The following is a 72089-nucleotide window of genomic DNA, read 5'->3' as shown; positions in this document are numbered from 1 at the left end:
ATTAACTAAGTAATTAAAACTATAAAGGTTAGCTTAGTTATACGTGTCTAACTTTCAATTGAAGAGGATTTTTTTGGATACCATCAACCCTAACATGTCCACTTCAATTTCATACCTCATACGCTCGATTTGGAGACTTGAGTTCTAAAATGAACTGAGTACCTAAACTTTTATAACTCATTTTACTTCTTAAGTGTCTAATTTTAAATTGGAGAGGAATTTTTGGGCATCGTTAGCTCCAGCATGTCCACTTCAATGTCACAAATGTGTTGGAACCAACTACACCTAATTTGGACCTCGTATGCCCCGATATGGACACTTTAATTTTGAAATCAAGTATGCAATTTTAACTATTAAGGTTAACTTAGTTCTACATGTATAATTTTCTACTGGAGAGGATTTTTTGGGTACCGTCAACTCCAACACATCCACTTCAATGTCACAAATGTTTCCACCCAATTTAGACCTCGTATGCTTGATTTGGAAACTTGAGTTTTGAAATAAACTATGAACCTAAACTATGAAACTCATTTTGCTTCTAAGTGTCTAGTTTTCAAATGGAGAGCAGTTTTTGGGTACCCTGAGCTCTAGGAGATACAATTTAATGTTATAGACGTCTTGGAACTGATCCCACCCAATTTGGACTTCATATGCTTGATTTAGACACTTTAAATATAGAAATCAACTAAACAATTTTAATTATTAAGGTTAAGTTAGTTCTACATCCCTAATTTTCAAATTGGGAGGAATTTTTGGGGATTGTGAGTTCTGGCATATCCACTCCAACATCATGGACGTGTTAAGACTGACCTCACTAAATATGCACCTTATATGCTCGATTTGGACACTTGAGTTCCAAAGTGAACTAAGTACCTAAACTATGAAACTCATTTTGTTTCTAAGCATCTAATTTTCAACTGAAAAGGATTTTTTGGGTACCGTCATGTTGTTCACGGATGCGCAGCGGAAGCCTTTTACAAACTCACAAATTAATTAACAAACAACCATTGCAATCAATCAATGATGAACAATACTAAAGAAGCAAACACTCAGTAATGAGAATAATGAAAGCAATAATCAAAAGACATAATATGTATGTGATTCGCAATTTGTCTACATCCACTGGAGCAGCAACTCTGATTCTCACTATCAATTATTTGTAGCTTACATTAGGATTACAAAACATTGATTATTTATGAACCTTAAGTGTACAAGAACCTTAGATACTATCTAAACCATCCTTGTAGCGATCCTCGAAGGAAAAACCTTCAATCTACTGGCCTCCCGAATTGAATTATGTGACATGCGCCGACTAAAACTTTCAACGATTTAGGCCAAACTATCGACGGTTTGAAGCCGAGAAGTAGTTCCCTGCATTCTTCCTGAAACCATCGACGGTTACAACCCAAACCGTCAATGGTTACCCCTGTTCCTACAGCCTTCTCTCTTGCTCTTTTTCCTAACTTCATGTAGCTTTCCTAGTGCATGTGTTCCATCAAAATATGAGCCACAACCCCAACAATCTTCACTTTGGCGAATATTCACTACCTAGAAAATCTGAAAGCATAATCGCAGCTCCACCTGGGATAGTAGATTGGGATTGTCTCCCATCTAGCACTTGGAGAGGTTGATCAAGTCTAAACAATGTGTTGACCTTATAGGTCACACCCGATTTTGATAATGACAAATATTTAGGCATTTGATGGTTTTCAAGTGTATGTGCAGGTTTAGATGAGCATGTCAAGGAAAGGAACTTTAAGTAAGACATGAAGACCCTGAAGATTCTATTTCATATTATAAATTCAATTTATGTAATATGAGTCTATAATAGTAACTAGGGATTTGGTCTGTAATAATTACCTCCATATCATGCATATAGGATATATGGTAAGCTCAATAAGACCCTAGTATGACTCTAGGTCCCAACACTCATGCACATATATCGTACAAAAATCAGGAGTGTTAAAATGTACTTAATTGAATACTATTAGGGAATTTGAGAGAGCTCAGGCAATCGAACCCTAGGAGTTCAAAACTCCTTAGGCACTCGAACTGTTGAGAAGTCAATAGTTGACTTAGGCTCTCGGGCGACCGAACCATTTTGTGTATACCTTCCACGGGCTCCCAAACCACCTAAAAAGGACCTCTCACCAACTCGTGTTACCGAGAAAGTTAGTTTAAAGTAAAGCTCGGGCAACCGAATATCTAAGTTCGAGCTACCGAACCTATGACAGGGCACCCAAAAATCCAAAGAAATGTTTTTGACTTTGGTTCGGGCCACCGAACAGCAACTCGGGCTGCCGAACTAATTTAAAGGGATTTTATAATTATGTCTGTTCGGGCGACCGAACCACGGTTCAGCCACTCGAATCCTGCCAGGGTAAAAATATTTTAACTGAGGTAAATACAATTTAATATGGGGTAATTGTGCTTAAACATTTTGAAACTTTTCTAAGAATTCCGAACAAGTTTCAAGCGGTTATAATTTTTACCTTTCCTATGAATATAGGCTCATTTGTGAGGATTAGCAATTAATTAAAAAATTCATTAACCAAGAATCCTCTCTTTTGCAGATACTTTTTTTGTGCAAATACTCTCAAAACTCCATTCCCTTGATACATTCTGAGATTGTGAGAGCATATATAGTGTGCTTGTGATTGCTGGATTTTGCTGAAAACTCTCATTTGCTTGTTTGATAGTGATATTATTTTTGGGGATTTTGACTTAGTTTTATCCCACTGATTTCATATTATAAATCTTTGTTGGGATAGACTAGCATGTTTAGGGGCCTTTGCATAGTTGTTGCAAGACTTCCATAACTTTAATTTTTGTTGTGTAAAAATAATTTCAACAAGCAAAAATATTTTTCAAACTAGTAGTGTTCTTATTTCATTGAAGAAAATCTTCTTGAGCTAGTTCGAATATCTGATTAATATCTTTAGAATCTTGATTTTCTATTAAAATGTGTTTTACTTAAATTCCAATATATTGATTGTATTGAACAATCTTGAGCATTTCATTGATAATACCCTATTAAGTGTTGTTAGCACAACTATTTGCATCACTGAACTTACATTATACCCATATTGTTGATGTGTATGTGATTGCACGTATTGGGTACATATCTACTTTACATGAAAGCATAATCATTATACCAGTTTGATTGAGAAAAATACTATTGTATTCTAGGCGTGGCCTGAGGGGGTGGTATTCCAGCCTAGTAAGGATTGTGTGTAAAGGTTGAGGTCAGTTCTGTGCTAATTGACCTGATTGTTTAGATGCTGCTCCACCCGCTTAAGTGAGCATTATAGTGGTAATCCTTGTATTTGTTAGTCAAGGCGGGGATGTAGGCAATATGCCGAACCTTGATAACACTTCTGGGTGTCACTTACTTTTTACTGCTTTCTGGTGCATGCTTAGTTGATTAAATTGCGCTATTTAATTTCTTCTACATATTGCAATTGATTTATTTTACTTGCACTAGATTGACTTTAGGGTTGTGAAAATACTGCTATTAGGATATTGACTTAGGGCATTAATTTTAAAATACCAATTCACCCCCCCTCTTGGGATTATGGTAAAACTAACAATTTGTATTAGAGCCACATAGCATAGACTAATAGTTATTTTACAAAAGATCCTAGATGGCTCATAACTCCGTGACCCCTTTCCCTAAGGGACCATCTTCCACACGACCTCTGATTTTCAATGGTTTAATTACACCTTCTGGAAACAGAGGATGCACATCTACCTTCAAAATACAGATTGGAAGGTGTGGAGGATCGTCTTTAAGGGAAATTATATTCTCATGAAAATAGAGGGTACAACTAGAGTTCCTAAAACTGAGGAAGAATATAATGATGATGATATGAAAGATGTTAGTTTGACTGTCACTGCTATGAATATTCTGTATTGTGGTCTTGATGTGAATGAGTTTAATAGATTAATGGCATGTGCTTTTGCAAAAGAAATCTGGGATAAGTTAGAAGTCACATATGAAGGTACTAAAGAAGTGAAAGATAGTATGATAGATATACTCACTAGTGAATATGAGGCCTTTGGGATGAATGTAGGTGAGTCCATTCAGAGCATGTACACTAGATTCACACACATTATAAACTCACTTCATGCATTATGTAAGACCTATCCTACATATGAGATGATTAGGAAGAGGTTTGCCTCCTATTTGGGAAGCTAAGGCTATGACCATTTCTGAGGGTAGAGACCTTAAGGCCATGACTCTAGATGAATCGATAGGTTCCCTGATTACCTATGAATTAGCTATAAATGGGAGACTCAATGAACATAATAGGATGAAAAGGTGACTGCATTGAAAACCTCCACTAATACATCTAGTGAATGCAGCAAACCTGACTCTGAGGATGATATGACCATGCTAACTAGAAAATTAGGCAGATTCATCAAGAAGAATAGAAATCCATACAAAAGATATAGGGAGTCTACATCTGAGAAGGGAGAGTCTAGTAAAAGAAAAGAAAAATCAAATGTTCCCACATGTTACAATTGCAACAAAGTCGGGCATATCAAGCCGAACTGCCTACTACTGAAAAAGGAGGCTAAGAAAAAGAAGAAAGTCATGAAAGTAAGCACTTCATGGGATAAATTAAGCAACAGTGACTCAGACTCATACCCCAGTGATTCAAAAATTGCTAATCTGTGCTTAATGGCACACAATGATGAGGTATCGTCCTCTTCCTTTCTATCTTCATATTATTCGTCTGATCATTGTGATTCTAATTGCATGCCTACGTTTAGAGAATTACAGTTTGAATATATTCATGTATCTTAACTGTTAAATAAAATGACCAAAGAAAATGATGATTTGAAAAAGAAATGTGAAAATTGATCAAAATTGTTTGGAATTGCAAAAACCTCTCATGCTTCGATTTTGAAAGAAAAAGATGTGACTATTGTTGAGCTTGAGAGGAAATTGGAGGATAGCTTCAAAATTATTTTTAAATTCACCGAGGGCAAACACAAATTTGAAAAATTACTTGGTGCCCAAAGAAATTCTCTAAGTAAAGAGGGTTTAGGTTTTAATGGCATTCAAAATGTTAGACGACCTAATCTTTACTTGGGACATTTCACACATGAATCAAAATCTCAAGTCCCACCTAAAGATCCTAAGTGTAGAATGAAATGTTTTAAATGCAAACAAATTGGTCATATTCAATTTGATTGTCCGTTTAGGAATAAGCATGTAAAAATTAGAAAGGTGTGGATAGTTAAGGGTGATCCAGTTACTAACCCCCATGGACCCAACAAAATTTAGGGACCAGCATCAGTTACTTAGTCTATCATGCAGGTGTGTTTGACATCATCCTCCTCCAAGGATAAGTGGTACCTGGATAGTGGGTACTCACGGCACTTGATCGATGACAAGGAAAAATTTTTGTCAATCATTCCCAAAGATGGAGGGTATGTGAAGTCTTAATTCAGGTGTAATCTCAAGAGAGGGGTGAATTGGGTATTTTAAAAATCTTTAAGATTATTTACCACTTAATCCCTATTTTCTACATTTAACAAATTAATTGCCCGGGTTTGAAATTGATTTAAATTATTATCTCAATAAATTCTATTTTACCTAATTAATTATCAAGTGCATGTGGGATTATTCAACATACATACACGCAAGATAACTAATGAAATGCGTTGCAGAAATTAAAAGGAGTAAATGGTTCACCTATTATTTTATCAATGGGATGACGCTTTATGTACTTCCATTCTCTAAGTAGTTCATTAAGCTCATTTTCAATTTGATTAGTTTCAGCAGATGGTTCCTTAATTTCATTTCTGTTTTCTGACTCATTTTTAATGGACAGTTTTTCAAATTCCTTATTTATCTTAATTTCATCTTTATCAGTTCTTTTAGAGAAGGGATTTGACTCATCGAATACTAGATGAATGGATTCTATCATGGTTAATGTTCGTTTATTATATACTCTGTGGGCTTTACTATCTAAGGCATACCCTAGGAAGATACCTTCATCTGATTTCACATCGAACTCTCCTAAATGTTCATTGTCTCTAAGCACAAAAAATTTATAGCCAAAGATATGAAAATATGATATGTTGGGTCTATGGCAATTCCATAATTCATAAAGAGTCTTATTTAGAGATGGTTTAATTAAAACTCTATTTAGAACATAGTAAGCAGTATTTACTGCCTCAGCCCAAAAGTGCTTAGGTAGTTTATGTTCATTAAGCATAGTTCTGGTCATTTCTTGTATAGACATATTCTTCCTTTCAACTACACTATTCTGCTATGGTGTTCTAGGAGCCAAAAAATTATGAGTTATTCCTAAATAATTGTAGTAGTCTTCCATGCTTTGATTTTTAAATTCTCTACCCCTATCACTTCGGATTTTAGTGACAGTATAACCCTTTTCATTTTAAATTTTCTTATACAAATTTATGAAGTGTTCACACGCTTCATCTTTATGACCTAAAAATAGTACCCATGTATATCTTGAATAATCATCAACTATGACGAATGCGTATGATTTTACTCCTAAACTCTGAACTGAGTTTGGACCAAATAAATCTAAGTGTAGCATTTGAAGTGGTCTAGTAGTAGAGATTACTTTCTTCTTCTTAAAGCTCGTTCTTGCTTGTTTTCCTAGTTAGCATACATCATAGATTTTATCTTTCACAAATTTAGTCTTAAACAATCCCTTAACTAATTCTTCCTTAACAAGTTTAGATATTAAGTCCATGTTTGCGTGTCCTAATCTTCTATGCCAAATCCAACTAGTCTCATTTATAGTAGAAAAACAAGTAACATGTTGAGAAACAAGGTTGTCAAGGCTAGTGGTGTAGACATTTTCATGACGATCAGCAGTAAATGATATTTTGTTTTCAGATTTATTCTCTACAATGCATTTGTCATGTTCAAATGAGACTTTATAACCTTTATCACATAATTTACTTATACTCAATAAGTTATGTTTCAATGCATCAACTAATAACACATTATCAATGACAAGTGAAGGTTCCTTACCAACCTTACTAACTCCAATGATTTTACCTTTAGAGTTATTCTCAAATGTAACGAATCCTTCATCTTTGGATATGATAGATGCAAATTTAGATTTATCTCCTGTCATATGTCACAAGCATCCGCTATCCATATACCACTTGTCCTTAAAAGAGGACAATCTCAAGCACATCTGCAGGACATAATCAGATAACTACTTTTGATACCCAGATTTTCTTAGGTCCGGGAGGGTTAGTACTAGATTCTCCTTTGACTTTCCAGACTTTCTTAATTTTGATATCTTTATTTTTGAAAGGACAGTCAAATTGTATGTGACCCAACCTCTTACATTTAAAACATGTAATATTTCTATGATAGTCTTTAGTTGGAACATACGATTTTGCCTCTCTTACAAAATATCCCATGTAGAGATGTCCCTATTTTAGATTCTCCTTCCCATTAAAACTAAGACCTTCCTTCTCTAGAGAATTTCTTTAGGCTCCCAGGAGTTTTTCAAAATTATTTTGACCTTCTGTAAATTTACAAATAATCTTAGATTTATCTTTCAAATTCTTTTCTAACTCCTCAATTTTCAAATCCTTATCTTTCATGAGAGATCCATGAGATTTATTTTGACTTTCAACTAGCTTCGAAAATTCTTTCAATTTTAATTTTAAACTAGAATTTTTCTTATTCATTTTTTCCATAATTTTAAGGGTATACAGATATTTCTGATACAATTCATCATAAGAAAGCATGCTATTTTCATTTTCTGAATCACTTGAATAGTAAGATGAAGTATAACAAAAAGATTGTACCTTGTGGTCATTGTGAGCCATCAGACATAAATTTGCAATTTTGTCATCACTAGATTCAGATTCTGAACTACTGGTACTGTTAGTGTCCCAGCCCACTTTTAGAGTCTTCTTCTTCTTCTTCTTAGACACTTTCTTCAGCTGGGGACAATTCGGCTTGATATGTCCAAATTCTCTGCAATTATAACACATGGGAGGATCATTTTTTTGCTTCCTTCTGCTTGACGCTCACTTTTCTATTTTTGAGCCCTTGAATTTTCTGGTGTATTTCCTGTTCTTTCTCATGAACTCTCCAAATTTCTTAGTGATGAGTGTCATATTTTCATTCAATTCTGAATCACTTCCCTCACCGGAGCAGTGAGATAATGCCTTAAGTGTTGTAGCTTTCTTTATTTTAATTTGCTCATTCTTCCTCTAATTTATTGTAAGCTCATAGGTGATAAGCGATCCAATTAGTTCATCAACAGACATCTCCTTGAGATTTCTTCCTTCTGCTATTGCAGTAACTTTAACTTCCCAAATTGGTGGAAGTCCCTTGAGTATTTTTCTGATCAACTCATAAGTAGGGTAAAATTTACCAAGAGCATTTAAAGAATTTGTGATGTGTGTGAATCTAGTGTACATGGACTGAATAGATTCATCAGCAGTCATTTTAAATGCTTCATACTCACTAGTGAATATGTCAATCTTACCATCTTTCACTTCCTTAGTACCTTCATATGTAACTTCTAATTTTTCCCAAATCTCCTTTGCAATGTCACAAGTCATCACCCTATTAAACTCATTTACATTTAGAGCACAAGATAATAGATTCATTGCAGTAGCATTTATTTGCACAGATTTCCAATCCTCTTCAGTCTACTCATCTTCAGTTTTGGGTACACTAACCTTATCAACTACTTTCATAGGGACATGGTTTCCCTTGGAAACAATTTTTCACACTTTTCAATCCACATTTAAAAGTTATATACTCATCCTTCTTTTCCAGTAAGTGTAATTTACACCGCAGAAAATAGGTGGTCTAGTGGACGAGTGTCCCTCACCGAATGGAGTTACACCAATGTGTGTCATGTAATCTTTTTACAAAATGAATAGTTAAGTCTATATAAACCCGCTCTGATATCAAATGTTAATTCAGGTGTAATCCCAAGAGAAAAGGTGAATTGGGTATTTTAAAAATCTTTAAAATTATTTACCACTTAATCCCTATTTCTATATTTAACAAATTAATTGCAGGGGTTTGAAATTGATTCAAATAATTATCTCAGTAAATTCTATTTTACCCAATTAATTATCAAGTGCGTGTGGGGTTATTCAACATACATACATGCAAGATAGGTAATGAAATGCGTTGCGGAAATTAAAATGAGTGAAGAAAGAGAGAAGGCAAACATAGTTTTTACAAGGTTCAGTCAACCCGGCTTACGTCCTCGCCTTAAGTAACCCACTTAAGGATTCCACTAAATCCCTTCTCCTTTAACCGGGATGGAGCTTCCCTTACATCCGCTGCTTACAAGAGGCATAACTTTCTGCTCACCTTGTTTACAACTCGAACCGTAATTACAATATAAAATTTCAAATCTGCAAAATAACTCAATATTACTTCTAACAAAGTTAGTAAGTACAATAGAAAACCTAACACATATTCATATGATAAAACTTGAAGCTCAATATGTATGTAACGATGTAATCATTTTATGAATGATATGCTTTACAAAATTTCCCTTTGATCAAATCTCCCAAATTAATTATATAAGTAAATGCTTTGGAGAACTTAGAGTTTTAGTTCACCTTTCTAGATGCAAAAATACCAAATGTGATCTTATAAAAAGTTGGTCTCGAATATTATGAAGATCTAAATTCTTGCTATCAAATAATTTGTGAAGTTGAATCTTTAAATAATCTTTGGTTTAAAAGATTATGACTATTTCGCTTCAAATATTGAATCCTACCAAATGAACTCAATACAAATATATAATTCAGTTTTTCTCCTAAAATCTAGATCAATAAGTTTATTCCAAATATCCAAAACATAATATGATCTTTGTATATGAATATGTATATATGATATGTGTTCTAAAGATCAAAAATCCAATATAATATTTTTCAGAAAATATCCCTCAATAATGTATATAGTTATGGGCTCTAAGGATATTTAATCAAGTGGTTTTGTAATATCGAAAATATCGAGTCTTTAAATGAATACACACTTGAATCAAACATATTTAACCATTGGAAAAACTTTTCTCAAGTAGTGATTTTTTCAAAACAATCTATATGTATATAAGTACACTCAAGATCAATCTCTCAAAGAATATTCAATAATAGATTTTGAGATGAAAAACTCTTTAAGAATAAGTAGTAACAAACAAATCGATTTATCAAACCTCAATACCAAGTTAAATGCACAATAATTGCTAGAATGCCTTTTGAAGATCAATGTAACCTTAGCTCAGATTTGACTTATAAGCTTTGAAATCCCAAGCAAGAATTCAGCAGTGTGTTCAATGCTCTCCCAAGTTGTGCAAAACATTCAATACACTCAATCTTATGCCAACAGTTGAGGAACTAGGATTTAGAGGTTGATTATATATGTAATCTCAGCTTTAGGATAAGTCCTAACCATTGGATCAAATTGATCAAGTGTATAACCCGCGTGTTCTCTCACTAAAAATCAAAATTTTAAACTTCTCGCAGGTTCAGACTTCTGAAGTCGTGAGTTCAGATGACTAAAGTCAAGGTTTAGTCTTCTAATGTGCTCCTGTCTGCTTCTGTGTTTTTCCTATAAATTTTCAGATGACTGAATTTAATCTTCAGTCTTTTAAAGAAATTCTTCAAACTACTGAGCTTAAACTTCAGCCTTCTAAAGTTGAGACTTCAGACTTCTGGGCAGTGACTTCGGTCTTCTAAACAGTATACTTTCTGATTTTTTTTCATTTTAGTTTCAAAAATCTGTTTTGCTCTCTTTATTTGCTCTTTTATAAAATATTTTTCGGGGTTTTAAAAAAGTCTCTAAGTCCATAAATATCCCCTAAAGATTTTCATGAGATGCATGGGTCCTAAGGTCAGGCTAGGGTATATTTTGAGTTTCGAATTAAATTATATGAAATATGTAAATACATTCAATTCTAAATACTCATTCCCATGATGATCTTGAACTTGCAGCTTGCATCTTCATTTTTCTACTCTTTTAGTTCCATGGATTGTGTTAACATGTATATACTTTAATCTCCATGGCTTCCATGACTTTCTAACCTTTCGTGCATCCTAAATATTGTTCCTATTCACAATCTCAATGCACAGATCAAATAACAAGTGATTTGTCATTATCAAAACAGGATTGGACTCATAGAGTCAACATGACATTCGGCGACAATGCGAAGGGACGCATCATCGGCGTAGGTAAGGTTGGTAAGGATCCTTCCCTGGTTATTGATAATGTTCTATTAGTTGATGGGGTGAAGCATAACTTATTACCACTTTTGATAACTTAGTTTCACAACAAGTAACTTATTTTTCTGCAATAAATGAAACTAATTGGTTGTGGCATAGGCGATTAGGACATGCTAGCATGGACTTTTTGTAAAAACTAGTAAGAAAAAATTTAGTAAAAGGCTTGCCTAAAACATCATTTGTGAAAGATAAAATCTATGATGCATGTCAAATGGGTAAGCAAACAAAATTAAGTTTTAAAAAAAAGAAATTTATATCTACCACTAGACCACTTGAAATGCTTCACTTGGATTTGTTTAACCCTAATTCTGTGCAAAATCTTGGTGGTAAATCAGATGCTTTTGTCATTGTTGATGACTTTTCTAGGTTCACATGAGTGTTATTTCTCTCACACAAAAATTAATCATGTGAACAACTTACTAAGCTTTGCAGGAGAGTTCAAAATAAAAAAGGGTATAAGATAACTCATATAAGAAGTGAAAGAGGCACTGAATTTAAAAATGAAGGCATAGAAAATTATTGTGACCTAAAGGGCATATTACATAATTTTTTCTGCACCCAGAACCCCTCAACAAAATGACGTGGTATAAAGAAAGAATAGGTCATTACAAGAAATGGGTAGAATCATGCTAAATGAACATAACCTACCTAAATATTTTTGGGCTGAGGCCATAAATACTGCTTGTTATATCATGAATAGAGTGTTGGTTAGACTGTCACTTACTAAAACCCCTTATGAATTATAGGACAACCATAAACCTAATATTTCCTATTTTTATGTTTTTGGTTGTAAATTCTTTGTGCTTAGGGATAATGATCATCTAGGAAAATTTGATTTTAAATTTGATGAAGGCACTTTCCTAAGCTATACTCTTAATAGTAAAGCATATAGAGTTTTCAATAAAAGAACATTGACTGTCATTGAATCTATTCATGTCGTATTTGATGAATCTAATCAATTTTCTAAGAAAGATGATGAAGATGATATTGAAATTAGAAAATGCTTAGACAAATTATCTATTGAAAACAATACAAGTGAAAATTCAAAAGTAAATGATAAACCATCTGAAGATAATGACAATGAAAATGAAGCTCAGGAGTTGCCTAGAGATTCGAAATTCATTAGGAACCATCCTATAAATCAAATCATAGGTGAACCATCCCGTGGTGTAGCCACAAGATCTTCCTTGAAAAACTTAGTGAGTCATTTTGCTTTCTTGTCCCAAGAAAAACCTAAAAATATTAAAGAAGTCATAAAGGATAAGTCTTATGTGATGTCCATACAAGAAGAACTTAATGAATTTGAAAGAAGCAAAGTGTGGACCCTAGTCCCTAGGCCTAATAATTACACTATTATTAGAACTAAATGGGTATATATAGAAATAAGAAAGATAAGAATGGGGTAGTAACTAGAAATAAGGTTAGACTAGTTGCCCAAGGTTATAATTTGGAAGAGGGAATAGATTTTGATGAAACATATGCTCCTATTGCTAGGTTGGAAGCCATTCGTATGCTACTTGTTTATGTCACTTTTAAAAATTTTAAATTGTTTCAAATGGATGTTAAAAACACTTTTCTAAATGGCTATATTAATGAGGAAGTATATGTAGAACAACCACTCGATTTTAAAAATCATAAATTTCCAGATTATGTTTACCGGTTGTCTAAGACCTTGTATGGATTGAAACAAGCTCCTAGAGTTTGGTATGAGAGGTTTAGTGGTTTTCTACTAAAAAATGAGTTTACCCGTGGCAAAGTTTGTCAAATGCATGCAAAGTGAATTTGAAATGACCATGATGGGTGAGCTTAGATTCTTTTTAAGGCCTCAAATTAAACAAACTGAATATGAAACTTTCATATACCAATCTAAATATGTCAGGGACTTGCTAAAGAAATTTAATATGGAAGATTGTAAAATTCTTGGTACCCTTATGAGTTCTTCCGTTAAACTTGATAAAGATGAGCAAGGAATCCCTATTGATGTGAAATTGTATCGTGGCATGATTGAGAGTCTTCTATATCTCACTACTAGTAGGCTTGATATTATGTTTAGTGTATGCATGTGTGCTAAGTTTCAGGCCGCTCCTAAGGAATCTCATCTATTTGCAGTTAAACGAATCCTTAGGTATCTAGATAGAATTATAGAGTTAGGATTATGGTACCCTAAGCATGCTACCTTTGAGATTGTGAGTTATATTGATGTTGACTTTTCCGGTAGTAAGGTTGATAGAAAGAGTACTAACGGCACTTGTCACTATTTAGGACAATCTCTCATTTCTGGATTCTCCAAAAAACAAAACTCAGTTGCCTTATCCATAACCGAAACATAATATATTGCAGCTAGAAGTTGTTGTGCTTAAACTCTTTATATGAAACAACAACTTATTAATTTTAGGTTGCACTACGATACAGTACTGATTAAATGTGATAATACTAGTGCAATCAACATCTCTAAAAATCCTATCTCACATTCACGAACAAAAACACATTGAAATTAGACATCACTTCCTTCGTGATCATGTGCAGAAAGGGGATGTGACTCTTGAGTTTGTATGCACTAGTGATCAATGGACGGACATTTTCACTAAACCACTTCTAGAAGATAGGTTCATACAAATTAGACGTGAATTAGGTTTCATGCATAGTAGCGATGCTTCCTAGATATTTCATAATTTGCATAAATTTAGGGGGCGCTTTCAAAAAATTTCAAAGTTTAACAACTAATATAACTATTGATATCTTTTATTGGCTTGGACTTTATGAAATTGCTTATGTTTTGCAATTCTCATATCTACTACATAGTGATGATTGCATTTATGTTTTATGTATTGATCATACTAGAACTGTTTGAGTTGCCTAGTTGTGGATAAACTATTAGGTCATAAAAACTCAAAACATGTCATTTATATACAGGATTTTTTTTAGGAAATGTCCAACTTTCAAACGGCATGCTGTCGAAAATTTTAAAAAAATTCCCAAAATTATCATGTATACAAATGATTCTTACCCATTGCCTAAGGCTATTACTTTCATAGCCCTTTTTACTATTGCCAAAAGGGGGAGATGAATAAGAGGCAAAATATTTTGGTTGCAAGCACTTAAAAATAATACTTTTACATAATGCACATTGTTAGGGGGAGCCTTCTAAGGCTCTACCCATTTTTTGCATGATGTATTTGTCATCATAAAAAAGGGGGAGAATGTTGACCTTATAGGTCACACCCGGTTTTGATAATGACAAAGACTTAGGTATTTGATGGTTTTTAAGTGTATATGCAGGCTTAGATGAGCATATCAAGGAATGGAACTTGAAGCAAGACATGAAGACCCTGGAGATTTTATTTCATATTGTAAATTAAATTTATGTAATATGGGTCTATAATAATAACTAGGAATATAGTGTGTAATAATTACATGCATATCATGCATATAGGATATATGGTAAGCTTAGTAAAACTCTAGTATGACTCTAGGTCCCAACACTCATGCACATATATCATACAAAAATCAAGAGTGTTAAAAATGTAGTTTTAAATACTATTAGGGAATTTGAGAGAGCTTGGGTGACCGAAGCCCAGTAGTTCAAAACTCCTCGGACGTCCGAACTATTGAGAAGTCAACAGTTGACTTAGGCTCTCGAGCGACCAAATCATTTTGTGCATACCTTCCACGGGTGCTTGAACCACCTGAAAAGGACCTCTGACCAACTCGGGCTACCGAGAAAGTTAGTTCAAAGTAAAGCTCGGGCGACCAAATATCTAAGTTTAGGCTACCGAACCTATGATCGGCACCCGAAAATCCAAAGAAATGTTTTTGACTTTGGTTCGAGCCATCGAACTGCAAGTCAGGCTGCCGAACTGATTTAAAGGGCTTTTATAATTGTTTCTATTCGGGCGACCGAACCACGATTCAGCCACCCGAATCCTGCCGGGTTAAAAATATTTTAACTGAGGTAAATATGGGTAATATGGGGTAATTGTGTTTAAACATTTTGGAACTTTTCTAAGAATTCCCAACAAGTCCTAAACAGTTATAATTTTTACCTTACTTATAAATATAGGCTCATTTGTGAGGATTAGCAATTAATTAGCAAATTCATTAGCCAAGAATCCTCCTTTTTGCAAATACTCTTTTTTTGTCCAAATACTGTCAAAATTCCATTCCCTTGATACATTATGAGATTCTCAGAGCGTATATAGTGTGCTTGTGATTGCTAGATTTTGCTAAAAACTCTCATTTGCTTGTTTGATTGTGATATTATTTTTGGAGAGTTTGGCTTAGTTTTATCCCATTGATTTCATATTATAAATCTTTGTTTGGATAGACTAGCAAGCTTAGGGGTCTTTGCATAATTGTTGCAAGACTTCCATAACTTTGATTTTTGTTGTGCAAAAATATTTTCAACAAGCAAAAATATTTTTCAAACTAGTAGTGTGCTTATTTCATTAAGGAAAATCTTCTTGAGCTAGTTTGAATATCTTATTAATATCTTTGGAATCTTGATTTGCTATTGAAATGTGCTTTGCTTAAATTTCAAGATATTGCTTGTATTGAACACTCTTGAGCATTTCATTGATACCCTATTGAGTATTGTTAGCACAACTATTTGCATCACTGAACTTATACTATATCCATATTGTTGATGTGTATGTGATTGCGCGTATTTGGTACATATCTGTTTCACATGAAAGCATAATCACTGTACCAGTTTGATTGAGAAAAATACTGTTGTATTCCAGGTGTGGCCTAAGGGGGCGATAATCCAGCCTGGTCAGGATTCTGTGTAAAGGTTGAGGTCAGCCCTGTGCTAATTGACCTAGTTATTTAGGCACCGCTCCTGAAATTAGGATAGCTTCCCAAGAGGGGGGTGAATTGGGAATTTAAAAACTTTCTTTTTAATTCCTTTTAAGAATACTTAACTTCTTTTATTGTTTATCTAATTCTTTTACTTGTTTGTTTAATTTGTCAAACAATAACTTGGTCTCTTTTATAGAATCAACAACACAAGCACTTAAACAACTAAATGACCAATCAACCTTTCAATTAACCACACTATCCAAACTAACCAAACACAATTTGAAGGCAAACAACCAAACCAAAATTAAGATATACAGTAATAAAAAATTAGGATGGTTGTTTGTTTATGTATGCCTTATAAATATGAATCAAGCCTTGTAGTTGAATGATATGCTTGTTAAAATAAATTTGCTTCTTTTATATGATTTACAACCACACATCCACACTCTTCCCAAAATTCAGAATTCAAATAAACTCTTAGTTAATTTTCTTTAGGTGTTTTAACCAAGTAACGTACTCCCGTATGGTTTCCGCAAAGTATAGTTTAACCAACGTACTCCCTTTCGATTTCCGCAACCCAAAACAAAATTAAACTTTAAGTTTGTTTGATTTCTAAATAAACGTAGTGTATATGATTTCAAATTTAAACCATCCACGCAATATAAATATGCTGAAAATAAAGAGTAAGGGAAAGAGAGAGTGAGACAGGATTTTACGAGGTTCGGCTTCAACACAGCCTACGTCCTCGCCTTTGGCAAAACCACCAAAGGATTCACTAAACCTGTTCCTTTACCGGGTGGAACAATACCTTTATACACTCCTTCAGAAGGCTAGAGCAGCACCTCTCTAAGCGATAATCCCTCACCTAGCCAACGATCCAGCAAACCTGGAATCGTCACAATCTACAAGAATATAATATAAATTCTGTGTACAAAAAATACTCCCAAAATTTAGAGCAGGTTGTACAAATTGAAATGTAAATTGTACTTCAAAAAACCAAAGCAAAATAGAATATATGAAGCTCTAAAGTTTTTAGAAGTCACCAATGGTTCGTTTAAAAGAGAAATGGAATTGCAACCCGGAACCGAACTTTGATATTTTCAATCTACCAGAATTGTAGAATTCCTCTCCAGCAAAAGATGTGAGCAAAGAAGAACTTCAGAAGAATTTCAGCACAAGATGAATTTCAAATTCTGTCTGATTTCTCTCTTTTCTTGTGTTTTCAAGTATTGTGTTTTTTCATTACCCAAAGAGGTATTTATAAGCAACTTAAAAGATCAACTTCCACATCAAATTAGGTAAACTTTGAAAAAACATTTAATTTGTTCACTAAATTTTGAATTTCAAAATTTTGAAAGATCAACATTCACATCAAATTAGGTAAACTTTGAAAAAACATTAAAATTGTTGACTAAATTTTGAAATTCAAAATTTTGAAAGATATTGTCCATATCAAATTAGGTAAACTTTGAAAAAACATTAAATTGTTGATTAAATTTTAAAATTCAAAATTTTGAAAGATGTTGTCCATATCAAATTAGGTAAACTTTGAAAAAACATTAAATTGTTGATTAAATTTTGAAATTCAAAATTTTAACAAGAAGCTTCCCTTTGAGATCTAAAATTTGCTCCACGTGGCAGTCATCTACCATGATATGGCAGTCATCTGTCATAATTAAAATTTAAACCCAGAATACTTTTATTAAACCCTTTAACTTGCCAATCATCTGTCCATAGATAGACAGTTATCTGTCAGGTGCACTGTTTATCAGAAACTCACTTTTTATTTTGAACACTTTCGTTCCGTTAAAGCTTTTGTTACTTTAATTTCAAAAACATGTTTTAAACTCTTTAAAACAAAGTGTTTCTTAGTTTCTTTTGATTTTATAAGAGCTTCACATATCTAAATGACATTTGGTTTTAAAGTACTTACAACAGTTCTTCTAATTATGGTCTTCTTAAATCTTTCAGCCTCCTTCAACCTTTTGAGGTTTACTTTTGACTTTGGGTTTGCTTGCCCTTAAGCTTCTTCATTTGTTATTCATTGCCTTCAATATTCTGAGGTGTTTTCACTAGATTAACATTGAACTTCAACTTATCAACCTTGAGAGTTCTTTTACCTAAAACACATCACTTAACATCATATGTTAAAGCATCCTTCATTTTGTTATCATCAAAATAGGATTGAAAGCTCCAGTTAAGTCAACAGCTCCACCCGCTTAAGTGAGCATTATAGTGGTAATCCTTATACTTGTTAGCCAAGGCGGCGACGTAGGCAATTTTCCGAACCTCGATAACACTTCTAGGTGTCACTTACTTTTTACTACTTTCTGGTGCATGCTTAATTGATTAAATTGCGCTATTTAAGTTCTGCTACATATTGCAATTGATTTATTTTACTTGCATTAGATTGACTTTAGGGTTGTGAAAATACTACTGTTAGGATATTGACCTAGGGAATTAATTTTAAAATACCAATTCACCCCCCCCCCTCTCTTGGGATCACAGTAAAGCTAACACAATGCTTGAAATTGTCCGTCATGATCGGCTTCATCAGTATATTAGCAGCATTGTCATTTATGAACCTTATCAAGTAGAATTTCTCCTGAAGCAATCAATTCCTTAACCCTATGATACCGCACATTAATATGCTTTGTCCTCGCATGGTATACCTGATTTTTTGCCAAGTAGATGACACTCTAACTATCACACTGTAGTCGAACGCCACCTTATTGAAAACCTAACTCTCTGACCAATCCCGTAAGCCACAATGCTTCCTTGGAGGCCTCAACCACTACCATGTACTCCGACTCAGTAGTAGATAAAGCAATAAAAGACTACACCATAGACCTCCAATAAATAGGTCCTCCCACAATAGTAAATACGTACCCCATGGTAGACCTCCTGTCATCCAAGTCTCCTGCGTAGTTAGCATGCATATACCTTACATCCGATGAATCACTCAGTTGCCCACTAAACCTGATGTCATAACTGGTTGTACCCCGGCCTTTAAGTACCTAAGAATCCACTTGACAACATCCCAATGTTGTTGACCAAGATTCGAAAAGAATTTGCTCACCACGCTGATAGAATGTGCTAGGTCCAGCCTCGTACATACCTTGGCATACATCAAACACCCCACTACACTAACATAGAGGACCTTCAACATATCACGAACCTCATCATCTGTCCTATGGTATTAGGCAGTAGATAACCTGAAATAACTCGCCAATGGTGTGCTCACCGGCTTAGCATTAGCCATGTTAAACCTCTCTAGCACCTTCTCCACATAGCCGCTCTGAGATAACCATAGCCTTCTTGCAGCTATGTCCCTGCAAATCTCTATGTCATGTATCCTCTTAGCTGCACCCAAGTCTTTTATTTTGAACTATTTTCCCAACAAAGTCTTCAACTAATTCACCTCGGTCATGTCTTTAGAGCAATCAGCATATCGTCAACATATAGCAACAAAAATATCAGAGACCCATCCACGAGACTCCTCACATAGACGTAACAATCGTACTCACAATTATTGTAGCCAATGCAGGTCATATAGGCGTCAAACCTCTTCTACCACTGCCTTAGAGACTGCTTTAGCCTGTATAGTGACTTCTTTAGTTTGCAGATTAAGTGTTCCTATACAGGTTTGCTTAACCCTTCTGATTGTGTCACATAAATTAGCTCATATGGAGGAATGTCATCTTTATATCCATCTCCTCGATATGTATATCACGTCGTGTCACCAGTCCCAACACTGCCCTGATGGAAGTGTGCCTAACCACAAGGGAGAAGATTTCATCATAATCTACTCCCTTCCTCTACGAGTACCCCTTTGCTACCAAGTGAGCCTTGCACTTCTCTTTTTCCCTTTCTGAAACTGCTTCCTTCTTCATGTATATCCATTGGCATCCAATCACCCGCTTCCTAGTTGGAAGCTCCATCAAGTCCCACGTATGGTTCTTGTGTAATGATTCCATCTCCTCCACTATAGTGCCTATCCATCTGCCATTCTCTTGGTTGTGCAAAGCCTCCTGAAAGGTAGTAGGATCCCCACTGCTGGTTATAAGCGCATAAGACATCAGATCATCAAAATCGTACCTAGGCGGTTGCCTCACGACGCATATGGGTCTGTCTACAACTATGCTATGACACGACTGCTGGTCATTTGATCTAGAACTCCCTATGTTATAAACACCGTCATCTCCACCCTGAATTTCTGAGTCCACTTACACCACTGGCTAATCTCTTAGGCTAGGTTCCCTGCATGTCTACCCTGAGTCTCCAACTCCAACTAAATTTCATCCGTGATTTTCAAGCTCTTGTTTCCCTATTTCTTCTTGAGTACGCCGCAACATAGTTTTCTCATTGAAAACCACGTCCCTAATGATCACCACCTTATTTGTCACTAGATCTGTTGGCTTTTTGAGTCCGATCCCTGGTTTTGATAATGACAAACCGTAAGTTACTTCTGTGTGTATTTAGTGATTGAATAAGTTATAATTCAACACACACATAAGGGGACGAAGAATGGAAGCCGGTAGGAACTTAAATCTCACATCAACTGGCGCATTCCATGGAGAGGGGAAGAGCAAAAGAAGAAGAAGATGTTTATTTTTATTATAAATGCATTTAGTAATTAAGTTTTGGTATGTAATAATGCACGACATACATGATGTGGATGATAAGCTCAAACAACCATAGATTGATCATAGGGATCCGATTTATGGCTATAGACAAACCCTAGGGACCAGCATTACTCTTTTCTTAAATAACTAATTGGTTAGGGTCAAAGATTAGGGCTAAGACAAAATTTACAAAAACTTCAGTCGACTGACGTCGGATTTTGGGCTTGTTCACCAGGGTTTAAAAAGCACAAGGGCTAAACAGGACATAAATTATTATCTTTAAGTAGCCCCGATCTACCGAACCATTCTAGTAATAACTAGCTTGATCGACTGAACACATTGTTAGCTAAAAGTCAAAATGCTGACTTAGCCTCGGTTGACCAAACCCTTGGCGTTATAAATGCCTTGGTCTACTGAACCGGCTAGAAGTCAACATGTTGACTTCGCTCGATCGACGGTTTAGTTTTTGAACGTATCGTCCCTGGTCGACCAAAGCATAAAGTGTCTGACACCCTAACAACCTAGTCGACCGTTTGTGTAGTTCAAATTGGCCATGGTCAACCAAACCATATGAGCGGTCAACCAAACCTTTGCCATAATCGAACGAATCTACGAAGGGTTCAAAATCACCTTGAGGCGGTCGATCAAATCCGTAGTTCATAATTGACATGGTTGTCCGAACTTAGTAATATGGTCGACCGAACTTCTCAAGTTGGTCAGATTTTTATTGTGGTTAACTAAGGTTAAAATTAATTGAACTCTATTAATCTTTTTCCAAAATGACCTCCATGTCCCTAACGGTTATAATTTTTTGCAAAATCTATATATACCCCTTCATTTGTCTTAATTAGCATAAGATTAGAAAAAATCATTAAGAAAAATTCTCTGAAATGTTTTATACTCATACTCCTCTTATTACTCAAATTCTTCGAGTCTTTTCAAAGCATACTACTTATACTCTCTTACACTCCTTGTTTTAAAATCATTTTAAAGAGAGCATTTGATTAATCTTTGGGCATTTATTTTCTTTATCCAAATCTTATACTCTCACTTGTTCTTTGTTTGTGAAAACTTATTTTTGAGAGTTAGCTTCTTGGATCTCTCATATATTTTATTGATAAATACTATTGGGAAAAAATTTATATTAGTGATTTTTGAAAGACTTTAGCGCATATAATTTGTGCTAGGAAAGTCTTATTGCAATCGTGCTTACACTCACATACTATTTTTGCAAGTTCATTTGTAAACAAAGACCCTAGATTCTCTTGTACTTTATTTGGGAAAAACATATTTGGAGAAATATTTTGTTAGGATTTAAATCTTTGAGCATCCATTATATATATTTTTATTTAAGAATTATTTTAATGAGAAAATCACCATACTCACATTGTGCTTAATTTCATATCATACGTGAGGGCATTATGCATATTGTGTACACATATGCTTAGTATAGAAACATTCATTGTTGTACGAAAAATATTTCATTTGAATATTGTTGTATTCCTGACGGGTTGTCGGAAGAGGGAGACTACCCCTGTGAATAGTCTCGGTCTTGCTCAAACCCGATTAGGAGTGCACCGGACTGATTTAGACCCAGTTAGGAGAACTAGGTGCACCATCCTGGTAAGGTGTTGTAAATGGTGTCGCTCCACCTGCAAGTGAGCAACTTAGTGGAATTCTCTTATTTGTGAGCTTGAGGCGAGGACGTAGGCAGTATTGGCCGAACCTCAATAACATATCGTGTGTCTTCCTGCACTTTATATTCCTGTGCATGTATGTTATATTCAATAGATTTTGAATATTGCGCATGATTTAATTTCTGCATATTATATTTATCTGCACAATTGGTATTTTCTTAGAAAGACCCTAGGTTGTGTATTACTGCTGCCGGCCATTAAATTGAACCTATGAGAAAAAATTTAAATACCCAATTCACCCCCCCCCTCTTGGGAATACACCAAAGTCAGCATGATCCCACAACTTGGACCCTTTCACACTTTTCTAATATCCTAGAAAGATGCACTATCTAGACTTCCCCTCAATCTTAGATTTCTCCTCACTAGGAATGTGCACATAGGCTAGACACCCAAAAACCCTCGATCCAGAGTAGCCTACCTCACTACTTGTCCACACCTTCTTAGCAACTTTCCCATTCTACGATGCCCTTGGTGATCTATTTACCAAGAAACAAGTCATACTAACCGCCTCAACCCAGAAAAACATGGCGAGCCCAACATGCAACTTGAGGCTTCGAGCCCTTTCAGCTAAGGTTCGGTTTATTCTTTCCGCCACATAATTTTGTTGCAGTTTTCGGTATACTGTAAAATGCCTCCTTATGCCATGCTACTCGCAAAAACCTCTGAAACTCGAGTTTCAGTACTCATTTCCAATTTCTTTCCTAGGGAACCTGATCTTTCTCCTAATCTGGTTTTCTACCTCACCTTTTCACAGTTTAAACTTTGCAAAAGTAAACCCAGACCTTTTATGAGTAATCGTCGATGAAGCTCACGAAATACACATGCCCCCATTGTGATGCCACTCTCACCAATCCCCAAACATCTGAATGAATGTAGTCCAGTACTCCCTCCGTCTTGTGCATGGTTATCATGAACTAAAATCAATTCTGCTTCCCAAGCACATAGTATTTGCATAACTCCACCTTACATGATTTGACCCCGCTTTAGAAGATTTCTCTTGTGAAGTTCTTTCATTCCACGCTCACCCATATGCTCTAAACGCATATGCCACCGAACGATACTACTAGACTCAAACTCTACAGCTTCAGCTCCACCTACAACTGTGGTACCTAGCAATGTGTATACATATTACCCGACACTCTTTTCCCCTTCATCACAGTCAAAATGCCCTTGTTCACCTTCATTGCCCCACCTTCAGATTTGTAACTAAACCTGTTACAATCCAAGGTGCCTAACAAAACTAGATTCTTCCTTAACTCTGGTATATGCCTTACATTACACAACGTCCTCAACACACCATCGTATATCTTGATTCTGACATTCCCCATCTCGATCATTATGCACATAGCATCGTTCCAAATTAGAACAGAATCAGAACTAACCAATCTGTATGTGGTAAACCAATCCTTGTTGGGTGTCATATGATAAAAACTCGCCAAGTCCAAGATCCAAGAATCTACAAATTCATTTGACCTCGATTCGCCATTTTTGAAGAACACTCTTTCGTTTTCAGCAACCCCCCTTCCTCTTCTTCAGACACTCAGGTTTTATGTGACCTCTTTTCCCATGCTTAAAACACCATACATCCTTTCTCTTCTTGTATTTGGATCGAGCCTTATGTGTTGGCCTAGCAAGGTCTTTCAATTGATTTTGGTGATAACAAACAAAGGATGATTTAACTTTAAAAAAAAAAAAAAAAAGTTGAGTTTTGATGTTTCAGGAAATATGAATCAAGTGTGATTCAAAGCAAAGCTCAAATTTAGATCAAGTATGATTTATGAGAAGAATAAGTGTAAGTCAAGTATGAAAATATCTTCTCAAAGATTCATGAAGGGTCTGATATTGTTGAAGCTCAAGAAAATTGTTTAAAATATCTCAAGAGATGAGAGGACTCAAGCTTGAAGGCCTAGGAAACATATATGTAAGTATTTCAAAAGGCAAAATATCTTTGAAATATATTTTGAAGCTTTTTCTAAGATATTATTAATGTTTAAAGACTTATTTAATCAAAGATTTATTTCATGAGAGAACAAAAGAGTTTTTTTTTTAAAGAAAGTAAAAAAGACTGAAGTAGAGACTTCAGTTGACTTAACTTTTCAGTTCAGATGACTGAAGTAAAAACTTCAGTTGACTGAACATTGAGTTCAGACATCTGAAGAATTACTTTAGTCAACCGAAGAATAAGTTCAGCTGACTGAAAAATTTTCAGAACAGGCAGAGAGTTGCAGCACTAACTTCAGTCAACTGAACCTATGACCTCAATCAACTGAACCTGCGATTTCAGTCATCTGAACTCTGACTTCAGATGACTGACCCTGTATCCTGTTTTAAATTTTGAAAGTATAAGACACTTCAGTCAACTGAACCTGTGACTTCAGTCAACTGAACTCTGACTTCAGTTGACTGACCCTGTATCTAGTTCAAATTTTTAAGGGTTTAAGGAACTTCAGTTGACTGAACACGATACTTCAGTCAACTGAACACTGTTCAACGGACAAAATTTTTAAAATTCTTATTTTTAAAATATAGCCGTTTGAAACTCAAATTTTCTAAATAACTTGGGAAACTTGTTAAGGAAACTCTTACAACAAGGGAACCCACTTGAAAGCCTATAAATATATGGTTCTTGTGAATTAAGAAATTTATCCAATTATTGAAAACTCTCTTAAAGCTCTCTTGTTCTAATATCTCTTACTCAATCTCTTGCAAAGCTGAACGTATTGTTGTTCTGATATTTTGTTTATCAAATCCTGAAAAATTATAGATTTCTCATCTGGAGAAAAGGATTTTGGTGAATTCTTTGAAAAGCTTCAAAAGTTTATTTCATTGTTGATATTTTATCTTTTGGAGTACATAGTTCTTATCTGTACTAATCTGCTCTTTGAGTGAGCTTCTCTTGTACATCAGGTTTTGATATTTCTTTTGTAAATTTTGAACGTTTCCAAGCTGTTGGAACGTTGACCAAACAAGGATATATTGTTTGGAGAAGGCGGGCTCTAGCCTTGACCAAAGGAGTGATTGTAAACAGGTTTTGTTCCACCCGATAACGGAACTACAATAGTGGAAACCTTTGGTATTTTGCCAAAGGCGAGGACGTAGGCTGCGTTGAAGCCAAATCTCGTAAAAATCTTGTGTCTTTCTCTCTATTTTATATGCGTTATTTTCTGTGTTGTATGATTTCAAAGTGCAGGTAATAAGTTTTAAAGAGAAAGAAATAAAGATTCTTGGTATTTTAGAAAGTAAGTTTTTGATTAACCGTTTGCGGAAACCCAAAATAGAGTACGTTGATTAATCTGCGAAAATCTTAATCAAGAAAGGTACATACCGGAAGTTAATTCAAAGCAGGTGATACATATTCACAGAGAAATCAACAAAATATATATTATCCTTGATTAAGTATTAAATTGTTTAAACTTTATTAATTATCTTGTTTGTTTAAATTACAAGTATTCTAAGGTGTGTCTATATATTATTTGTTGTGCTCTATCTAGTATCTAAAGAACAAGATTAAAAAGTATTAAAATTAAACAGATTCCAATTCACCCCCCCTCTTGGAAGCTATTCCTAATTTCACTATGGTTGCTCGATCCACCCCGAAAGTTGCTCCTCCCACGATCCTTATTCCCTTTCACCATGAGCCATTCAGCATATGAACCCTCATCACTGGCCTTCTTTCTTTAGTGGAACCCCAGTAATGCAATCATGATGTCCACATCCTTAAGGGTTTCTTTCCCCCAAGTCAGCGTTCTAACCAGGTTTTCATATGTAGGAGACATCGATAAGGAATTCAGCAGCATCAATACTTTATCCTCTTCCTCGAACTTCACATCAACTCGTTTCAGATCACTAATGATCTGATTGAATGTGTTGATGTGCTGAGTTAGGTCCGAACCCTTTGACATTTTAAACCAATAAAGCTTTTGTTTAAGTTACAATTTGTTCGTAAGTGACTTGGACATGTACCGGCTTTCAAGTTTCAGCAAAACCGCAGATGGTGATTCCTCATCCATGACGTGATACATCCCGTCATCAGCTAGACAATGCCGGATAGTGGATATAGCCTTTGCTTCTAGCTCATTCCAACTTGCGTCGTTCATATTGTCTGACTTCTTTCCGTACAGAGTCTTCACCATCCCTTACTGCACTAGCAATTCCTTCACCCTCCTATGCCAAAGTCCAAAATTCCTGGTTCCATCAAACTTGTTAACATCGAACTTCATCGAACCATTGTGGAATCCTTGGGCTTGTGAGCTAGAGGCGGGGACGTAGGCACAGTTGGTCGAACCCCGATAACATACCGTGTGTTTGTTTATATTTTCGCACTTTATATTTACCGCACGTGTATGTTATTGTGTGAATGATGCGCATGATTTAAATTCTATATATTATACTTATCTATGCATTTGGGTAGATAGACCTAGGTTATGAATGTACTATTGCTAAACTAGTTTAACCTGAGGGAAAAAGTTTTAAATTCCAATTCACCCCCCTCTTGTGAATACACCAAATCTAACAATTGGTATCAGAGTCTCGTTGCACTAGACTTAAACGTTTTTGCAAAAAGATCGCAATGGTTCAATTTTGTGTATCTACATTCGGTGAGGGATAGTCGCCCACCAGTCCTCCATTATTTTGTGGTGTTAACTACACCCACTGGAAAATTCAAATGAGCATGTTTATAAAATCTATGAACTGGAGGGCCTAATGGGTGATTGTGAATGTAATTTGTATACCAAGTAAAGAAAATGATATTAATTTTAAGCATACAAATTCATATGCCATGGATCTACTGTACTATGCTTTAGATACTAATATTCTTCATGAGACTTGTGGTAGTGCACAGAAGATCTGGGTTAAGCTGGAAAACAAATATGGAGAGACCCAGGAAAAGGAGGTAAATCATAAGCTAGTAATCAGCGATGAGGTATATGATTCTCACTCTAACTCGATTGATGATTCTTGTGTTGAATGTTATGTTGTGTCATATGATGAATCGTCTATTAAATTTCATGATAATTCTATCAATAATGCATGTAATGATTCTTATACTGAATGTTGCAATATATTGTATGATGAATTATCTAGTATTCCTTGTGATAAATCTATTGACAAAGCATGCATGGATTCATATGGTAGTTATAGAGATAAATCTTGTGATAAATCATATATTGAAACTTATGAGGAAAGCATGCCCTTGAACAAAGAACTAGAATGTACTTTATTTTAAATGCATAAACTTTTAGTTAGGATGTCTAAGCAAAAAACAATCTTGAAAAATGAGAATAAAAGGATAGCAAAGCAATTAGACAAATTAAAAGCTTGTCATGCTATTCTAGGGAAGAAAAAGATTGAGAAGATATTGAATATTAACTGCTTGGAAGAAAATGAAATGAAAAATCATGATAAACCCTTAGGAGCTAAAGGAAATAAATCTTTCAAAAAGGGTTCATTTTTTAATTCTAGAGTCATAAAAATGCCTTAATAAGTAAAACCAGAATAAATAAGCATAATCTTTCACGCATACAAAATATTTTCTTATTCTGTGAAATGTTATGGCACATTCAATTTAATTGTCCATCTAGAAATGTCAAAGGCTTAGATAAGGAGATGGTGTGGGTAGTTATGAAGGCAAATCCTGTAGGATCAAAGGAAGACCAGATTCCAATAGAAATTGTATAAATGTTTTAATCTTCACTTAGTTCCTAGGTTTAACAGTTGTAATGACTGTAGGCTTAGGAAGTGTTTTGTGCTTACAATGAAAATTCTTAGTATATATATTCACTATACACTTTTTCCATACTAAGAATCATAAGATTAGCAAGCCAATTCAAAAATTGAATAAAATCCACTTCCAATTGGACATGGCATCTTTGCCAAGTAATTAATTTCAAATGCTTAACCCATGCTTAAATATAATACTTTAAGTTGAGCCACTGTTGTTTATTGCACAAGATTGAGTGTTAGGGATCCATCTTATATCATATATCACTATACCCTAGACTCACTTTTGAATATGAAAAGTTTTAATCTAGTCATCACTCTAAATATAAGCACCAATGATAATAAATTTCATATCTATCAAGTGCTAATAAAAAGTCATCCTACTTGTAACCAAATTAGAGACATCCACTAGGGAAGTGTTTCCTTTGAGTTTAAATTGTAACTCCTCTAATTTTGGTTCACCATCCCATTCATAGAAAATCCTTACCAAACCACGTTCATATTCGGTAAGGTCCCTTCTACTCACCAGCTGTATTCTTACTTCAAAATAGTGATCATATCTAAATGATACTTTCCATTCTCCGAAGAGCATTGTTCAGGAAAATTCAAATACTCATAAATGCTATTTGCCTAAGCGGGTGGACATATTCACTATCATAAAACTATTTTAATAATGTCCTACCTCTTCTAAATACTCTTCTAAACTTAATAGAAATTTAACTACTAAGAGTATTTAAATCATCATCACAAGCTCTCAAAATTTAAGTCAAAACCTTTAGAACTTCATCTTCATGAATTAAGTTAAATGGCTAACATTATTGGTTTAGGTTTCAACATATACGAAAATGCAAAGTTTCAAGAAACCTATGCACGATTCTTAAAGTTTAATGCCATTGAAACTTGTGCCTCTCATACATATTGAAATTCATAAGAGAAGAGGCAAGATAGGCTTATCACACTTAAATGAATATACGTTGTGACTTTTTGGTCTAATAAGCCCAAAGCATTCACACCAAGATATAATAACTGAAAATCTTAAAACACTTAACTAAAGAACTAGAAAATGTAAAAGGCATAAAATGAGTTGAGTGCATAATTCAGGGAGAGCTTTTATTCTTTATAATTATATATATATATATATATATTAAAATACTCTCTTGATATCATATCTTTTATACTCATATGCCTTTATGAAATCAGCATTGTTGTCCACTATCCATATAGTACTGAATGATTAAATTTCCTTGATGGATAGATTATATTTTATGAATTGTTGACCACTACTGGATTGCATGCTTGTATTAAAAGCCTCGTGCATGGCGGATGCAGTGATGTGAATTGCATGCTGGTAATGGATTATAGGTTCTCGCATGCTCAAGTTGATTTATTTTGAATTGATTGTTTGAATCTATCAAGTTTTAGTGCATGAAAATTTCATAAATGTCCGATTTACAGACAATATGCTGCTGAAATTTTGACAGAATTTTTCCCAAACCAAAACCTTGTGTTAAAGATGATTATGATAATAAAAATGTTAAAATGTTTTTGAAAGGATGAGTGAAAACTTAAATAGAAATATCACACTTTCATCCTTGCATAATCATCACATACTTAGGGGAGCTCAGCTCCATCCCTATAGAAAACTTATAAATGACTTATATGCATCACTTCACTTTTTGAAATATTGAGGCTCTTCTGAAAATCCCTGAACATTATATCCAATGCTTAAAGGCTTATGATTTGATATGGATTTTTTTTAGGTCATGAACATTATTGCATGCCTTAATATATATTTTCTAATGCATTTGTTGTCTATATGGATGACCATACTAGTCAGAATATTGTCAATAAATTATTAGTATGGTTGGGTTAAAGGATTTAAAATGAATGGCTTATACTACTAGGCATAATAAAATAATTCTCTATCCAATATAAGCAACTTATTGTATCTAAGCATGACTTCAAATTGATTGGGGGGGGGGGGCATCTGAAATTAAATTCCTATTCTGTTATGCTCACCATTATTTTTGGCTTAGGTCAGTTTTTTCTTCACTGTGGCATGTGCTTAACTGAAACAATCTGTGTGAAAATCTTAAGTTGATAAATATTTCATTGCCACATATTGTTTGTGTTTTCCATATGATCCTTGCTTTAAATTGTTTGACATATTTAAGATCATTGTGGTTGTGATTTTCTAGTTATATTGTAATATGTGTTTAATTGACAAACCAGAAAATTTGTGCTTGCTTATTTTAAATTAAAGTTTCTTTTTCAGCAAGCAATCCCTAACACAATTTTGCAAACATTATAAGGGGGATATATATTATCATATACATACATATATATATATATATATATTTACATGTACTTTTGGCAAGATCAAATTTCAAAACTAAACTCTTTATCACTTGCCTTATTATTATATACTATATGTTTTTAAATTGCATAACTAGTTCGGTAACTTCATATGAAAATGCATGCAGACTAGTTAAACTGTGTTTGTGTTCAAACCAACTATTTGCTATCATATGCCATGTGTTTTAAATTCATATCTACCATGGGTCTCATGATATATTTCAATTGCAATGGTTTGTGCATATTTATGATCTAATTCTGTTTTCATGTCTTTTAAATCTTTAAATGACCAGTTATATATAGTTTGTGTTCCTAATTGCTAAACCTATCATTTCTTTATACTCTATGAATTTGTTTATGCTACGAAATGCATAACTATCTTATCTCTTGCATGTTGATAGTTATATTTATGTTTTGAGAATACTAAACTGTTTGAATTGATTGTTGTGGATATATTGTAAATTTAAAATTCAATCAGGTCATTTCTATACAGGTATTTTTGAGAAAATGCTCTATTTTTAAATGGCATGCAACCGAAATTTCTAAAATTTTTCCCAATCTTATCGTGTATTTAAATGATTCATACTCAAATGTCTTGCTTACATGTTTTATATTTATAGTCTTTTTTTATGTTCCCAAAAGGGGGAGAAAAGGCAAAATTGGGTACTTTGCTAAAATCTAAATTTAATTTTGCCTACTGATAAATCATTTAATTTGAGCTTAAATTGTCTTTATGCATAAAGTCAGGGGAAGTCTTCCTTTGCTGTACCCACTTTTGCATAAAGTATTTGTCATCATCAAAAAAGGGGAGAATGTTGACCTTATAGGTTACACCCAAATTTGATAATGACAAATACTCTTAGTATTTGATGACTTTCGAGTTTGTGTGCAGGTATATAATTAGCAGATCAACTAATGGCACATGAAAACTCAAAGTCTAAAGACCCTGAAGACTTCTTTCATGTTGTAATTCATTTTAATTCAATGATGGTCTGTAATAGTAATTAGGAGAAATAGTCTGTAATAATCTATGCATGTCATGCATGTAGGTTTTGTAAGCTCAAAATGACTGTAAAATGACCATAGGGGCCGAATGACCTTAAGGCACCCTTAGGTTAACCTTCAGTCGACTAACGCTGGATTTTTGGTACTATCTTAAAACGGCCTCAATAAGACCCTAATATGACTCTAAGTCCTAACACTCACACACATATCATATAATATACCGGAGTGTTAAATGTGTGCTTAAAATGAATATTATTAGGGATTTTGTGAGAGCTCGAGCGACCAAACCCCTGGAATTCAAAACTCCTCGGGCGCCCGAACTATTCAAAAATCAAAAGTTGACTTAGGCTCTCGGGCGACCGAACCAAATTGTGCATACTATCCTTGGGCACCTAAACACCTTGAAAGGAACATTCCACCAACTCGGGTGACCGACCTATTTAGTTCAAATTGATCCCTAGGCGACCAAACACATGAGTTTGGGCCACCGAATTTTTGACCGGGGACCCGAAGTTACGAAACAATGCTACTGACTTTGATTCGGGCTGCCGAAGCACGACACGGGCGACCGAACTCATTTAAATAACTTTTAAAGTTGTGTCTGTTCGGGCGACTAAACCACGGTTTAGCCACCCAAAGCTCGGCGGGTCAAAATTAATTTAACCATGGTAAAAACGGGTTAAGTTGGGTTAATGGTGTTTTAACTATTTGAAATTTTTTTAATAATACCCAATAGGTCGCAAACGGTTATATTTTTTACTTTGTCTATAAATATGAATTCATTTGTAAGGATTAGTGAGAGATTAGAAAATTCATTAGCCAAAAATTCTCTCTTTTGAAAATACTCCTTTTGTCCAAATACTCTCAAATTTCTATTCCCTTGATACATTTTAGTATTATGAGAGTATATTCGTTGTGCTAGTGTATATTAGATTGCTCATACTCTCATTACTTTGCTTGGTTAAATGGTATTGATTTTGGGGAGTTAAGTAAGGTTTTCCCACATATTTTATTTAATAAATCTTATGCTGGGAAAAACCTAGTAGTATAAGGATCTTTGCATTGTCATTGCAAAGATTCCTATAACTTGATTTTGTTGTGCAAAAACATTTTCGACAAGCTATAATATTTTTCAAACTACTCTTGAGCATATTACATTGAAGAAAATATTTTGAGTTGTTTTGAATATTTGCAACATCTTTGAAACCCCGATTATTATTGAGATTTGATATATACCATTTCAAAGAAATAGCTTGATTAAAAAACTCAAGCATATTAACGATCATATCTTCTTAAGTGTAGCTTGCACAAAAATACACATCACTAAGCTTACATTTACCTACATTGTTGACGTGTATGTGATTGATTGAGTATACTGTGCATATTGGGGTACATATCTGCTTTACTTGAGAAGTATAATCAATGTACCATTTGAGTGAACATATTATTGTATTTTCAGGCATGACCTGAGGGGGCAGTAATCCAGCCCGGTAAGGATTGTGTAAAGGTTGGGGTCAGCCCTATGAATTTGACCTAGGGTCTTCTCCGCCCCGCAAGGAGATTGTGTAAAGGTTGAGATTAGTCATGTGCTAATTAACCTAGTTGTATTAGGTGCCGCTCCACCTGCTAAGTGAGCCATTAGTGGAATCATCGGGCTTGCGAGCTAGAGGAGGGGACGTAGGCACAGTTGGACGAACCCCGATAACATATCATGTGTCTGTTTATATTTCTGCACTTTATATTTACCACACGTGTATGTTATTGTGTGAATGATGCGCATGATTTAAATTCTGCATATTATACTTATCTGCGCATTTGGGCAGATAGACCTAAGTTGTGAATGTACTGTTACTAAACTAATTTAACCTAGGAGAAAAAGTTTTAAATTCCAATTCACCCCCCTCTTAGGAATACACCAAATCTAACACATCCAGTGCAATCACTCAATAATGAACAATAATAAAGAAGAAAACATTCAATAATGAGAAGAACGAAAGCAACAATCAAAAGAAATAAGATTTACATGGTTCGAAAATTTGCCTACATCCACAGGAGCAGCAACTCTGATTCTCATTGTCAATTATGTCCAGCTTACATTAGGGTTACAAAACATTGATTATAAATCAACCCTAAGCGTACAGGAACCTTAGATACTATTTAAAACATTCCTATAGCGATCCCTGGAAAAAAAACCTTCGATCTACCCAATCTACTGGCCTCCCGATTTGAATTACGTGACCTGCGCTGACTGAAACCGTTGACAATTTAGGCCAAACTATCGACGGTTTGAAGCTTAGAAGTAGTCCCCTACATTTTGCCTAAAATCATTGATAGTTACAACCCAAACCATCGACAGTTATCCCTATTCCTACAGCCTTCTCTCTTGCACTTGTTCCTTACTTCATGTAGTTTTCCCAGTGCATGCATTCCACTCAAAATATGAGTCACATCCCCAACACACCAGCTCTAGCACGTCCATTGCAATGTCAAGGATGTGTTGGAACTAACCCCACTCAATTGGACCTCATATGTTCGATTTGGACACTAAAGTTCCAAGTTCAACTATGTACCTTAACTAAGTACCTAATAGTTTTTTAAAATAGAAAATGAATTTACTAGAGCTAATGTTGATAAAACACTTACACATATTGAAACACAAATACACAGAGAGGTTGTAGACAAAGTTGCTATTATCGAGAGTGGTATACAAACAGGTATAACAGCCCATAGTCCAAGGAAAAGGCCCACGCCTCAAGGTTTCCAGGCTGGCTTCAGTAGAGGCCCATGGAGAGGTGGCCGTGATAAGGGAGATCAGAGGCAGACGATAGGACCTCATGAGAATCAAGGTATGCAGACCTTCTTAGTATGTCATACATGCGGGAGACGACACCTGGGGGAGTGCCGGGTAGGGAGAGATGTTTGTTACCATTATGGGAGACCCGACCACATGGTACATGCATGTCCAAGATCGTCAGACCAGGTTCCAGCTCTCAGGCCCTATCGGAGAGGATATCAGGCGGCTCGGGGAGGATATCAAGCGGCTGAGGGAGGCCAGCAGAGAAATATAGCCCCGACGAGGGTTTACGCTTTGACGTCAAGTAATGCTGAGACGGCTGCAGATGTGGTGACAGGTATTTTTACTTTTTTATCATATCCAGTTGTTTTATTTGATTTAGGTGCTACTCATTCCTTTGTCTCTGCATCCTATGTCAAATTATTTGGAAGTGATAACCAGTCATTAGATATAGAATTATCAGTAGCTACATCGTCAGGGTCAGTGATGAGATGTCAAAGGGTACTCAGAGGCCATCCAATAGAAATTCAAGGGAGAGTGCTACAAGCTAACCTGATCATGTTGGATATGTGTGAGTTTGATGTAATACTGGGTATGGACTGGTTAGCAATAAATCACACCAGTATTGATTGCCATCAGAAAGAAGTGATTTCCATACCCTTTGGCGAGCAGGAAATCAAATTCGTCAGTTCATGTGTACGTGCTCCATCGCAGCTAGTGTCAGCTATGCAAGCGAGTAGATTGCTCCTAGAAGGAAGTCAAGGGTTTATGGCCTTTGTAAAAGATGCGACAGAAAATGAATCAAAGTTTGATAGTACCCTAGTGGTACGAGAATTTCTCGATGTTTTTCTAGAAAAGCTACCAAGCTTGCCTCTCGAACGCGAGGTGGATTTCGCTATAGATTTACCTCCAAGGACAGCACCGATCTCTAAGATTCCTTACCGAATGGCTCCAACTGAATTAGGATAATTAAAAGATCAGTTGTAAGATTTGCTGGATAAGGGTTTTATACGACCCAGTGTATCATCATGGGGAGCTCTAGTATTATTCGTGAAGAAGAAAGATGGGTTTATGAGGATGTGTATTAATTATAAGGAGATAAATAAGGTTACTATTAAGAACAAGTATCCTCTGCCCTGTATAGACGATTTGTTTGATCAGTTTCAGGGTACACGAGTGTATTCCAAGATCGACCTTAGATCAAGTTATCATCAAGTGAGGGTAAAAGCAGAGGACGTTGTGAAGACAGCCTTCAAGACTAAGTATGGGCACTATAAATTTCTCGTTATGCCATTCAATTTGACAAATGCCCCAGTTGTGTTCATGAACTTGATGAATAGAGTCTTTCATCGGTATCTAGATCAACTTATAGTAGTTTTTATTGATGATATACTCGTTTACTCGAGGAGTTTTGAGGATCATGAGGTGCATTTAAGGCATGTATAGCATACGCTCAGGGAGAAAAAGCTTTATGCCAAAGTTAGCAAATGTGAGTTCTGGCTTGAGAAGGTTACATTTTTGGGCCATGTAATCTCAGGAGATGGTATTTCAATAGATCCCAGCAAGATTGATGCAACGGTGAATTGGGCCAGGACGAAGAACGTGCAGGAAGTCAGAAGTTTCTTGGGACTGACCGATTATTATCGTCGATTTGTCAAGGAATTTTCAGCCTTATCAAGACTTCTCACACGTTTGATCAGGAAAAAAGCCAGATTTGTGTGGGATGAAAAATGCAAGCAGAGTTTTCAGGAATTAAAGCAGCGGCTCATCACTGCACCAGTACTGACAATTCCATCAGGAGGTGATGGTTATGTAATTTACAGTGACACGTATTTGAAAGGGTTCGGTTGTGTACTGATACAGATTGGTAGGGTGGTAGCGTATGCTTCTAGGAAATTAAAAGAATATGAAAAAAACTACCCTACTCACGATCTGAAATTGGCCGCAGTAGTCCATGCACTAAAGATTTGGAGGCATTATCTATATGGTGAGAAGTGTGAGATATTTTCTGATCACAAGAACCTAAGGTACTTCTTTACACATAAAGAGTTGAATATGCACTAGAGGAGATGGTTAGAACTCATCAAGGATTATGATTGCACAATTAGTTACCACCCAGGTAAAGCAAATGTGGTAGCTGATGCACTGAGCCGTAAATCAGAGGATACAGCGCAACTAGCAGCAACTGTGATTCAGCACTCAATTTAGATGGACTTAAAAAGGCTCGGCGTGGAATTAGTTGAAGATAATCCTCAGGCGTTTATTTCCAGTTTGATTGTATAGCCTACCCTATATGAAAGGATTAAAGCAACTCAGGGGAATGATCCAGAATTAGTAGAAGTAATAACCAGAATACATAATGGTCAGGGAGAAGAATTCAGCATTTCTGATGACGGGCCTGTGAGATTTCGCACTAGATTGTGTGTGCCTACAAATGATAGCATTAGGAGAACAATTCTAGAATAGGCTCACAAATCTCTATACACTATTCACCCTGACAGTACGAAAATATATAGGGATCTGCGAGAGTATTTCTGGTGGAGTGGCATGAAGAGAGAGATTGCAGAATTTGTACAGCAGTTTTTGACGTGCCAGCAGGTTAAGGCTGAGCACCAGAGGCCGGTTGGGCAATTGCAACCACTTTTCATTCTCGAGTGGAAATGGGACCACGTATCCATGGATTTTGTTATTGGGTTACCGCCAGCAATGCATGGTCAGAATGTCATTTGGGTGATTGTTAATAGGTTGACAAAGACGGCTCATTTTCTACTCATTAAAATTAGCTACCCTATGAACAGGATGGCAGAGATCTACATACAGGAGATTGTTCGACCCCATGGAGTGCTGGTATCCATAGTCTCAAATCGCGATCCTCGCTTTACGTCACGGTTCTAGAAGAGCTTGCAAGAGGCTTTAGGGACTCAGTTGGCATTCAGTACCGCTTTCCATCCTCGGTCAGATGGTCAAATAGAGAGAACAATTCAGGTACTTGAGGATATGCTGCGAGTGTGTGTATTGAATTTTGGGGGTAGTTAGACCCAGTATATGTCGTTGGTAGAGTTTTCCTACAACAACAGCTATTAGGCTAGCATAGGCATGGCTCCTTATGAAGCGCTCTATGGTAAAAGATATCGTTCTCCTTTATACTGGAGTGAGCTAGGTGAAAGGCAAGTTTTTGGGCCAGAAATAGTACAACAGGCGTACGATAAAGTCTGACTTATCCAAGATAGAATCAGTGCAGAACAGAGTCGGAAGAAAAGCTACGCAGATACTCATCGCCGGGAATTAGAATTTGAAGTGGGTGATCATGTATTTCTGAAAATAACACCACTGAATGGAATCATGAGGTTTAGGAAGAATGGTAAGTTGAGCCCTAAGTTTAGTGGCCCATTTGATATACTTGAGAAGATTGGGCTGGTTGCTTATCGGCTAGCTTTGCCACCATCTTTACTCAAGATTCATGACGTATTCCATGTTTCCATGTTAATAAAATACGTCCCAGATCCTTCCCATATCATCAGTTATGTAGAATTGGAACTCAGTGATGGTTTAGCATATGAGGAAGCTCCAGTGCAGATCTTAGATAGAAAAGAGCTGGAATTGCGCAGTAAAAAGATACCACTAGTGAAAGTCCTATGGAAGAATCATGCGATAAAAGAAGCTTATTGGGAGCTTGAAGATGAGATCAGATAGAAATACCCCCACTTGTTTAGTGGAATACAACAATGATGTATATGTTAAGATAGTAATAATTTTATTTTGTTTAGTACAGTGTAATTGTAATATAGAGTATAGGATAGGTAGTATTTTGGTTTTGGGGGAATTTTCTTTTATATAGTTGTAATATCCTAGAACTACCTATGTAACCATGGTATTCCTCTGCCATAAGTGAGGATAAGTAATAAAATAAGTAGACCATTTTGCCTTTAAGGGATGATGAGTTATATGAATAGTAAATTTCGAGGACGAAATTTTATAAGGAGTGGAGAATGTAATGACTCGAAGAATAATAGTATTTAAATAATAAATAAAATGGGTAAATGGGAAATAGAACAGAAGGAGGCAGCAGACTTATCTCGTCGACAAAGGTGTGCCTCATTGACGAGAAGATACAGAAAGGATATTTTGGGCAACTCTGAATTTCGTTGACAAAGGGGAGAGTTCGTCGACAAATTGCCTCTTGACCTAGTCAACAAGGTGACGTGACTCGTCAACGAATCTCATAGTATAAATAGTGTTAAATTCAGATTTTATGCAGAAGTTTTCAACATAAAAACTCTCTCTCTCTCCTCTACAATTCCTCTCTCCTCTCTCTTCGATTTCGGCTCTGTTAGTCACTAGATCAACAATCTGAGGCCACCACGACGCTCCTAGGAAAGTTCTCTCCAAGTCTGTTAGAGCGGATTGTTGATGGGACGGAGTTGAATTTCATCCCAAATTAAGGGTAAGGTCTTTTATCCATTATTTGACTTTCTAGTAGTTGTAGGAAATGTAGTAGTCGAATAAATAATGATATTTTGTTCTGGTAACTGTTATTTTCAGGGTATTGAGTGGGGAACCCTGCGGGTGTAAGGCATGTCACAGTAAAAGATTTTAGTAGGAATCAAGTAAGGGAAATATGTTATGCTAGGCAACCTTAGTATGATTTTTGTATAAATTATATGTTTTTACTAGTGGATTATTCAGAGCATGAATTTATACAAATTATAAATTATATTTAAGATGTTTAAAACTATTGTGTTGCATGAGAATATGAATATAGTACTGAATCATGTTTTACAATATGTATACAGAAATAGGTTTTACAATATTTTCAGGAACATATTTTCAGAATATACAGGTAGAGAAATGTAATTTCAGTTTACATGATACCATGATTATATAGTTTTTCAATACCATAACATACAAATTTACAGTTGATTTCAGAAAATACAGTTGATACAAATACAGTTTATTTCATCATCATGGCTAATACAGTTAATACAAAATCATGATAAAAACAGTACTTTAGATATATCAGTTACCTATATAGTATCATACCTTAATGGACCAGATTCAGTCAGCAGAGCTCGGTACCGTAGCTATATTCAGTTTAAAGTGCAACCACTACTCAGATAGTATGCGGTATTCAGAAGTCAATCCTGCCTATGTTGTGGACAAGCTCCCCATCAGACATGGGTTGAGGGGACCGATCTGACTGTCAGAGTTCAGTTGATTTACCCTGACCGGCCAGCCAGGTTAGGTCCAGCCTTCAGGCTGCACAACCCTATCATGAGGGGTCAAATCATGAATTTCAGTTATCCATCCAGGGAATCTTTTCAGTTATTATATATATGTATGATCAGATTTATAGAAAATAGTCATACCTATAGATATTAGCAGTAATATGAATAAATATTTAGGAAATCAGTTTATGTTAAGCAACATAGGTATGATTTATATTGCAACAGGTATACAGGTTTGACTCAGCTTTATTATTTATGGTATTTTTTAAGTTAGATTTTACAAGCATGTAGCTCACTCGCCACACACTAGCAACAGCATATTTCGTCTTAGTGAGCGTTGACTCACCCCATTATTTTAACATTTTTCAGGTAAACTAGTTAGGCGAGTGGATCGGGACCGCAGGTAGAGGGGCTACTGTATTGCCCTATCAGTAGGGTGAGTATTTTTTGGAAGATTATTTTGTATAGCCCCGGGTTCAATTGAGGGTATTTTTGAGAATAGTGTATAGGTATATTTTGGGGATATTCTGGAACTCTCGCATTGTATATATATATATGGTTTTAGTCGTATGAATTCAGCTTCTCGCTGCTTAGGTTGATAATTTCGTTTGAATTAAACGGTATCAGAGCCGTATAAATTTCAATATACATATATATATATATATATATATATATATATATTAAAAAAAATAGTAGGAAGCAGGTCGTTACAATAGTTCTCAGGCATTTGTTGCTAGTCTGGTTGTACAACCTACACTATATAAGAAGATTAAGGCCACTCAGGGTGATGATGGCTAGAGTGTGGGATAGTCAGGGAAAAGAGTTCAACATATCATATGACGGAGCCATGCGGTTCTATACTAGGCTATGTGTTCCTGCAAATACCAAGATCAAGAGAACTATTTTAGAGGAGGCTCAGATATCACTATACACAGTCCATCCCGACAGTACTAAAATGTATAGGGATCTGCAAGAATATTTTCGATGGAGTGGGATGAAAAGAGAAATTGTTGAATTTGTACAGTAGTGTTTGACGTGCCAATAAGTTAAGGCTAAGCACCAAAGACTAGCAGAGTTATTGCAGCCACTCTTTAATCCAGAATGGAAGTGGGATCACGTTTCTATGGATTTTGTTACGGGGTTACCATCAGTGCGACAGAGATTGAATGCAATTTGGGTGATTGTTGATTGTCTTACGAAGACCGCCCATTTAATCCCTATTAAAGTCGACTACTCCATGGACAGACCGGCAGAAATATATGTTCAGGAGATAGTTCACATCCATGGTGTACTAGTATTTATAGTCTCAGACCAAGTCCTCGGTTCACTTCACATATTTGGAAAAGCTTTCAAGAAGCTATGGGTACACAGTTGGCATTTAGTACTGCTTTTCATCCCCAAACTGATGGTCAGACTGAGAGGATGGTCCAGACATTAGAAAATGTGCTTCGTGCATGTGTACTAAATTTTGGGGGTAGTTGGACTCAGTTTATTTCATTGGTTGAATTTACTTACAATAACAGCTATCAGGCTAGTATTGGCATGGCTCCATACAATGCATTATATGGCAGGAGATGTCATTCTCCTATTTTCTAAGATAAAGTAGGTGAGAGATGAGTTTTGGGTCCAGAGATCGTATAGCAGGCATATGATAAGGTCCGACTAATTTAAAGAAAGAATCAGTACTGTGCAGAGTCAGTAGAAAAGCTACGCAGACATTCGCCGCTGGGAATTAGAGTTTGAAGTGGGGGATCGGGTATTCTTGAAGGTAGCTCCTTTGAGAGGATTATAAAGTTTGGGAAGAAGGGCAAATTGAACCCTAAGTATATTGGCCTTTTTAAGATACTAGAAATAGTGGGGTGAGTTGCCTACAAGATAACTTTGCCGCCAGTGTTATCTAGAATACACAATGTGTTTCATGCTGTTACGTTAATGAAATACGTCCCAGACCTGTCCCACATAATCAGTTATGCAGAAATAAAGCTTAAGGATTCATTAGCTTATGAAGAAATACCAGTACAGATCTTGGACAGAAAGACACAAGAATTGCGCACTAAAGAAATTCAGTTAGTAAAAGTTTTGTGGAGGAATCATGCTATAGAGGAAGCTTCTTAGGAGCTCGAGGAGCAAGTAAGACAAAGATACCTGTAGTTGTTCCAAGAAATTTAGTGGTAATCAAGTAAAGTATAGTAGTTAGATAGTGTTTTCTTTGCAGGTACATGTATTGATTTATTTAGTAAGTAGTCTTTTAGTTTTATATGTGTAATCTCCCAGAGTTTGGAATGTAACCACGATATTCCTCCACCATAACTGAGGGTAAGTAATAAAATAAGTAGACCATTTTCCTCAGAGAATGATGTATGGTACAAATAGTAAATTTCGAGGACGAAATTTTATAAAGATGTGAGAATATAATAACCTAAAGAATTTAAATAGAGCCTCATCAACGAACACGGCGAGTTCATCAACGAGAGTACATAAGGGTTTCGTCGACGAAGACACATCTCGTCAACGAGAAGATGCCGAGAGGGTGGTTTTGGTAGTCTAAAGTTCATCGATGAAGGATTCAAGTACGTCAACGAACTTCCTTAAGGACTCATAGACGAGATGACGTGTCTCGTCGACGAAATCGGGGCTATAAATAGCTAAAACCTGGATTTATTTTCAAAAACTGGCGCAGAAAACAAACTCTCTCTCTCTCTCTCTCTCTCTCTCTCTCTCTCTCTCTCTCTAAAACATTCCCCTCCCCTCTCTCTTCGATCCCAGCTCAGTTTCTTACCGGATCGACAATATGAAGCTACCATGACGCTCTTGGAAAAATTCTCAGCAAGTCTACCAGAGCGGATCAATGGTGGGACTGGTTTGAATTTCGTCACAATCTCAGGGTAAGACCTTTTATTTAGTATTTGTCTTTCCCATAGTTATAAGAAATGTAGTATACGAAGAAATATCGATATTTTGTTTTGGGAGATGTTGTTTTCCGGGTGTTGAGCAAGGAATCCTGCGGGTGTAGGGCTAGAGTGTAGTAGGGATCTTTCAGAACTAGGTAAGGGAAATATGCTATGTGTTAGGGTGTGACAATGTAATGGGGAAAATGGGGAGTGAGATGCTGCTATAATTGTATTCTTCAGGGATTTAAAATGAATATATGAATATCTGTGTTATCGTTTGTATGGTGATTCTCTTGTAGATGAATAATACAAGTAGTTCTTTTCATTGTGGTGTTCTGTTGCCTTGGATTATGATGTCTCTGATTGTTATAGTCTTATTCGGTGTATAAAAATATGTTGCTCATGTGAAATCCTATTGTTCCTTGTTTTCCTTTAGTATTGAGACTCACCTGGTGCTCGTGCTTGCAGGCTTGAACGTGTGAGAGTTGGCTGACTTGTCGAGGGAGAGCTTTCAACGAGTGCCACACGGCCCTTACTTGAGTCCCATTTTGGGGGTCCATGACAGTTGGTATCAGAGCACAGTGTGTGCGAGCACCATGCGTGGGATTATGAGAAATAAGTCAGGAAGAGTGAAGCGCATTGAGGCGCTTGAGACAAAACTTGCAACCCTGGAGACAACGTGCGGTGACCTCCAAGGATTGGTGGCAACATTGATAAAAGAGAAAGGCGTGTCAACAGAGCTTGAGGCCGCCAAAGAAAATCTTAGAGAAAATCTCTATGGGGTATCAAAAGTCGTAGAGAGACTTGAGGAACTTGAAAAATTCATTCCAAGTGTGAAATCCCTAGAGAAACAGCCAAGAGAGCTTGAGGCGTTCCAGAAGAGTATCGAGCAGTTGGAAGCCTTTGAGAGCAGGCTACAACATATTGAGGGCATATTGCCATCTCTTTCGTCCCAACGGGGAGAGCCAATAGAGCTTGAGACCTCCTTATGGGAGCTAACGAATAATCTTGATTTCCTTACAGAAGATGTTAAAGTGTCTATTACTGCTTTGAAGGAAGATTTGAAGGAGATGGGCAATGTCCAAAGTGCGGTGGTCCAAGTCCAGAGAGATTTACAAGAGATCACTGTGAAAGTGAATGTAGTGGCACAGTTAGCCCAATGGCCAGTTGCACATCCAAATGAGAGTTCTCGATGGAAGGTACCGGAACCTAAAAGTTTTGGGGGTACACGAGATGCAAAGGAGCTAGACAATTTCTTCTTTGATATGGAACACTACTTCACGTGCTCCCGAGTGGATTTAGAAGTGGACCGGGTCAATATGGCAACGGTATACCTGGTTGGGGATGCAAAATTGTGGTGGAGAACTAAATGGAATGATATTCAGCACAATAGATGTGTCATTAACACATGGGAGGGGTTGAAACAGGCGTTGAAGGCCCAATTCTATCCAAAAAATGTGGAGTATATAGCAAAGTGCAAAGTAATGAAATTGCAACAGACGGGCTCATTAAGGAGTTATGTAAGGGAATACCAAGCCTTGATGTTGGACATTGTAGACATGACTAAATCGGATAAACTGATTCATTTTCTTCGGGGTTTGAAGACATGGCCAAGAAATGAAATACGTCAGCAAGGTGCTGGTGATCTCTCTTCTGCCCTCGCTGCTGCTGAACGATTGGATGATTTTTCAGATAATTCTGGGAAGCGAAATTTCCCTACATCCGCCAATAATGATTCCCGTCCCAACAAAGTGTATAAGCCCACAAATGGGGGGAGGGATAGGGAGACAAATAGTTCTTGGAAAGATAAAAGAGCACCCATGAATAGGGAGTGGAGGGGCGGACGAACGGGGGGTGGAAAGCGTCGACCGATCTCTTGTTTTCTTTGCATGGGACCACATCGAGTGGCGGAGTGCCCCGATCGTAAGGCTTTGAATGCTATAAAGGCCCTTCGAGGGGAAACCGAAACCCTGACAGCAATTCCAGAAGAACAACCGAATATGGTGGGAGCCTTGAGATTTTTGGGGGCATTAGAGCGTCAAGTAATTAACAACAAGTCTCAGGAGAAGGGACTAATGTATGTGGATCTACTTTTGAATGGAAAGAAAATCAGGGCCATGATTGATACAGGGGCCACCCATAATTTCATTACTGATTCTGAAGCTCAACGGTTAGAATTGCAAGTAGATAAAGATGTGGGCAAGATAAAAGCAGTGAATTCTCCAGCATTAACCACGGTGGGGGTGGTACCTAAAGTGGCATGCCAAATGGGATCATGGTCTGGAACAGTTGATTTCACTGTGGCACCCCTTGACGACTTTGATGTGGTATTGGGGATGGATTTTCTTAAAGTGACACGCTCAATGCCGATCCCAACTGCGGATTGTCTTGTGATAATGGGAAGTGCACCTTGTGCGATCCCCGCAGCCTACAACAATTTCGATGAGAGGAAGTTGCTTTCAGTCCTCCAATTCAAAAAGGGAGTAAAAAGGGGAGAATCTTCTTTCGTGGTTCTACCAATAGTCTCAGAAGATGCAGAAGTAGGGAAATATCCACTTGAGATTAAGGAAGTTTTAGAAGAGTTCAAGGAGGTGATCCCGGAACAGCTACCGAGGGTTTTACCACCTCGACGACAGATTGACCACGAAATTGAACTTTTGCCATGAGTAAAGCCGCCAGCACATGCCCCTTATCGAATGGCGCCGCCTGAGTTAGCTGAACTTAGAAGGCAACTGAATGATCTTATTGCAGAAGGGTTCATCCGGCCTTCAAAAGCACCTTTTGGGGCCCCAGTGTTATTTCAGAAGAAACAAGATGGTAGTTTGCGCTTGTGTATAGATTATCGGGCTCTTAATAAGGTGACCATGCGCAACAAGTATCTCATTCCACTGATTGTTGATATTTTTGACCAGTTAAGTACAGCTAGATATTTCACGAAACTGGACTTGAGGTCGGGATATCATCAAGTGCGCATTGTTGAGGGAGATCAACCGAAGACCACTTGTGCCACACGGTATGGAGCATTTGAATTCCTTGTCATGCCTTTTGGGCTAACAAATGCACCCGCTACCTTTTGTTCTCTAATGAATCAGGTTTTTCGGGACTACCTTGATCAGTTTGTTGTTGTTTACCTTGATGACATATTGGTTTTTAGCGCATCCTTAGAGGAACATAAAGATCATCTTCGAAAGGTTTTTCAAAAACTCAAAGAAAATCAGTTATATGTAAAAGGGGAGAAGTGTGCTTTCGCTCAAAAGCATATTAAATTCTTGGGGCATATCATTGAGGAGGGCCAGATTCGGATGGATTCAGCTAAAGTAAAAACGATCAAGGAGTGGCGAGCACCTACATCCGTTAGAGAACTGCGATCTTTCTTGGGTCTAGCCAACTACTACCGAAAGTTTATAGAGGGGTACTCTAGAAGAGTTGTATTGTTAACGAATTTACTGAAGAATGGGGTACCATGGGGGTGGTCAGAAGAGTGCTAATCAGTATTTATTGAATTAAAGGAAAAGATTGTAGGAGATCATGTGCTAATCTTTCCTGATGTGACAAAACCATTTGAAGTACAAGTAGATGCCTCAGACTTTGCATTAGGGGGAGTTCTCTTGCAGGAAGGGCATCCAGTTGCTTTTGAAAGTAGAAAATTGTCGGGTGCCGAACGGAACTATACAGCACAAGAAAAGGAGCTTCTCGCATTGGTACACTATTTTCGGGTGTGGAGGCACTATCTCTTGGGTTCCAAATTTGTGGTAAAAACCGATAATGTAGCAGTTACTCATTTTTTTGTCACAACCTGGACTAACGTCAAAACAAGCCTGTTGGCAGGAGAAGCTAACTGAATTTGATTTTGCTTTTGAATATAAAGTGGGGAAGACGAATGAAGTGGCCGACGCTTTAAGTAGAAAAACTGAATTGGCAACATTGAAAATCATCAGTCATCTATCAACTAGTAGGGTGGCGCTACCTTTGAAGAATCTTATCAAGGAACATTTAAGTACAGACCAGCAGGCGCAGTCACTAAGCAAACTAATAGACGAAGGGAAGACACGACAATTCTGGGTAGAAGATGGACTGATAATGACTAAAGGCAAGAGAGTCTATGTGCCTAAAGATGGAAACTTGAGGAAAACCTTACTGAAAGAGTGTCATGACACGTTGTGGGCTGGTCATTCGGGATGGCGAAGAACTCATGCTTAGATTACACAGGGGTACTATTGGCCGAATATGCAAGATGATGTGATGAGTTATACTAAAACGTGTTTAATCTGTCAATAAAACAAGGTAGAAAGAAAGAAGACCTCAGGTTTATTTGAGCCATTGCTAGTTCCTGCTAGGCCATGGGAGTGTCTCTTTGGATTTCATTTCCTCGTTACCAAAAGTAGAGGAGTTTGATACAATTTTGGTGGTGATTGACCGGTTCTCAAAGTATGCAACTTTCGTACCAGTCTCGAAACCGTGTTCAGCAGAGAAGACAGCTCAGTTATTCTTCAAGCATGTGGTGAAATATTGGGATGTTCCAGAAAGCTTAATTAGTGATAGGGATGTTAGATTCACGGGGGGATTTTGGGCTAAACTCTTTCACTTGATGGGTTCAAACCTTAATCTTTCCACGAGCGATCACCCACAGACAGATGGTCAAACTGAACGTTTTAATGGGATGCTGGAAGAATACTTGCGACATTTTGTTCACTCCAATCAGAAGAATTGGGTTACTTTACTGGACACGGCACAATTCTGTTTTAACTCTATGAAATCTTCTGCAACTAATAACAGCCCTTTTGAGATTGTGACAGGTCAACAAGCGACTCTCCCACACACTCTGGATGGTCCATACAAAGGAAATTGCCCAAAAGCCTACCAATTCACAAAAAATTGGTTGCAAAACATCGAAGTCACCCGAGTTCAGTTAGAAAAAGCATCAAAGCGCATGAAGAAATGAGCTGACAAAGGGAGACGACCACAACAATTTGAAGCTGGAGATCTGGTTCTTATAAAAGTGCCGCTGGAGACATTTCGCTTTCTTCGTGGCAAGGATAAAAGGTTGTTACGTCGTTACGAAGGTCCAATCAGAGTAATCGAAAATGTAGGATATGCATCTTATCGGCTTGAGCAACCCGAGTGGATGAAAAGCCACAGACGTCCAGTCCATCCCGTGTTTCATGTAAGCAATTTAAAGCCATTCCACACAGATGAAGCAGATCCGCACCGGCAAAAATTAAGGAGATCAACAATTTCCAGAAGGCATCCTGTCACCAAAGAAGTCCAGGAGATCATTGCAGACAGAGTCGTCAATCTAGAAGGTCGTCAACAACAACAATTTCTGGTTCAGTGGTTAGGACTGGGGGAAGAAGAGAATAGTTGGGAAACAGCAGACAACCTTCAGCATGCCATACAGAAGATTGAAGATTTCAGAAATTCGTAGTCAACGACATCAGAAGAGTGAGAAGACCATCTACAACACATCGACGAGGACGTCGATAAATTGAGTGGGGGAGGATGTTAGGGTGTGACAATGTAATGGGGAAAAGGGGGAGTGAGATACTGCTATAATTGTATTCTTCAGGGATTTAGAATGAATATATGAATATCTGTGTTATCGCTTGTATGGTGATTCTCTTGTAGATGAATAATACAAGTAGTTCTTTTCATTGTGGTGTTCTGTTACCTTGGATTATGATGTCTCTGATTGTTATAGTCTTATTCGGTGTATAAGAATATGTTGCTCATGTGAAATCCTATTGTTCCTTGTTTTCCTTGAGTATTGAGACTCACCTGGTGCTCGTACTTGCAGGCTTAAACGTGTGAGAGTTGACTGACTTGTCGAGGGAGAGCTCTCAACGAGTGCCACACGGCCCTTACTTGAGTCCCATTTTGGGGGTCCGTGACACTATGCTAGAGATTTTTGGTATGTATAACAGAAGATTATGAATGTGTATTTTACAAGCATGCAGATCATATTATTTTTCCAAAATATCATGAATATTATTTTTATAACAGAATTACAAAAATTGAACATGAGATTTTAATTACACCGTTGTGTGGCCTGAGATTATTACTTTATGTAGTTATACAAATTGTTAGCAAAAGGTATGACTTATAGTATTTTTCAGAATAATATGATTTCTAAATCATAACACTCAGACAAATTTACAGATATTTCAAACAGACATTATAGAGATTTCAGATAAATAGTACAAATGTTACAGATAGATATTACAGATATATCAGATAGAAAATACAAATATTACAGTTCAAATTTATAGTGTTATGATTGTTTTGAAATTATGTTAAAACAACATGATAAGTATATATATATATATAGTATTGCACAATTTCAGATCCTTGTGGATGTTACAGACAAATACAGTTTATAGAGCACGGTACCATTGCTATTTTAGACACGTGGAACCACATAACTTAGATAACATGTGGATTCCATCCAACCGTGCGAGGAGAGATTGCAGTCCTCCCAGCATGCTGGGTTGAGGTAGTCGGTTAGACGAGATAGAGGTATGATTGGTCCGAAGTGATTGCAGTGGGCCAGATTGATATAGATTGGCGGATGATAAAGATACAGATTGACTTGCCTGGTAGGTCAACCAGAGTAAGTCCAGCCTACGGGCCGCACAACCCTGTCATGAGGGGATTTATCATGACATACAGATCCCAGGGTATAATAGAAGTTCCTATGTACAAATATATTACACAGCAGTAGTCATATTATTATATTAGCAATATGTATAGATAGTAAGCTCAGTACACAGTTATATTTTAAACTACATTACATGTGTTTTGTACAGTATATCAGCTTATTCATTTTATAGTATCAGTGTTATTTTAGTTTATTAAATGTATAACTCAACTGCCACACACTAGTGATAGTATATTTCCACTTATTGAGCGTTTTTGCATTCCAGTTACTTATTATTTTTCAGGAGATCCAACTAGACGAGCAGATCAGGCTCGCGGGTAGAGGTTGTTTTGGTGCTGCCCTTGCTGAGAGGGTAGGTGTTTTTACAGTGATAGTGAGTTGGGGTAGGTCTCAAGTTTTTGATATTGTCATTGAGTATTTTGTGTTGTAAATATACTTCTAAATATTATAGTTCTCAGGTACTGTATATAGTAGTCCCCAGTTTTTATATACCGCTGCTTAGATATGTACAGGGTTTCCTCGGTGCTTCTTTGAGCCTGAGGTATTATCAGTAGTATATCAGACAAATGATATTTATATTATATGTATATTGATGAAAAAAATATATTATATAAGTAGCAGGTCGATACATTCCATCATCAGAATCTGCCTTCTAATATGAGAAAACCCTTCATTCAATCTCATCAAGAATTGAATGACACGCTGTTTATCTCGATATTTAGAGAATTCTTGAATGGCTGTTCTTAGTACTCCACAAGAACAAGTGGGAATCTGATTGTAATTCGCCAAATCATCCCATAAAGACTTAAATTTTGTATAGTAATCTCTTACTGACATATTTTCTTGAACTAACATTGATAAATCCTTTTGAAGTGGAAAAATTCTTGGCTCATTTCCTTGTGTGAACCTATTCTTGAGATCTTGCCACATATCCTTGATAGTGTGGGGCCAAATGATGCTGGCCTCAATTTCTCTTGACACTGAGTCGATAATCCATTGCATCTTTCCCACAAAGCATTTGAAGCATCTGTTGAAGCAGGACGAACAATTGTTTCATTCACAAAACCAATCTTATTCTTTGCCTTCAAAGCCATCATCATGGATCTATTCCATGTATGATAATTTTTCCCAGGACATTTGAAACTAACATTGTACCTGGTGAATCACCACTTTGTAAGTGGTATAGATTGTTTTCTTCATTTGTATTATTCATTGAAATAGAGGAAGTAGACATGGCAGTGATCCTAGGCAGCTTTCTTTTCTTTCTTGCTCTGATTCCATGAAACAAAGTGTGGTAGATAAAACTCGAACAAGAGAAAGAAAAATTTTTCTATTATTTTCCTCTACTGCATTACATACTGAAGCCTCTGCATATATATATAGCCAGAGGAAGAAGATGAAAAAGGAAAGAAAACAGAAGTAAAGAGAAGAAACAGAAAACCAGAAAGACCAGAAAAAGAGCAACAAACAAAACTAAACTAACTGCTGCATTGTGCTGTAATAAGAGGAACAACAGGCAGTGCATTGCAGAATCCATGTTTAGAAGACCGCAATTATAGAAAAGCATAGTCATAATGGCCCTCCAAGCCTGCTTATAGTGAGCCAATAACAAATCTGGGATTAAATTTTTACCCTCATGAAAAATTAAAGAAGTTTCATACAAATTTCATGACAAATTCCCAATTGTGATAAGAGGATTACCAAAATTTTCTACCAAACAGCTTTAAAAAAAAAAAAAAAAGGAATGGAGAATTCCTATGATACTCAACAAGACATTTTGAACACCAGTCGTTCTGTTACAAAAATTTTACCACCACAAACTAGGGCAAAAATAAGTGCAGTAGCTCAAAAACACTAAAAGGACAAAATCATATGCGCGGAAGACCCACAATAAAACTCACTGCAGCACCTCAACAGTTAAAGAGTTTAGATGCATACACCCAAAATGTGGTCTTATGCAGAGTAAACATCTGAAACATCTAGCCCTTCTTTATAAACTTCGAAATCCCCAGGGCTCCACTTGCATATTGAGTGAAGTTGGAAGGTAGCCACTTTGAATCCCAGAAGACGTTGCAGATGATTAAGGTTAGAACTACAAACAAATATCTGAACTAACCCGAAAAGACGTGAGGAAGGAGATCGCACCGTGCTTCCCGGCCATGGTGGTCGGCGGCGGGATGGTGCCGCTGCATCAAATCGGTGATGGTGGTTGGCGGCGGGACGGATGACATCCAATTTTTTCATCCTCTTCTCGGCCGTGATGGCTGGCGGCGGGGCATCGCAGCGGATGTTCTGGACTGAGGCGAAGAACAGAGGAAGAGGGGAGACGCGTGAGAGCAGCAAAGAACCAGAAGGTGCGGGAAGTTTCCTTTTCTAAACATTTTGTTTTAATTTTTTTTCACACAAACATCCAACAACGTTAACGCCGTTTTGAGGAGACGTGGACTTCACATGCAACGTGTCAAAAATTGAAAGGCCAGCGCAGCTATACGTGGAGGGGCCGGTTCCTCTTATAATTCCCCTTTCCCTTTCCTTCCCGGTCAAACCTAATGCCGGAGAAGAGTAAAGATCCCACCTATATACGGAAAATATCATGGCACTATTCCCAAACCAAAAATAACAGCACGTCACGGTCGTCACCCCAAGACGCCTCAGAGAAAAAAAAATCTCTGAAGAGTCAAAGCGTGTGACCATCAAATCTGGGGCGGAAGCTGCCATGCAATTTCCTACCAAACACAAAAGTTTGCAATGCCTTTCCATGCATCTTCACTGCAACTCCCTCACTCCCTCTCCTTTATTCCAAAGCCTTCCCCATACCCACCGATCCCTCTGTATATATACATCAGACTGCAATTATTCAACATCTCCTTCACTCTGTATAAACCACGTTACGTGCTTTTCACTCCTACGACAATTTTCTAAATCCAACAATGGCACCTGGCATCGTTCGCAAACCCTACAAGTGGCTCTCCGACAAGAGCACTAAATCCATCCACCGCCTGCGATCATCAGGCTCTTCCTCGTCCTCGAGCTCTCCCTCCTCCCCGGCATCGCCCGTCCTTACACCGAAGCGCGGGTCATCATCGTCGAAAGAGGAGGAGCTGAAGGACGTTTTTCGTCATTTCGACAGAGACGGCGACGGGAAGATATCGGCGCTAGAGCTCAGAACCTACTTCGGGTCGATAGGGGAGTACATGTCGCACGAAGAGGCTCAAAACGTGATCGACGATTTGGATGCCGACGGGGACGGGCTGCTGGACTTCGAAGATTTCGCGAGACTGATGAGGAGGGAAGGAGGAGGAGAGGAGGAGGAGGATGATGACTTGAGGAAGGCGTTCGAGATGTTCGTGGCGAAGGGGTCGGTGTGCATAACCCCCAAGGGCCTGCAGAGGATGCTGCACCGGCTGGGGGACGACAAGTCCTACGACGAGTGCGCGGCAATGATTCGAGCCTTTGATGTTAATGGAGATGGCGAGCTTGATTTCCCTGAGTTTCACCTAATGATGGCTTAGATTTATTGATATATTCAGATATATATACACACATGCATGTTTTTTTAAAAAAAAACATGTAAAATATGCATTCGGACGTGTGCACATGCATGCCGGGTAACTGCTGGCTATCTTCTCCAATCTTCATCCATTCCAAAAGAACATAAGAAGTGGAGGGGGGTAATAAAACAAGGGTTGAGTGAAGAAATATATCGTATGCTAATAAATATATACACAAGTACTGAAAATTAATTAAAGCATGACAGAATATGACAACAATTGCATTAGGGAAAGGTTTGGGAAAAATTTATGTATGTATGTTTTGATTGATTCATCTTAAATCGTGCCTGCGCACAGCTTTTTTTCTTGGTGTTTCGGTTAAAGGCATGAATGAACAGGGCATCCACAGGCCGGATCTGTATTGACCGCTAACCTGCTGCCTAGCTAGCTAGGCTACTGGATTTAATTAAAGCTTCACCTAATTAAACATATGGATCGATGAATCCACTGTTACTTCGTAGTTGTGACAATTTTGTTCATCAAGAGCACTCTATCTGGCATATACTCATTTGATATGTACACTGGGTTGGGAGTATAAATTTTCAGAATTGAATTTAAATTCAGGTGAGTTTAGATAAAATATAATATATTTTTATATTATATACACTTTAAATTTAGATAAATTTAAATTTAAGATTTTTTAAAGGAATTTTATATCTTTGAATCTGAATTTAGATGATAAGTTGGGAAAGATAAGTGTTTCCTTCTATTACTAAAAGTTAGACTAGTTGGGGCTGGATGAATTACTGCCTATTTGATTGTATAGCTTCCACCAGTTGAGTTTGAGCCCAACCTCCGATGTATTAAAAGAATATATATATATATATATATATTTAAGGAGCATTTGGTATTATTATCAAAATTATGAAATAAAAAATAAAAAATTATAAACAAAAACAAGAAAATGCAAACCAGCAATTGGTAAATATTTTTAAAATTAAAATAAATTAAATTTTAATTGAACAAATTCTCAATTTTAATTTAATTTTTTCAAAAATAGTTAAAAGACTACAATAAAAAATATTAGAAATATCGATGAACACGCTATCATAATTTATTCTTTTACAGCCCATAAACAAAAATTGAAAAAAATATATCGAATCGATTAATAAATTTTTTAAAAAATAATAATGTGACAATTTACTTTAATTTATTTTTATAGTTGAAAACAAGAAAGGTATAATTACATTGAGACTTTAATTCAGGCCCTTGAAAATGGGATTCTGACAGCCTTGCACTAGTAATGAGAATACGATGACATTGAGCAAATGAAAAACCTTTTCCCCTTCATAAAGATGGGCTCCCTCTGTCTGTGTGTGTGTGTGTGTGTGTAACATAACTCTATTGGGTGATCTCAGACGCGTACTGGCCCTGATCATAGCTAATGCAATTTTTTCTATTGATGACCTCAAAGAACATGATGCGCTGGTCCTAAACTCATATATATATATAGATACATGCTACCCCTGCTGCGTCTTGGCGGGTTTTTGAAGAAATGAGGAAAATACTTACAACATTTATTTTTTTAAATAATTACTATTATAGATATATGGTGTTTGACTTGTATTGTAACAAATGCTTCTTACATAAAATATTTTTTTAGAATTTATTTTTTGAAAACTATTTAAAGTGAATTTTAAGAAACATTTTAGATACGGTGAATTTAGTTGTTATTTTGTAATTTTAAAAAAATATATTAAGTGATAATTATATACTATTTTATTATGTTTTATAATATATTAATTATTGACTAAATATAATTTAATTTTAAAATAAAAAAGAAGAATCATCTATTAATTTAAATTAATATTTTAAAATTAAAAGTATTTATTTAATTAACAATATTACTCTAACATAAATTAATACGATATTCAAATATTATATATATACATTAAAAATAAGATTATTGTTAATCAAAAAATAGTGTTATGTTATTTTTATTGAATAGAAGAAATTTAAATATGAGTTTAAAGTAGGAGTTAGCATAATTATTAATTAAACTGTTAATTGAAGCTAACGACTGCAATTTATTTTTGGTGATCTCAGACGGCATGCGCACTGGCCCTGCTCATAGCTAATGCAATTTTTAATTTTTGATCTCAAAGAACATGAGGCGCTAGCCCTGTCACCAAATATATAGCAATAAAATAAATGCAAAAAAAAAGGGGGGGGGGGGTGGAGATAGGAATCTAGGTTCTCCCAAGAACAGTGCTGGCACTTGCACAAAAGAAATTGGTTAAAATTAAATGGGCAGGTGAGAGATTAGTGCTAATAGATGATTAGTTATTTAGAGGAGATGAAGAGAGTAACAACAAATGCAGGAATAGAGAGTAACTATAATAGTAGTATTAAAGCAAGAGCCATAGGTAGTTAGAAGTAGTAGAGATTCATATTCAGTGAGTAACAACAATAGCAATAGTAAGTAATTCATAGCAAAAAAATTCTCAAGCAAAAAAAGTTTATTTTCAAAAAAAATCTGATATTCAGAAACATATAATTAAAACAGTCATCCACATTATGTTTAAAGATTGAAGAAGTGGAAGACAGCAGGTAGGTATTTTTAATTATTCTCAATTAGTCTTTATTATTTATTCAATATTCATACAAAAATAGAAACAAAAGCACTCTAAAATCAATTGGATCTCATGGGTCTAGATCCGACCCGTTGACCCATACTCCCCAAGTGCTGGGTCCATTGACTCATTAACCCATTGACCAACCCACTGCTCATTTTTAAATCCCAGAGCCCATTTGGGCTTCAGCCCAATACTAGCTCACTGCTCATTTTAAAATAAAAGGCCCTGAGCGCTTTTTTTTTTTTTTAACCCATTGTTTTATTTAAAATAATAATAATAAAACCCAGGCCCCATTGTTAAAACAAAAAATCCAAGCCCCTTAGTCTATTGTTTTCTTTAAATAAAACCACAGGTCCACTTTTTTTAAACCCACTTTTAAAAAAAAAATAAAAATAAAAATAACCAGCCCAAGGCCAAATTTTTAACTCACAGTTTTTAAAATGTTAGGCTTCAAACCCATTTTTAAAAAACAATCCAAAGCCCATTTTTAAAACAACCCAAAACCAGTTTTAAAATAAAGCCCAAAGCTAGCCTAATCCCAGTTTTTAAAACAAGCCTAGAACCCATTGGGCTCGTCCCAATAGTCGGTCGAGACCCATTCATTCATTCAATCCAAGACCCAAAACACTCGTGGCCCATTAAAACCTAGGCCAAACAATGGACTAAGCCCATGTCTCAACCTAGTGGGTTAACTCACCCCGAGTCAACCAGAGCCCCAACTCAATGGGTTAACCTAACTTGGTGGGTCAATACAGCTTGGTGAGTTCACTCACCCCAGACCTAGTGCGAAACCAAATCTCAAATCCAAACACAAATCCATCAAATATGATGAAATCTTGCAAAAATAAATAAAATAAAAAAGATTGGGGGGTGGGGAACTCATATGTGAGGATTTGAGCAATTCGAGGATCTCTAATCCTTTAAAAATTAACCTACAAACAAATAACAAGGAAAATTAGAGAACAAAATGCAGAGGGAAGATAGATATCTTTGTAGAACAAGAGAGAGAGAGAGAGAGAGAGAGAGAGAGAGAGAGAATGTAATAGGAGAAAGATAAGACAAGGGACTAGAAGGAAGAAGAAGAAAGAAGCAGAAGAGAGAGAGAGAGAGAGAACATGGAGAGAAGGAGGGAGGAGAGAGAAAATATGTGGAAGAAAAGAAAAGGAGAGAGAAAAAAAATTAAATTCATATGAGGAGTTAGTAGGACATGTGTCACCACCATAGGGTGACACGTGACACATTTCGGTCCAAGTATTTTGTGGGCGACGTGGGACAATCTGGACCATCCGTTCTGTGTTTCTTTAGATGGTTGGATTGCTGCCATGTCAACAATCCATCTCACTTATATCAAGCCAATTAGAGGCTGCCACGTTACAAGGTGACCTCATGCTGACATCAACCTCTTGTAGAAAATTAAAAATGGAAAAGAACCAAGTGATGCCATGTTGACGTCAGCTTGCTACAGAAAATAAAAATAAAGTAAAATCCGCCACGTGTCATCACTCTAGGTTGACACGTGGCCCCCACTTCCTGAACTGATTGACCTAATTCAAACCGGTCGAATCGATCTGTTTCGTGAACTATTTTTTTATTTTATTTAATTATTTTTTTATTTCATTAATAATTAGCTTCATAATTGCAAATAAATAATAATAAATCCTAAAAATTTGAAGAAAATATGAAAAAAAAAATCAGAGAAATTTGGGAAAATTAGAAAAATATTTTGAAAGTCAGAAAAATAGAAACAAATATTTTTCGGGAAAAAAAATGAAAAAAAGTAAATTATAAAAATGTTGAAAAAATTCAGAAATTTTCTATACAAATTTTGAAAAATATGGGGATGTTTTTAAATATTCTTTTACTTAAAAATTGACAATTTTCCTCATTCTTACTTGTATGTGTCCCTATGATTTAAAAAGGACAATGAGGTATTTTCAGGCCTCACCTTTTTTTTTTTTTTTTTAAAGCCAATAGCCAACCATAACTCAGGAGGGTTTATTTAATAAGATCCTCTCTTTGGAGGTCTTATTAGACATTCTTAAATCATAGTGAGATTTTTAACTTCCTGTTAATTTTGTTTATTTATTCATTTATTTATCTGTTTGTTTATTTTAAAATGAGTTAATTAAAGGTCATTAACTTCAATAATTTATAATTAATTAGGTATCGTTTGTTGAATGGGTGTGTAGAAGGTGTACCTTCCCCTCACATAACTGAACTGCCAATCCCAAGTCTGGTAAAAATAGACCGACTGTAACAACCTGCTTATCTTATCATATAATAAAACATATTTAAAAATAAAGTTAACCCGAACTCGTGGGGTAACGGAGACACATCTGACATTTACAGCGGAAACCTAAGGAGCAGTAAATATAAATCGACATTCATACAACCATAAAATACAAATACCAGAGTCAACTACATTCCCAAATATCTGTGTTTATATAAAATACATATATACATATCTAGGAACCCATAATGCAAATCTCGTGTTCCTAGATCAAAACTTACCCTCCTAGCAGGGTAATAACATACTATCTCAATGGCGGCCTTGATCTGCTGGTCTTTCTGTGTTTCCTGAAAATTATTTAATATTGGGGGTGAAACACCTCTCAGTAAGGGAAAATAAACTAAATACAGTTGTGTGACAACATGAATATTTGGTACTATCATACATATACAGTACATTTCATATGCTGGAAAACATTCATCATAACATACTGAATAATCATATACTTTCATAATTTCTAATAGTTCATACTGATGAAATATCTAATATATCTGATAATACTGAAATTTACTCAGAATGAATAGCTAACTGATGTCATGTATTACCCCCCATGATGGGTTGTGCAACCCGAAGGCGGGACCCCACAATGGCTGGCCGACCACTGTTGAGTCAAAAATGTCAATAAGTATGATAGTTCTGCCACACCCTGGTCTGGACTGCCGGGTGGACGTCTACAACTCTATACTGAAAGTCACATCGACTATCCATCTCCCACCCCCTTGTGGGGCGGTTAGCACAAGTCTGAACATAGTAATCTGATCTGTATAGCAACGGTACCGTGCTCTAAAAACTGAACTGAACTATCATCCGGGTTCTAATAATAAATAATACATGATAATATACTTGTCTAACATAAATAGATTGATAGTATATTCTGAAATAACATACATACATATGGTGTAATGACCTAGAAAATATTGATATTTAAATGTTAAAGAGAGAGGAAATGGAAACAAGAACAAAAGGGGCAGTAGATTTCGTCGACAAACGCTCTGCGTTCGTTGACGACATCACATTTTGGAGATAATAATAATAAAAATAATTTCAAGGAATTGCTAAGGAATTCGTTGACGAGTTCATAAGGAAATTCATCAATGAGAAAATACCGAGAGTCGGATATGTGCTGCTCTGAATTTCATCGATGAATACAGGGACTCGTCGATGAATTTAATGAAAGACTCGTCGACGAGGTGATGTGTCTCGTCGACGAATCTGGCAGTATAAATATTTGAAAATCGGGATTTTTATCCATTTATCAACGCCTCACTCTCTCTCCTCTCTCTCTCTCTCTCTACGAATCCTCTCCCTTCTCTCTTCGATTCCGGTCCCACCAGTGGCCGGATCGACGATCCGAAACTACTACGACGCTCCTGGCGGAGTTCTCTACAAGTTTGCCGGAGCGGATCGTCAGGAAAACAAGGTTGAATTTCATCCCAAATTCAGGGTAAGGTCTTTTATCCAAATTTTGGCCTTATGATAGTTATAGGAAATGATGTAGGTGGAAAAATACTAATATTTTGTTCTAGGATATTGTGTTTTCAGGATGTTGAATTAGGAATCCTGCGGGTATAGAGCCAGCATTATATAGGGGCTTTTCAAAGTTAAAGTAAGGGAAATATGTTATGTTAGGAATTTTTATAAAGTTTTCAGAGATATTCATATCATTTTATTATTTAGTTTATACAGAATATGAATTAAATGCTTGTGTGGCTTGAGTAGATTTTCATGAGATAAAGAATTTATATAGTTTTGTGATGTATCATGCTATACTAAGTACATAGTTAATAACAGTATATACAATTATTATAACTTTTCCAGTAAGTGGGTTTACACAGAATATACAGATGTAGAATTATATTCACAGAGAAATGGACATACATATACAACTTTTATAAGAATAGTTTCATGAAACAGATATATACATATATATATATATACATATACATGTATACAGATACTCAGATCAGTATTCTATATTACAGCTTTATACAGAGCAATAATACAGAGTTATAGTATTCCATATTTCCTATTACCATAACATACAGAGTATAAAGATAGAGTAAATGTACAAAGTACACAGATAGATATATAGAGGTAGCATCAAGATGCCACGGATATAGTATATAAAGATTACAGTATTACAACTCCAAAAGATTGAGTTATGGTAATTTTGGAAACATGATGAAGAAAACAGTAAAAGAATATATATGTATATATGTATATAGTATCAGATCCCTGTGGAAAAACTACAGACAGATACAGTTTACAGAGCACGGTACCGTTGCTATATTTAGATAGAGTGCAACTACACATCTCAGATAGTGTGTGGGTACCGTTTATCCGTGCTCGGAGAGGATGCAGCTCCCCAGTACGCTGGGTAGAGGGGACTAGTTAGACAAGGTAGCAGCCAGTCTTGCGCCTAGGAGAGGATGCAGTTTGGCCTAACTGAGGTAGTGTAGAGTATATTGATTTATCTGGAGGGCTGACCAGATAAAATCCCGCCTACGGGCCGCACAACCCTGTCATGAGGGGTCAAATCATGATGTACAGAGTCCCAGGGATACAACATAGTTATATGTATGTATACAGTATTACAGTATATGATGAGTATAGTATGATATGTTATCAGTATGAAAAGTAGAAAACAGATGATACAGTATGTTTTAAATAGAGAAAGAGAGATATACTTGAAAGATATGATTTGTAGATGATTTACTGCATTACAGTTCAGTCCTTATTTTAAAAGTATCCTGAACTTAGTTGTCACACACTAGTAATAGCATATTTCCACTTACTGAGTGTCGACTCACTCCATTGCTTTAACATTTTTCAGGTGAGCCAGTTAGACAAGCAGATCAAGCTCACGAATAGAGTGTAGCTCAGATCAATCTGGTTATAGGGTGAGTTTTTGACAGAATTGTGTATGTTTTGGGATAGATGATACTGGAATGGCATTATGTATGGGCTGTATATTCAGAATTCTGGTATTGTACAGTTTATGTATAATGGTTATATGATTTATGTTTCCGCTGCGTAGAAATGTTCATTGTATATATTTATATAATAAAAAAAAATGGTATTGATTTTGAGGGTGTTACATATGGCCTTGCGCAAGTTTCTTTCATATCTGTGGCCTTGCGCCGAATATTCATAAATACGGTCTTGCGCCGAAATCATACATAATACACAGTTTTGCGCTGGTTATCAATCATGGCCTTGCGCCGAACATTTCATACATATTATTCTGAATAAATAATTCATTTATCATGTATTTTGAAACCATAATGTACAACATTATTTCACAATTCCTCAAAACATACTTTATTCATAAAATTGTTATATCATAATACTTCCCACATAAAATAATATTCATGCCACACATTACTGTATAAAACCATACATTATATTCTAAAATCATAATTTCTGGCATTTCATACATATATATACATTTCACCATAATAGCAGTATTTTCCCAAATATGCATTCTCTTCATAATATACAAACATAATACATGCTTTCCTGAAAATTAAGTTACTGATAAATAATAATAATTTGCATGAAAAATAATTGCTTTAGTTCATTCCCTTACCTAATACTGAAAAGAAACCCCCTAAATATACCGATCCTGCACTCGCAGGGTTCCCCATTCAACTTCCTGAAAACAATAACTCTCAGAACTAAATTTCAATATTTCTCTGTGAATAACCTTTCCTAAAAGTACGGAAAGACCAAATTTTGCATAAAAAGTCTCACCTTAACCCAGGGATGAATTCCAACTCTGTCCCACCAACGATCTGCTCCGGTAGACTTGGAGAGAACTTCCCTAGGAGCGTCATGGTGGCCTTAGATCGTCGATCTGGCGAGAAATGGGGTCGGGATCGAAAAGAGAAGAGAGAGAGGAAATGTTTTTGATTTTCTACGTAAAAATTCAAGTTTTAGGCTTTTATACTATGGGCTTCGTTGACGAGTCACGTCACCTCGTTGATGAGGTCAAGAAGGCTTCTCATCGATGAACTCTCTCTCCCTCGTCGACGAAATTCAAATTTACCAAAAACGCCCTCTTAGTATTTTCTTGTCGGCGAAGCGTACCCTCGTCAATGAGCCTAAAACACCACATCGTCGACGAACGTTGAAGTCTATTGCTACCTTTTTATGTTCCCATTTACCCCTTTCTCTATTATTTAAATATCATTATTCTTTGGATCATTACATTCTCCCCTCCTTATAAAATTTATTCCTCAAAATTTACTATTCATATAACTTATCATCCCTTAAAGTGACTCACTCGAAAAATAAGCAGCTCGGAAGCTATCCCAAGTATAGGAGTTACGTCGTGTAATATTAAGCCCAAGGGTTAGATCGTCTCCTCAGGGAATGCGTTTAATCTCAGATTTTACGTTCGACCAATCGAAAGTAAAAATGTACTGAACTCAGTTCAGATTCAGGATTTTCAAGGTTGTTTCAATTTTACTTTTGACAAATTAAATAACATGCGAATTTAAAACTCTAAACTAACATGCATTAAATAAAAAATATATGGAAATCCTAATCTACTTAAGGAAACACTGAAGCACACTAACTAAAAATGGAAACTTTAAACATGGAATTAAAATACGCAATGGAAACTTAATCAGGTTTAACACACACATACTAAAAATTAGATCTTTAACCAAAACAATAACTCAAACCACAATCACAATTTAAACACGAAACAAACAAAAATTTAATACATAAACGATAACAAAAAAAATAATGAAAACACTAGAAATCAAATCAAACTTAATTAAAAAGACTAAATTAAAACTCTCACTAATTAGATAAACAAATAAATAATTTCAACAAGAATTAAACACTTGACAATGTCCAACTTAAAAGGAAATTTCAAAGAACATTTAAAAAAAACTAAACTTTATTCAGTATTTAAAGACTAAACAAAAATAAATAAAAGTTAGAGAGAGAGAGAGAGAGAGAGAGAGAGAGAGAGAGAGAGAGAGAGAGAGCTGGAGTTGGGCTACTGTGTTGTGGATTGGCTGCTGGTGTGATGATGGACTGCCACGGCTGTCTGTGGAGTGGCTCGGGTGCAGCAAGGCTCTTGGCTGGAGGCTTGGCTGGTTCGTGGCTGTAGCAAAGGTGAGGCAGAGGAGCAGAGGAGTTGCTGTGCAGAGGAGTTGCTGCAAGCTATTGCTGTGGTTCGTGACTCTGCTAAAGGCGGCTGCTTGTGCTGCTGTTTGGGGCTGTGCTAGAGGTTGCATACGGAGAGGGAGATTAAGAGTGGGAGAGAAGGCAAGGTAAGGGAGAAAGAATTAGGAAGAGAGAATGAGAAGAAGAAAAAAAAAAGGAAGAGAGCAGATGAAAAGAAGAAACAAAGAGAACATAGAAAAGAAAAAGGGGAAAAAAAAAAAGAGAACTTGAGGGAGAGAGTGGGGTGCCGGAGGCACACCTCAGAACAGGGGAAAAGAAGGGTTAAATAGGATAGGGGGGAAGGAACCCTATGACCCGCTGGAGCTAACCCGACCCAATTGGGTTTGACTCGGCAACTTGACCCAACCCGAATTGTTATATTTTTTCATTTTTTTCATTCTCTATTCATTGCAAATATGACTCTTCTGGAGCCTATTTCTCATAAAATTCAAAACATGAAAGTTGTAGATAATCCTTTTCTCTTTCTCGAGAAATTTGAATTGTCTCGATCGGAGCTCGGACGAAAAAGTTATGTATGAAATACAAACAGGTATCGGTTTTGATTTTCGAGATTTTTCCTACGACAAAAAATTACCAAAACTTCATAAATAGTGCAATAAAGTTCAAGAATAATGATTTTGGTACTTTATTAAAATATTGGACAATTTTAGACATTTAATTAAAAATATAAACCGTAAAACCCGGGTTAAGATGCCCAATTACGCAGTTTTGACGCGTAATCATAAAGGCAAAATGGTCTACTTATTTTATTACTTACCCTCATTTATTTGCGGAGGAATACCCTGATGACATTTTGAGTCTCGGGAGATTACATACACAAAAGAAAATTTCCCCGAAAACTAAAATACTACTTACTAACTAAAGTATTACATGTACCTGAAAAAGAAATACTACATATTTACTTACATTTCCTAGTTACATCTAATCTTCTTGGAACAATTGAGGGTATTTCTTTCTAATTTGCTCCTTAAACTCCCAAGAAGCCTCTTCTATTGCATTGTAACGACCCAAAAAATAATGATATTTAAATAATAAAAGGGAGAGAAATGGAAACAGTAACAGAAGGAGGCAGTCAACTTTGTCGACGAAATTCCTTAAAGACTCGTTGAAGAGATGACGTGTCTCGTTGACGAACCCAGGGCTACAATTTGCCAAAACCCGAATTTTCGGCCTTGTTTCTCGCCGGATTAAAGATCTGAGGCCGCCACGATGCTCTTGACGAAGTTCTCTGCAAGTTTGCCGGAGCTGATCGTGGGGGAGGTCGGTTTGAAAATCATCTCAAATTCAGGGTAAGACATTTTATTCAGATTATGCCTTTCTCGTAGTTATAAGAAATGTTATAGGTAAGAAAATACTAATGTTTTGTTCTGGGGGAATTAATTTTTAGGGTGTTGAGTGGAGAACTCTACGGGTATAGGGCAAGAATTTAGTATGGGCTTTTTTAGAGTTAAGGTAAGGGAAATATGCTATACTAGGAATTGTTATAATGTTAACAAAAATTTTTCACATATGTGTATACCAGCTTATTATCTAATTTTACAGAATATGAGTTTTAAACGCTTGTATGGCCTAAGTGGATAATTTATGTGATGAAGAACGTATATAGTTTTTACAGTGTATCATACTATACAGAATACACAGATATAGACAGTATATACAGTTTATATAGTTTTTCCAGTATATGAAGTTATACAGAATATATAGATATAGTTATATATTTACAAAGATTATTCAGAAAGATATGTATGCATATCTGTATACAGTTTTACTCAGATCAGTGTATATATTACAGCTTTATACAAAACAGTATATATAGTGTTTACAATATGTCATGTTTCCTATTACCATAACATACAGAGTATATAGACAGAGAATACAGACAGATATACAGAGATAGCATCAAGATGCTACAGATACAGTATACAGAGATTACAGTATTTATAGTACATAAAGATAGCGTTATAGTAATTTTGGAAACATAATGAAAACAGTAAAAGAGTATATATATATATATATATATATATATATATATATATATATATATATATAGTATCAGATCCTTGAGGAAAAAATACACACAGATACAGATAAAGAATACAGAGCACGGTACCATTACTATATACAGATAGAGTGCAACCACATATCTCAGATAGTATGTGGGTACCATCGATCGTGCTCGGAGAGTATGTAGCTCCCCAATTCACTAGGTGGAGGGGGCCGGTTTGACGAGGTAGCAGCCAGTCCTGAGCCTAGGAGTGGATGCAGTTTAGCCGAACTGAGGTAGTGTAGAGTATATTGACTTATCTAGAGGGCCGACCAGATTAAGTCCCTCCTATGGGCCGCACAACCCTGTCATGAGGGGTCAAATCATGACATACAGAGTTCTAGGGGTAAAGCATAGGTATATATATGTATACAACTTTACAATATATGATGACTATAGTATGATATTAGCAGTATGAAAAGTAGAAAACACAGATGATATAGTTATATTTTAAATTGTGAAAAGAAAGATATGCTTTACAGATTTATTATTATACTACAGTTCAGTTAACACTATCCTTAGAGTCTTTGCCAGTAAACTATTGTTGAATGCGTGAGTACGTGATCAAGTTAATACTTGAGGGCTTACTGAGTAAGGTGAGTGCCCTGGTATGCTTTAGTTGTGACCTTAGGGTTACCTAAGTATCAAAGTAGAGGGGTGCTACTTGTACGAGCGGGTAATCACCCCTATCCTTGGGTAATCTCGTGGGTTAAATATTTGCATGTAATTTTTTAGGTTCAGAAAATGATTGCAGAGTTATGTTGATGATTTGCAAATGTATTAAAATGATATCTATATACCTCATGTTGGCCATAAGCTATTTTAATATGTATGTTTCTTCCCTTACTGAGATGTGTCTCACCCGAATATGAATGTTTCTTTTCCAAGACATCCTCGAGGTCGGGCTTAGGAGCTCAAGGGCATTTTAGCATTTTTTAGGACTGTAAAAGAAAGGGTATATGTTGATAATACTTTGGGGATGTATATGTTTTATGTTTTATGTCGTTATGTTTTTAGGATGTGAGTAAGGAATAATTGTGAAAATACTGAAATGTTTTGAAGATGTATGTATTTATGGAAATGCAGGTGATGGATAAATTTTATGGAATTTAGATAGGAATTAGTAAACTCTGGTATTATGATATTACGTATTATGGTATATGTTATATGGAGATTATGTTTATATTTTTTGCTGCGTATATTATGGAATATGAATTATCGGGATTTTATCAGGTATAACGCACTGGACCCGGGCTTAAGGGTTTGGGGCGTTACATTTGGCGACAATGCAAAGGAGTGCATCATCGGTGTAGATAAGGTCGATAAGGATTCTTCCCTGATTATTGATAATGTTCTATTAGTTGATGGCTTGAAGTATAATTTGTTGAGCATTAGTCAATTGTGTGATAAAGGTTACAAGGTTTCATTTGAAAATGATAAATGTATAGTTGAAAGTAAATCGGATCATAAAATTATTTTCATTGTAGATCGCCATGAAAATGTATATACTACTACTTTTAATAATCTAGCTTCACAACAAGTAACTCGTTTTTCTACAATAAATGAAGCTAGTTGGTTATGACATAGGCGCTTAGGACACGCTAGCATGGATTTGTTGTCAAAACTAGTAAGAAGGGATTTAGTGAAAGGCTTGTCGAAAACACCATTTGTGAAAGATAAAATCTATGATGCATGTCAAATGAGTAAGCAAACAAAAACTAGTTCTAAGAAAAAGAAATTTATATCTACCACTAGACCACTGGAAATGCTTCTCTTGGATTTATTTGGTACTAACGCTGTGCAAAGTTTAGGTGGAAAATCATATGCTTTTGTTATTGTTGATGACTATTCTAGGTTCACATGGGTGCTATTTCTCTCAAATAAAAATGAATCATGTGAACAATTTACTAAGCTATGCAGGAGAATTCAAAATGAAAAAAGCTACAAGATAACTCACATAAGAAGTGATAAAGGCACTGAATTTAAAAATGATGGCATAGAAAATTACTGTGACTTAGAGGGCATATCACATAACTTTTCTACACCTAGGACCCCTCAACAAAATGGTGTGGTAGAAAGAAAGAATATATCATTACAAGAAATGGGTAGGACTATGCTAAATGAACATAAGCTATCTAAATATTTTTGGGCTGAGGTTATAAATACTACATGTTATGTCATGAATAGGGCATTAATTTGACCTTCACTTAATAGAACCTCTTATGAATTGTGAACAACCATAAACCTAATATTTCCTATTTTCATGTTTTTGGTAGTAAATGCTTTGTTCTTAGGGATAATGAGCATCTAGGGAAATTTGATTCTAAATCTGATGAAGGCATTTTCCGAGGTTATTCTTTTTATAGTAAAACATGTAGAGTTTTCAATAAAAGAACTTTAACTATCATAGAATCAATTCATATTGTATTTGATGAATCTAATCCATTCTCTAAGAAGATGACAAAAATGATATTGACATTAGAAATTGCTTAGATAAGTTATCTATTGAAAACAATGTGAGTGAAAATTCAGAAATAAATGATAAATCATCTCAAAATAATAACAATGAAAATGAAGTTAGGAGTTGCCTAGGGATTGAAAATTCATTATGAACCATCATATAGATCAAATCATAGGTGAACCTTCCCGTGGTGTGGCCACAAGATCTTCCTTGAGAAACCTAGTGAGTCACTTTGCTTTCTTATCCCAAGAAGAACCTAAAAATATTAAAGAAGTCATAGAAGATGAGTCTTGAGTGATGTTTATGCAAGAAGAACTTAATCAATTTGAAAAAAGCAAAGTGTGGACCCTAGTTTTTAGGCCTAATGATCATACAATCATAGGAACCAAATGGGTGTATAGAAATAAGAAGGATGAGAATGGCGTAGTAATTAGGAATAAGGCTAGACTAGTTGCCCATGGTTATAATTAGGAATAGGGAATAGATTTTGATGAAACCTATGCTCTTGTTGCTGGAATGGAAGTCATTCGTATGCTACTTGCTTATGCTACTTTTAAAAACTTTAAATTATATCAAATGAATGTTAAAAGCACATTTCTTAGTGGCTACATTAATGAAGAAGTGTATGTAGAACAACCACCCGGTTTTGAAAATCATAAATATCCAGATCATGTATACCGATTGTCCAAAGCCTTGTATGGATTGAAACAAGCTCCTAGAGATTGGTATGAGAGGTTTAGTGGTTTTCTACTATAAAATGAGTTTACTTGTGGAAAAATTGACACTACACTTTTCATCAAATCCAAAAATGATGATATACTTATTATTCAAATTTATGTTGATGATATCATTTTTGGAGCCATTAATAATGAGTTGTGTAATGAGTTTGCCAAATGCATGCAAATTGAATTTGAAATGAGCATGATGGATGAACTTAGTTTCTTCTTAGGGCCGCAAATTAAATAAGCTAAATATGAGACTTTTATATGTCAATATAAATATGTCAGGGACTTGCTAAAGAAATTTAGTATGGAAGACAGTAAAATTCTTGGTACTCCTATGAGTTCTTCCACCAAACTTAATAAAGATGAGTAAGGCATCCTTTTTTATGTGAAATTATATCGTGGCATGATAGGTAGTCTCCTATATCTTACTGCTAGTTAACTTGATATCATGTTTAGTGTATGCATATGTGCTAGATTTTAGGTCACTCCTAAGGAGTCTTGTCTATTAGCAGTCAAACGAATCCTTAGATATCTAGTTGGAACTATTGAGTTAGGATTATGGTATCCTAAGCATACGACATTTGAGATTGTTAGTTATACTGATGCTGACTTTGCTGGTAGTAAGGTTGATAGGAAGAGTACTAACGACACTTGTTACTATTTAGGACAATCTCTAGTTTTTTGGTTTTCCAAGAAATAGAACTCAGTTGCCTTATCCACAGTTAAAGCAGAATATATTGTGGCTAGTAGTTGTTGTGCTCAAACTCTATATATAAAACAACAACTTGTGGATTTTAAATTGCACTACGACATAGTACCGATTTAATGTGATAATACTAGTGCAATCAATATCTCAAAGAATCCTATCTCACATTCACGAACTAAACATATTGAGATTAGACATCATTTCTTTCGTGATCATGTGCAGAAAGGGGATGTGGCACTTGAGTTTGTGTGCACAAATGAACAATGGGCTAATATTTTCACTAAACCACTTCCTGAAGATAGGTTCATACAGATTAGACGAGCTAGGTCTAATGCACAGTAGAGATGCCTTCTAGATATTTGATAGATTGCATAAACTTAGGGGGAGCTTTCTAACAATCTTAAGTCAAACAATTTCTATAACAATTGGTATCACTTTAAACCTTTCATTGGTTTAGACTTTATGAATTTGGTTGTAATTTGAAATGCATAATCTTCATATATATTGCATGATGATGATTGTATTTATATTTTATGTCTTAATCATACTGGACTGCTTGGGTTAAGTAGTTGTGGATAAACTGTTAATTTTAAAACTCAAAATATGTCATTTCTATATAGGTATTTTTGGAAAATTGTTCTATTTTCAAACGGGACATTGCCGAAATTTCTAAAAATTTCCCAAATCTGTCTTATATATTAATGCATCATACCCAATGCCTATGACTATTTGTTTCGTAGCCCTTTTTGCTGTTACCAAAAAAGGGGAGAAGAGAAGAGGCAAAAATGGGGTCGTACTTGAAAAATGTTTGTATTGATAAATCTTTAACATTATGCATATTGTTAGGGAGAGTTTTTCAAGGCTATACCCACTTTTTACATGGTGTATTTGTCATCATCAAAAAGGGGGAGAATGTTGACCTCATAGGTCATACCCGGTTTTGATAATGACAAATACTCAAGTATTTAATGGTTATCTAGTTTATGTGCAAGTATATATTAGCAGATCAATTGATGGCACATAAAGTAAAGTCTAAAGACCTTGAAGATATTCTTTTGTTGTAATTTATACTATTATTCTATTCGGGTCTGTAATAGTAATTATAGGAAAAAGGTATGTAATAATCTTTGCATGTAGGATATTGTAAAGCTCAAAGACCTTAGAAGGCCCTTAGGTCCTTACACAAATGCACAAAATAGTCTTCATAATCACTTACATTATTAGGGGAATCAATTGAAATAAATTGGATTTAATAGGAAAATACTGTGAGAGGTCGGGCGATTGAACCTGTAGTGTTCAAAACACTTCGGGCAACCGAACCATTGACCGGTCAGATGTTTGACTTGGTTTCAAGCGGTCGAACTTAAATGACAGTAGCATCCTCAGGTGACCGAACCATGACTCTGACCTTTCCCACCAACTCGGAAGCCCGAACATATATGTTCGAAATAGCCTCGAGTGACCGAACACATGAGTTTGGTTAACCGAACTTTAAACTAGGCGACCAAAATGCAGACAGAATGGAAATCGCCTTGGTTCAGCAAACTGAGCTTGCACTCGGGCACCTGAATGTTCAAAAAAGACTTTTTGAACTGAGTCTGCTCGGGCAAGCGAACCGTGGATCGGGCACCCAAAAACTCTCGGGTTGTTTTATTTTTATTACGGTTAAGCACGGTTAAATGGGGTTAATTTTCCTAACTTGTTTTAAAACAATATTAATAATTCCTCACATGTCCTTAATGCCTATAATTTGCCCTACTTTTTTATATATATGGCCTCATTTGTGAAAATTAGCATCATATTAGAAAGATCATTAGTGAAAAACTCTCCTAAACTCAAAAAACTTATTTTGCCTATACTACTTCAAATACTCTCATACATTCATTCCTTTGATTAATCCTAGTATTGTGAGAGTTTCTATTGTGCTATTGCTTCATTGTTAATTGCTTAATACTCTCAGTATTTTGCTTGTTGATTGTTATTGATTTCGGAGAATTAAGAAAGTGTTATCCCACATATTTAATTTGATAAATCTAGTGTTGGGAAAAACTCATTAGCTTAAGGATCTTAACATTGTTATTGCAAGGCCTATAACTATAATTTTTGTGTGCAAAGTATTTTACAAACTTTATTTTACAAACAACTCTTGTGCTTATTTCATTGAGGAAAATATTTTGAATTATTTTTAATATTTGATCAGCATCTTCAAAACCCTAATCTATTATTGAGGTTTGTTATATCTTGTTTCAAAGAAATAATTTATTAGAACACTCATGAGCATATTTGTGATTATACATTGCTAAGTGTTTGCTTGCACAAATCACATCGCCGAACTTACAATTTCTTATACTGTTGATGTGTGGTTGATTGATTACATTTGGTACATATCTGCTTGATTGAGAAGCGTAATCATTGTACCTAGTTTTTTATTGAAAAATCTGTTGTATTCCAGGCGTGGCCTGAGAAGCGGTAATCCAGCCTATGAAGGATTGTGTGTAAAGGTTGAGGTCAGCTCTATGCTAATTGACCTGGTTGTATTAAGTTTTGCTCCACCCATTGAGTGAGCTTATAATGTAATCCTTGTACTTGTTAGCCAAGACGAGGACGTAGGCAATTTGCCAAACCTCGATAACATTTTTGGTGTCGTCTCCACTTACTGTTATATCGTGCATGCTTAGTTTAATTACTTGTGCGGTTTAATTTTTGCTATATATTTATATTGATTTATTTTATATGCACTAGAATGACTTTAGGCTTGTGTAATACTACTGTGAGTGGTTTGACCTAGGGGATAAAATTTGAAAATACCAATTCACCCCCTCTTAGGATTACAGTAAAGCTAACACAAATACTTCTTACATAAACTATTTTTTCAGAATCAAATTTTCAAAAACTATTTAAAACGAATTTTGAGAGACATCATAGATGGGGTGAATTTAGTTGTTATTTTGTAATTTTAGAAAAATATATTAAGTGATAATCATATATTATTTTATTATGTATTATTACATATTAATTATTGATGAAGCATAATTCAATTTTCGAATAAAGAACTCATATATTAATTTAAATTGATATTCAAAAGCTAAAAATATTACTCTAACTAATAATATTATTCTCACATAAATTAATATGATAATCAAATATTATAAGTAAACATTAAGAACAAGATTATTGTCAATGAAAAAAATAATATTATGTTATTTTTACTTAATAGAAGAAATTTAAATATGAGTTTAAACTAAGAGTTAGCATAATTATTAATTAACTGTTAATTAAAAATATTATATTTTTAATTTAAGATATAGTAGAAAATAATTAAATATTATTTTACTAATTACAAACTAATAATTAATAATAAATATAATTAAATTTTGGAATTAATAAAAAGAGCCATCTAAGAATTCAAATTAGCATTAAATAAATTAAAATTTTTAATTTAATTAATTATGGTATTTCTATAATGTTTATACATTAATAAAAAGATTTTTATATATTAAAACA

The 72089-nt window shown here is 35.8% G+C and overlaps 1 protein-coding gene across 1 annotated transcript; it reads left to right on the top strand.

Annotated features, from left to right (window-relative positions):
* Nucleotides 1–49603: 49603 nt before the first annotated feature.
* On the top strand, nucleotides 49604–52612 carry LOC131159978 (probable calcium-binding protein CML41). The gene has a single exon (XM_058115240.1). It carries the CDS (start codon nucleotides 51961–51963, stop codon nucleotides 52540–52542), a length of 582 nt encoding a protein of 193 aa, XP_057971223.1. The 5' UTR covers nucleotides 49604–51960; the 3' UTR covers nucleotides 52543–52612.
* The last annotated feature ends 19477 nt before the right edge of the window (nucleotides 52613–72089 follow it).

This window comes from Malania oleifera, chromosome 1 (assembly GCF_029873635.1).
Source record: "Malania oleifera isolate guangnan ecotype guangnan chromosome 1, ASM2987363v1, whole genome shotgun sequence".
Lineage (NCBI taxonomy): Eukaryota > Viridiplantae > Streptophyta > Magnoliopsida > Santalales > Ximeniaceae > Malania > Malania oleifera.
This window is presented reverse-complemented; position numbering and strand designations above follow the sequence as displayed.

Coding starts and splice junctions, on each gene's coding strand:
- LOC131159978 (XM_058115240.1), top strand. CDS start 51,961: ATGGCACCTGGCATCGTTCGCAAACCCTACAAGTGGCTCTCCGACAAG.